The sequence below is a fragment of the Cannabis sativa genome, chromosome 7, assembly GCF_029168945.1.
Source record: "Cannabis sativa cultivar Pink pepper isolate KNU-18-1 chromosome 7, ASM2916894v1, whole genome shotgun sequence".
Taxonomy (NCBI): domain Eukaryota; kingdom Viridiplantae; phylum Streptophyta; class Magnoliopsida; order Rosales; family Cannabaceae; genus Cannabis; species Cannabis sativa.
The window spans coordinates 7,087,893-7,159,981 of record NC_083607.1 but is presented as its reverse complement, the minus strand read 5'-3'; the positions used below and the strand labels follow the sequence as shown (position 1 = coordinate 7,159,981).

At 32.0% G+C, this 72,089-nt stretch overlaps 3 protein-coding genes and 2 long non-coding RNA genes across 7 annotated transcripts; 2 read left to right on the top strand and 3 right to left on the bottom strand.

Moving 5' to 3' along the window:
- Window positions 1-20,569: 20,569 nt before the first annotated feature.
- LOC115698187 (pentatricopeptide repeat-containing protein At2g03880, mitochondrial) lies at window positions 20,570-37,456 on the top strand. 3 transcript variants are annotated; one of them, XM_030625375.2, is made up of 5 exons: window positions 20,576-20,887; window positions 21,123-21,231; window positions 26,847-26,927; window positions 27,019-27,183; window positions 32,288-37,456. In XM_030625375.2, the coding sequence occupies exon 5, from the start codon at window positions 32,331-32,333 to the stop codon at window positions 34,773-34,775; it is 2,445 nt and encodes an 814-aa protein (XP_030481235.1). In that variant the 5' UTR covers window positions 20,576-20,887; window positions 21,123-21,231; window positions 26,847-26,927; window positions 27,019-27,183; window positions 32,288-32,330; the 3' UTR covers window positions 34,776-37,456. The 3 variants fall into 3 exon arrangements, 2 of the variants coding, with proteins under 2 accessions (XP_030481234.1, XP_030481235.1); XM_030625374.2 differs by lacking the exon at window positions 21,123-21,231 and having other exon boundaries at window positions 20,570-20,887; XR_009683444.1 differs by lacking the exons at window positions 21,123-21,231; window positions 32,288-37,456 and having other exon boundaries at window positions 20,570-20,887; window positions 27,019-27,308.
- A 12,640-nt stretch (window positions 37,457-50,096) lies between these two features.
- LOC133029299 (uncharacterized) lies at window positions 50,097-52,936 on the bottom strand. The gene is made up of 2 exons (XR_009683442.1): window positions 51,449-52,936; window positions 50,097-50,552 (listed from the first exon to the last, which is right to left on the bottom strand). It is a non-coding gene; the product is annotated as an uncharacterized LOC133029299 (long non-coding RNA).
- An 842-nt stretch (window positions 52,937-53,778) lies between these two features.
- Window positions 53,779-54,617, bottom strand: LOC115697758 (uncharacterized). The gene has a single exon (XM_030624880.2). The coding sequence runs from the start codon at window positions 54,552-54,554 to the stop codon at window positions 53,931-53,933; it is 624 nt and encodes a 207-aa protein (XP_030480740.1). The 5' UTR covers window positions 54,555-54,617; the 3' UTR covers window positions 53,779-53,930.
- Window positions 54,618-64,226: 9,609 nt separating this feature from the next.
- Window positions 64,227-68,885, top strand: LOC115697385 (laccase-4). The gene is made up of 6 exons (XM_030624367.2): window positions 64,227-64,458; window positions 65,315-65,466; window positions 65,776-66,020; window positions 66,140-66,268; window positions 66,562-67,488; window positions 68,269-68,885. The coding sequence occupies exons 1-6, from the start codon at window positions 64,366-64,368 to the stop codon at window positions 68,397-68,399; spliced, it is 1,677 nt and encodes a 558-aa protein (XP_030480227.1). The 5' UTR covers window positions 64,227-64,365; the 3' UTR covers window positions 68,400-68,885.
- LOC133029300 (uncharacterized) lies at window positions 65,654-66,740 on the bottom strand. Its single transcript, XR_009683443.1, has 2 exons — window positions 66,600-66,740; window positions 65,654-66,244 (listed from the first exon to the last, which is right to left on the bottom strand). It is a non-coding gene; the product is annotated as an uncharacterized LOC133029300 (long non-coding RNA).
- Window positions 68,886-72,089: the final 3,204 nt, after the last annotated feature.

Genomic DNA, 72,089 nt, shown 5'->3' with positions numbered 1-72,089 from the left:
ATCAAGTATGTGAAAAGGGTTTCGGATGAATTTATACATTATGTACATATAATCATGAAATAAATCATGTGAACCATGCAACATTAAATGTTATTTCTGATCTATATTAATAAACAAATCTGATTATATTGAAATGAGTTTTATTTAGGGCATAAAACCCAACAAACTCCCACTTGCACTAATATAAAACAAAAAGTGCGTTTCAAATAATCTCAACACCTTGATATGCAAATCAAGTGTAGTAGTAGTAAACTCCTCGTAATAGGATCTGAAAGGTTGAATTAACCACAACCTTTTCTCCACCATTACTCTTCCTTTAATCACAAAATCATTGATAATGTGAAATTCCTCTCTATATGTCTACTCTCTTGGGATACTGGATTCTATACCTTTGGCAACTACTTTTGGTTAATCAGGGAATTAACACTAGTAGTTTAAGGCAATTTGGAATGGTGCCAAAGATGTATAGAACTTTCCTTAGACTGAATAAGTAACTTTCCTGCCTTTAACATTCGGTCTCTCTCGGTAGACTTAGAGAATTCGGATAGGTTTTTACACTTCTCCAAAATCACTATTCCACCCCGCAGTAATCACCATCTTATCGTAAATATTTACTAGCACATAGGCAAATTTCGAAATGCGATATGGTGTAGTCTAAGAGTTTTAAACACACCCTTATAGACTAACATATAGTTCCTCTTCTTTATCTTAGGATTTACTTGATTGTCTTCCAATGTTCTTCTCTGGATTAATGCGATACCTACTCATTACTCCCACTCAACAGCAGGTGTCTGGTCTAAGGCATACAAAAGCATATCTAAGACCTCTCACTGTTGATATAAGAAATTCTTTCATGGCTTTATCTTTTCTGGAATAGTTGAAACTTTTCCTTAGATAAAATCTATGCCTAAGAAGTTGTGAAGCTTCTATAGATTGCCATTAGAAAGAAAAAGCTTCAGCATCTTACTAAAGTAAGTTGCTTGCATTAGAGTAAGTAATTACCAGGTATACCACAAGCCATAGGTTTAGATAAACTCAAACCTATAATGCTAGGAACAGGAAGTTTTGTTAAGTCTATTGAATGGACTTATAAACAAAAATTTCCTTTTATGTCCTTGTAATAGAAAACTTTAGGTTATTCCATGTGAATGGATTAAACCATAGTTCTATTGGCTTTCTTCTTAGTTTCTTATCTTGACAATCCATTACTTGTTTAAACTCACAATGGATTTTAATCACTTGTGTCTCCCAAGTCATAAGAAGGTGAGTTCCTAGAAACTCTCCCACTACGACAAGGTACTGTGAATTATGTCGAAGAAAACTAAATGGTATTGATCTCTTCGGTTGTGACAAGACAACAGAGGCAGTAGGATCATCATATGTTATATAAGATGATAGAACACTTTTGGAATCAAGAATAAATATCTCCTTTATTTGCTACTTGTTTTTCAGACTTAGTCATTTTCTTAGAAAAGTAGTATTTGTTTGAACAAACACTTTCTTATCTATTGACAATGGGATGGTCCACCCCTAATCATTTAGAATAGCTAACAAACCATGGTTAATTGTTCTAGCTTTTCTTAAGATTTTGATTAGGTCATCCATGAATCTGGTAATGATTTACGTTAAGTATACAACCATTACATCATTCTGAAATTGTATTACCATAGAAGGAATTAGGCAACGACTAGTAACTAATCATCAATATGCAACTCGAAATTTACGGGAGGTAAGTTTGGATATAATTCAAAAATCAATTTAATGATCTTTGAACTGCATATCTACTAACTATTTCTCCACCCCTATCAGTTCGCAAGATCTTTAACCACATACCTTAATGGTGTTTAACCATTGCTAGAAATTAATGAAATTTTTCAAACATTTCAAATTTCTTTGCATAAGGTATAATCTAGAGTTATCGTTTTAAGAATAAAACGAAAAACTCATATCCACCCCTGAATGTACATTCATCTGCGAATGAGATGAACTACTTTCAGTGGATATAGGCATATTAACTCTTTGCAGAGATTGATCTTGTCAAATCCATTATGAACAAGATACAAATGCCATAGATTAAAAAAAATGTGGTAGTGTCTATTGATGACATAGGTTTAGTTACATCAAAGAGTTCTTAGAATACTGCAAGTGGATCCTGGTCACAGAATACCTAACTCATATTCCATACAGTTTTAATCCATTAATAGAAGATGGATATAAACACTTGAGAAAGTGTAACTGTATTGTATTATGGAATTAGAAATATAAGAAAATTTCTATTTGGAATCTAAAATTAAAGTCAAAGACTTAAATTTATACCAAATATAATGAGTAATTCTATCTTGGACCAGCACTACTAATATAACTCTAAGTCTGATTTGCCCATACAAGTAGGAGATTTCTAAGATTGAGGATTTATATCAATTGGGAATAGAATTTCGGGATTATAATCATAAGCGTCATTTAATTTCTTAAGAGAAAATATAGAATGACATGAAATGATTTATAGACCATTCATCCAATGATATGTTTTGAAGCTAATTCAAAATGAATAAGCTAAGAGGAATTAGGATAATTTCGTTTATAAATAAGAATCCAACGATGCTTCGATTAGCGAAAGTCAAAGTAATCTTATTTATACAATCTTCTTGTTTCATATCGTAAAAATACTAGTCTAAGGTGTCATCAATTGATGAACAGCTAGATGTCGCATATACAATATTTATCTTTTGAGATCTTACACTATTATGTATGTCTAATGGTGAAAATCCACTAGGGATTTATCTCATTAGATAAACAAACATGTTGGACCAACAATGAAGATTCGAAATTAAACTACAACTTAATAACAGAAAATAACATGGTTCAATATAAATTCATACACAATTCAGAAATTATAAACATATAGCAAGTAGGAATGACTAGTGAAAATACTAAAACATACAATCCTAAATAATTTCCAAGGTTTTCAACAAACTGATACAGTGTCCCGGTAGGCGAGAGTCAAAGCATCATTTATTGAATAGAGTTGTCAGCTCATCTAAAAATAGAAACCATTCTAGCAACCTTTTATTCGATCAAAATAAGAATCCAACGTTGTCCCGGTAGGCGAGAGTCAAGGTTATTCTCATTTTATGAGCTTCCACCATTGTTTCATGTTTCATAAGTTTATCTCTAAGTAGTCACCGTAGGGGAGAGTCTAATAGAGACGAAAACTTACAAAACACTTATCAAATGAAATCTTACGGTGTTAAATGCGTTCAACGAATAACCATCCATAGGGGGACGAAGTCTAGCGTCTCGAGGTTATATTGAAAACATTTAACTTTTGTAAGACCAACAATGGAGATCGAATATCTTAATAATAATCAAGCTCATTATTTAAAGTGAGTTGTATTTTCTTTGATTCTCTTTATTTAATTTATTTATTTTAAATATATATTTATTTAAAATTTCCAATTTAGAATGAAAAATTCTAAATATAAATTTTAATTTAATATTTATAAATTTTACTTAGATGAATTATTTCCATCTTAGTAATAATTTCCAATAAATATTTAGAAAAATATTCAATTTAAGCTGTTACAAAATTAATATAAATTAATTTACAACTCAAATTTAATTTTCTTTAAATATATATTGCATTTCGAAAAATTAAAGTATTTAAGAATACAATTTTCGAAAAATGCATATTAAAATAAAAAATAAATCCTGGAAAAATTATTCTAATTTAATGTTAGCCCAAAATTAATTAATAAAATTAATTTACAACAAAAAATATAATTTTCCTATTTAATTAAATATATAAGAAAAATTACAAATATTTAAGTATGATGATAAAAATCAACTTAAATATTAATTTTCTATTTAATTAAATACACTAGAAAAATACTTCAAGCAAAAATATCACCTATCTAGATTTTCCTTTGACTAATTAATTCAATTTCTAATAATATACTTTAATTCAATTTATTTTAAATTAATCAATAAATGAAAAAATCATTGATTTAAGTTGATCCAAGAATTAATTAAAATAAATAATTAATTTACAACTTAATCTATTTTTCAAGATAAAATTCGAAATTCTAGCATTTAAGAAATGCAATTTCGAAAATTGATTAATAAAATAAAGAAAAAAATATATTTTGAAAATTATTTAAATTTAGTTGAAAAAATAAATTTCAACTAAAAATAATTTTCTATTTAATTAAATGTCATGAAAAAGAAATATTTAAGTATCATGATGAAAATCAACTTAGATATTTAATTTTTCAAATTAATTAAATGTATTAAATTCAAGAAATAAATAATTAAGTGTAGAGAAGGCTTAATTATTAATCTCTAGTTTAATACTAGGAAAAATATACTTAAAATAAATTGTACCAAAATTAATTATTTAAATAATTAATTTCACAATGTATAATATTTTCCTATTTAATATTAGAAATAATAAGTAGTCTAGAAATAACTATCTAGAAAATATCTTATTTGACTAAGTATCTTTTCCACAAAATTTGAAAAAAATATCTAATTTAAGTTATACTAGAAAAAATCTAGAACTTAAATATTTTCAAATTTAAATTTAATTAAATATCAAAAAATTAAGTTGTAACCACTTAATTCAAAAATATTCCATTTTAAGTTAATATTCGAAAAGATATTAACTTAAAAAATATCTTAAGAATCTTAATAACCAATGCCTAAAATTCCTCAACTTAATTTTGAAATTTGAAATTCAAAAGATATTCAGATTTAAGTTGGTTAGTTGTAGATAACTAAATATCAACTTAAATAAGAATATTTAATGAAAAATTTTAAATTAAGTTCCAGAAAGAATCTAGATGGTTATAATTCTATATTTAATTAAATACAAGAAAATACATATAGTTTAGCTTAGAATATAAAATTCCTTAAACTATATTTTTCTTAAATTAATTTCAAAATAAATGAAATTAATTATGTTGCTAATCAATTTTATTAGGTTAAACTAGTTTAATTAACCTAGTACAGTCATTCAAATCAGGCAAATGGGCCTTCACAATTGGGGTGGTTTGTGTGAGGGGGTGCTGGGTTCAGTATGTCGTACCCACTTCTATGGCTCCCAACTCTCACACAAGGCCCAAAAGAGAGGAAATTAACCTTAATAAGAACAACTGTTATTAATTGAATAAGCCCAAAACTAAATGGGCCTAAATAATTTCCAACAACTGGTATCAGAGCATTATCAATATCTGAACCTGGATCTCTTTCTCTGAATCTTTGATGCTGAAACTCCTTTGCTGATGATCTTTCTTCACGATCTTCCTCACTATGATTGAGGTATCACTTGATGTGTGTGGGCACTACTCATACACTAAGGATTTCGAAATTATCAAGGAAGAAGAGAGAGAGTGGTCAGCTAAAGATAGGGAGAGAGAAGGCTCAGTTTTTCTGAATAGAAAAAGTCAGAAGAAAAGTGTAATTTTTCTGAAGCCTTCACTATCTATTTATAGCATTCCTACTAGGGTTAGATTTGAATTATATGGCATTAAAATAATGAAAAAATCAGTTTAAATTTCCTACAAAAGTGGCTGGCCCTATACTAGTGGATTTGGGCCTCACTTTTTGCAATTTTGCAGTTTTATCTTTTGTATCTGATTTTCTCAAAAATGCCAATTTCCTAATTCAACCATTTAAATGCCAATTCTAACTATTTAATAACTATAAATAATTATTAAATAATATTGTCATTTATCATATTTATTAATTGAACCATACAAAGTATCATAATTAACAAATATGCCCCTATAAACTCTTTATTTACAATTTCGCCCTTACTTAGTGAAAAATTCACAAATAGACATAGTCTAATTTGAGAATTATAATTGATTAATCAAAACCAATTACATGAGTCTTACAAGCAATATTATCTCAACTAGTGGGGGGACCATGGGTCTATATAACCGAGCTTCCAATAAGTAGATCAAGAATTTAGCACTAAAATTCACTAACTTATTAATTCTTCGTTGAATCCACGCATAGAACTTAGAATTGCACTCTCAGTATATAGAATGCTCTATATGTTCCACCATATAGACACATCATTAGTTATCCATTGTTATAATCCTAATGTGATCAATGATCCTCTATATGAATGATCTACACTGTAAAGGGATTAAATTACCGTTACACCCTACAATGTATTTATTCCTTAAAACACTTGACCCCGTATAAATGATATTTCAGCTAATGTGAAATGAGTACTCCACCATTTATGTTCGTTTGGTCAAGCTCGAAGGAGATCATCCTTTGCTTACTATTCGCCAGATAGAAGCTATAGATTCCATGTTTATGATAGCGCTCCCACTCAATTGCACTACCGTGTTCCCAAAATGTACGTATCACCCTGACCTAAAAGTAGGCTTAACTAACAAATCAAAGAACACGAATAGCCTTTCAAGATTGAGCCTAATCATATCAGGATTAAGATCATTTGATCTAGGATCAACTAGGCGATATTGACTTGAATAGATATTACGGTAAGTTTAATAAATCTAAGTCAAAGTTCAATATCGGTCCCTTCCGATGCATACTCCACGCATCCAACCTGAGCTTTACTTTAACCAATGTTCTGGAAAGAACATAGTATTTCTCCAAATACAAGTAAACTCTTGTTGTAGATTATCATATCAGTAAAACCCTGTGTCTGATAAATCTAGGAAACTTTATTCACATAGTCATGTTTACTTTCCAATGTGTTGACGGCACAATAAACAGGATCAAGTATGTGAAAAGGGTTTCAGATGAATTTATACATTATGTACATATAATCATGAAATAAATCATGTGAACCATGCAACATTAAATGTTATTTCTGATCTATATTAATAAACAAATCTGATTATATTGAAATGAGTTTTATTTAGGGCATAAAACCCAACAATAAGGGATTACCAGTGAAAGGTCTTCAAGTGAAGTGTCCTTTAATTATGTACAAAACAAGTCAAAGAAAGGAGGGAGGAGTTTTTATTATTATAGTTTGAGGTTGCTTCGTTTTGTAGGAGAGCTGGAGAAATTTAACCATTTTTTTTGGAAAATACATTGAACTTATTTTACTTTTTACTTTTTAAATATTTAAATAAAAAAATTAAATAATTAAGTGTAATAATTTAAAATTAAAGTTATAGGTATAATAAAATTTTAATAATAAAATTATATGTTTATATATAATTACAAAAAATTATTAGGTGACTATTAGGTTATAAGTTAATTATTATTTATTTTTATTTAATTTCTAACTTAATCACAACCATTTAATAGTAAAAAACTGAGTTTTTGCAAATGCCAATAATTATTACAGAATAATAGTAATAATTCAACTTTAACAGTCGGCAGCAGCAGAATACAATTCTGTCACCGCTAAACATAATTTTGCAGAAACACAATAGAACTAGAAATAAAATACCAGAAATTAAAATCAATTGAGAAAAGGGAATTGTACGTGGTATCAATGTTCTTTCGAACACTCCTAGTCTACGAGGCCACACCAGAGAGAAGACTATCTATCACTAAATGTTACTACATTGATTGGGAGAAGGATGTGTTGAATTTGGAGGTGGTGAACATGGTTTTAGCATTTGCTAATGCTTTTAGCATACATATTGGTAGGTGTTTGAAGTTTGAGAAGTTTAGTATTATGCTAATGCCATTACATAAGAAGCAATGTGTAGATTATTATTGTGGTATATATGTGATACAACTTATGAGAGCTGCTTACACAAATGGTGAAATATGTGAACATGTTCTATTGTTTTTGAATTATTGCTATTTATTTATTTATTATTAAAGCCAACATTGTTATTCAATTTTAATTGATGAAGATTTCTTCTAATTATAGGGGCATCAGACAATGGAAAGAGTTGTTGTTTCGTGCTATTGATGTGGGAATGTCATTGCTAAGAACTCGAGACGCCAAGGATGACTATGACACGATGAATACTATGTCGTTGCTTCAGCAGACAAACATGGCACATATCGAGGAGGAGGCAGCAAAATTGTACACAAGAAATATGTTTTTCTGAGTTCGTGCTCAAATAGAAAAAGAAGCAAGGTACATGGTAGATTCTTCAACAAAAGAAGATGATATGGTGGTCGTTCAATTGACAAAAACACCTCTTTTTGACACGCTGCATAGAACAGTATATCTAGATTTGTCAACTGGTTCTATAAGTTGTGAATGTCAATATTTCCCGACCTATGGCATCCCATGCCGACATATATTCTGTGTCATGAAAAAATTCAAAGTGACTTCAATTCCAAAGTCTTTGGTCATTACACAATGGACAATACATGCACGAGAGGTACAAGAAATACCAGACGAAAGTTCTACCCGATGCAGCTTCACATGTCGTAAAGACAAAATTCGTTTTGGTAATATTTCAACCCAGCTTTACCAAATTTCTTTCCTTGCTTGTACGAGTGACAATCTTTTGAATTTGGCAAAGAAGGAACTTGAGCAATTAATGTATAGGCTACAAAAAATTTCATTAGAAGAAGATGGATACGAAGAGCCAAGTCAATGTGACAAGAACATGGAATACGATTTGAACAACCCCCGAGTTAGCAAAAATAAAGGGACCAGAAAAGTGGCTGGTACCTCGAGGCAAATGAGGAAAAGAAAATGCAGCAAATGTGGAATGTATGGCCACAACAAAACAACCTGCAAGAAAAATAGAGAAGAGAATATAAATGATTCTGATTTGGACATATCCAATGGTGAAGGTGCATATGAAGACTACAATGTTTGGGAAGATAGTGAACATAATGGGGTTTCAGAGGAGGAATTTGTGTTTGATGAAAATATAAAGTGTTGGGAAGATGCTAATCAAAGAAAAAAAGCAACACCTCAAACAACTGATGTAGACCAGCACAAATTTGATGCAGCATATGTAGCGTAAGAAAGAAAGGAAAAAGATGATACAGAGACAATGAGAAATTGGTGGGGAGCACCTTATGGAACTCATGATATTCAATAAAGTGGTACATCAAAGTGGAGAAGAAAATAAGAAGATGGACTAATGCTTATAGATTGTTCCTGTTTTGATTTTTGTTTGGTTCTATTATTATGTTTTTTAATAAGTGGTTTCCTTTTCACATTTTTAATTATCATGAACCAAATAATAGTTGTTTTCGCCAGTGGGTTAGTAACCTTTCTGGTTTTTGCTATTTTTGCTTTGAGGAGTTGGCACCTCTTGTTGTCATTTAAAACTTTCTTTTGTTTTGCTATGTTGTGAGCCTTTTGCTGGTTAATTAAATGAGTTTTTTAATAAAAGAAAGTCTCAAAATAAGATACAAATAGAAGCCTGTGTAAACTTTCATGTTTCTGCAACAACATAACTTCATTTTCTTGATATTAAATGTGGATCTGCAATCTAATCCAACTCTTTTGTTAATTTTAGGATTATTATCATTACACATATTATAAGACTATATCCTCCATACAGTACTATAGTTTTGCTTGCTTAAGACTATTCCCTATTTTTATTATCTTGAGCCTAGAGGAGGTTACTCCGACCAAAACAGAACAAAAGGACTAGGCAATGATGGGTCCAAGGACTTTGGATGAAATAATTGATAAGTTACACCCTCCTTTATAATCATATATCATCATGCCTAGAAATTTAAAATCCCACATAATCAAAAGTTGCAAAATATATAGTTTATATATGTGGTTTTTGTTAATGGAAAACATTTACGGTACAAATTAAGTTGAAATTATAATCACTAATGATGAGTCCTCATAAGAACCTATAAATGGTTTCTTGGTTTCTGACTACGGAGTTGTATAATTCGTTAATTGTTTGATGAATTGAGCTCGAAAGCAATTAATTCAAGATATAGGCAATTATAGAATAGGAAATGTAGTGCAAATTAATCACCAATACTATTATGTACATATAGCGAGTTTGAAACTCATGACCATGTGCTTTTTACTTGTGTTTATGCTAAACAGGTTTTTGAAAACATAAGTAAATAGCTAGGTGGTATTCATTGACCCAATTCTGTTGCTGAGTTGCTTTTAAGGTTCAAGACTATGTGTCATGATTTTCAAAATCGAGTCTAGAATGCAGTTGTTGCTGCTGCCTTGTATATGATTTGGCAGAACATAAACTGATGCATCTTCGAGATGGTGTGTACTGCTGCAAGTAGACTAAGCGAAGATGTCAAGAAAGTTGTGCAAATTAGAGTTAAGAGCAAGGGTCCTTATGAAGCTTGTAAAAAAACATGTATTTATTAATATAGTTAGCAGCTGCTATTTGTTAGAGTTGGGGCTGCTGCTGTTTTTTGCAGCAGCATTTGTGTAACACCCAAACTAGTATAGGCGTACTGTGCAGCTCGTTGCTAATCAACGTGGTATATGGAAATCGTGATTAATTAAAATTTTTGCTTTTTTAATTTTTTTTTATTTAAGCGTTTATATATTACACAATGCATAACCTGGGACTCGAACCCAGGACCTCCAATACACACGCACCCTCCTATGGCCACTTGAGCTAACCTCAAGTGGTTTTTTGCTTTTTAATTAAACTTGTATAATATTTCATACAAAATACTTTGGGATCCCATTTACAAAATACTTTATAAAAAGTTTACTGTCTATTACAAAATACTTGTCGCCCAGCGACTAACTACAAAAGCACTGCTGTCCCGAGGATCGTACGCTCTAGGCCTAACCGCCCCGACATGTACAATCTTCATCGGCTCGTCCTCACGGTTCCTCAGCCTTGGCCTTGCCCTTACCTACACATAAACATAGCACTATGAGTCGACATACTCAGTAAGAAAAGCATAATCATAATCATACATAAATCCCGGGTTATGATCAAATGCCCATACCCCTGACCACAACCCTAACTGTCGTGTCCCACACGATACTGAGTCTCGAACGTTCGTACGACGGTACTTTTGACAAAGTAACAGCCTATACTCGGTACACTGGTCATACTCCAGCTGCTAGTCATACTCTAGCCTTACCGATGTGTTACAGTATCAGCCTATACTCGGTACACTGGTCATACTCCAGCTGCTAGTCATACTCTAGCCTTACCGATGTGATACGATCAAACAGTACAGTACCACCAACCATAGTATCAGCCTATACTCGGTACACTGGTCATACTCCAGCCGCTAGTCATACTCTAACCCTACCGATGTGATACAGTGTCAGCCTATACTCGGTACACTGGTCATACTCCAGCTGCTAGTCATACTCTAGCCTTACCGATGTGACACAGTCAGATGGTACGAAGCCAACGTACATATCTAATGTAATCTAACAGGCTTCCTAACATGCACGCTAAACATGTAATACATATGCATACTGTTATACTAATCTTACCTCAATTTCGAATTCAGGTGTGCCGATCAACCTGAGTGGAACGAACTGCACGGCGATTTACAGGCTCTTAAACCATAACAATCACAACACTAGATAAGTGACACGCTAAATCACTTCCCGGGGACTTAAACTAGAAACTAAAAGTTTCCCTATCGATAAAAAGCATGGCAATACCCTAAACAACATAAAAAAATGGGAAGAACTAGGGTTCCCAATTTTTCCCCAACCGGCAGACCGATTCTACAACCGGAATTCCGGTTCTGGGAATTCCTGAACACCATCTGGAATTCCGGTTGCTGAACCGGAATTCCGGTTCTGGGAATTCCTGAACACCATCTGGAATTCCGGTTGCTGAACCGGAATTCCGGTTCATAGCAGGAAACACACAAAATTCCATAACTTGCTCAAATCAATCCCAAATCACACCAAAACTTCCAGACTTGCTCTACATATCCCAAACAACAAAACCCAAGCAATAGAACCAAGCTTTAAACACAAAAACACATTTCACCATGTGAGCTCCAAGCTTTGAGTTCCAAACTCAAACTTGGCTAAAGCTCACCTACAAGCATCACAACCACCTTAAATCTACTCAATCATGCATATAAAAACTTCTATAAACACTGGAAATCAACCCCAACAAACACAACAACAAAACTCATCAATTTACCTTGAAAATTATAGTTTTTGAGCTAAAATTCACAAACTTGAACAAGGATAACTAGCATGCATCAAAACCTATCTCAACTCACTTAATTAAACATTTTTAAACCACAAAAAACAACAACAACAACAAATAGTAGCTACAACCACAATCCACAAGCATGCATTAACTCATTTTTTTTTTCTAAAACTTCAAGAAACTAAAGAGAAGCTTGAACAAGGATTACCTCCACTAGAATTACTCTAAACTTGATGAAAATCACTTGAATATCGCAAAGAAAACACAGCCCTAGCAGCTCCTAAAAAAGGCCGAAAGAGAGAGAGAGAGAGAGAGAGAGAGAGAGAGAGAGAGAGAGAGAGAGAGAGAGAGAGAGAGAGAGAGAGAGAGAGAGAGAGAGAGAGAGAGAGAGAGAGCTCTTGAATGAAAAATGCTATTTTGCTCTTTCTTTGATTTTTGATAAAATGATAAAATAATTAAGTTACAACTATAATCAGCATATTAATCACATATTTTCACAGCATAAAGTCCATTAAAGGACAAAATATCATTGGGGCAAAATGACCATTTTGCCCCTCCACACTAAAATAACATAAAGGGTACTAAAAGGGTATTTTGGGAAATTCTAAATTCCCGACCAATCCCGACATTCCTAATGTCTAATAAATCGTCCCAATATACTAACATGCTAAGTTGTGATTCTACTGAGCCAAACACCGAGTTCCATGTTACCGGGCACTGGAAATGCAAAATTATGAAATTCACTATATGACATAAAAATGCATTCAGGAATCGAATATAACAACATAAATAATTATTTAAATATCTATAAATAATTTTTCATAATTAAATCATAATTAACTGCTAATTTCCAAATTAAACTAAGCGGTCTTTACAGTTTGTGCTTGCTGGCTCTGCAGAACTGAAGGTCGACCTTATGTGCTGTGTTTGACCCTCGTATTAGAGATCGAGGGGGCTGACTCCCATTGCATCCGTAGATTAATTTCATAAAAAGAGTAGTCCATTCATTGGTATTAATTTAAAAAGTTTAATACACTTATTAGACACATGAAAATCTACAACAAATTTAAAATGGTAAAGATGACAAGAAACATGAATTTTTGAAAGAGGTACATGTGTAATGAGCCTTTAAAATTGTTTATTACTTGTCATTTAAAATTGTGTTTCATTTGAATAATAATTTCAATTAGTAAGGTTAAAAATAATGCCAAGAAATAGGAGTGTATATATTTATATACGACTCTTTTGTTGTCTAAAATTTTCGTAACATGAAAAAGGAGTATATCACAAAACAAAACTTTAGAATTGAAGAAATTTAAAAGCAGCAAACAAAACTTGAAATGGAATAAATTTATAGATAGAAATGTTATAATGACTTGAAAAGTAATACCTCTTTCAAAAAATAAGTGTACTCATTCAAATCAATAATATTTCCTTGTTCATTCAAAAAAGAAAAATTACAACTATTCTTGTTCATAAAAGATAATAAAAAAACACTATTATCCAGGAAAAAGTTTCGACAGACACAGAGATGCAACTTTAAATTCTTCATCTATGTGTACTTGATTTGAGACTCCCTAACTTTGTTGAAGCTTGAAGAAAATATTTTCCAAGCAACACGCATACGCTCATTATCACTGTCATACTAAAAGGTAAAACATTTAGTTAGCCAAATTTATAATAAACTATTAACAAAAAATAATTTCTTCAAATAAGACCACTAAAAGATACATACATTAGGGGGGACAAGAAACTGTGTATCTCGTTCCTCCATGAAGTTGATAACATAGATCCCACAGTCAAAAGTGTTAGGGTGTTGAGGTACATCCATCATAATAACTTCAAATTCTGTAAATGGCCACTTATTTCCCCCATGCAACTTTTTTATTTCTTCAGATAAAAAGCAATCCAAATTTTTTATCTAAGCAAAAGAGACACCACCTAATATCAAATAACCATAAAAGTGCACATAGATATATTATTTTGAATAATGGTATTTTATCTAACCGCTTCCTTCAAAATTTCATTCCCAACAGACTTTCCACCATGAAGTGAGTCCCATATTTCTATTATCCCCTTCATCTTTACTATCAACAAGATCCAATGATCCTCGGACCTTACATGAACAGGAACAAATATCTGAAGAAAAAAAATATGTAAACAACAAGTACATAAATAAAACTACAATCCTTGTATTATGATATAATTATAAATTTCATATTAATATACCTTATCGCACAAAGCCAAATCTCCTAAAAAGAATGATCTCATTGGATTACTTATTCCACCATTTCGTTGGCTTTTCTTAGAATAAGTAAACTTACTCTGTATCTCAAACATAAATTAAAATATAAATATAACAGATGTATCGTATTCAATTAAAAAAAATATGCATGACCGAACTTATTACCGTCATCCAAGTAGTTAGGTACCAGTTTGAACCAATCTTACTCATAGAATCTCTGCTTTTATGTATACACATCTCCGATACAATGTTTATAATCTAAATGTTGTATATCAAAATAAACCAAACGTTGTGTTAACAAAATAAATTAAATATACTTAAAATAATATACATACTCATTCACCAACCTCTCCATTAATGTTCTGAGAAGGAGCAAGTGTTTGAAATATATGACGCTCCAACTGATGAAATTCAGTGTCAACTAGAATGTCACTACATTAAAATAATAAAAAAAAACATCATTATCTAAATAAAATATCAACACTAGAATTAACATATTTGACATCTCACTTCTTCACACACTTTTAAATAGCAAAATAACTACTGTTTTTTTTTTATTATAAAAAGAAAAAACATAGTACAGGCAATATATACCTTGATTTTAAGCTTTTCTTAAACAAATACGAGATTATCTTATCCATCTCGACATCAACTAGTGAAACATTAACTTTAAAAAGTCCAACGTCCTTCTTCTCCTTCAAATTACAAAGTTCCAAAACATCTAACCCACTACTAGTATCCTGACCAACAGGACATATCTCAGACACACTCTGTGCATGAAAAGATATATATTTAACAATTTCAATATTTATTATCTAATTGGGAAAAAGAACAAAAAAATTTCACTCAAAATATATTAAGAAAGAATGATTCAATACCTTAACACATGAACTTTGTTTAACTGATAATTTACAAGCTAATAATGACTTTTGAGATCCTCTTATTTCAACACCATCAATCCCCTAACAAAGAGCAAACACAAAATTATGAAATTCAACAAAAAACTGAAATTCTAAACCATTTGTCTCCAATTTACACAACATAATAATGAACAAAGTAGAGCAATTAGATATTATATGTTCTCAATAGTTAACCTTAATGTGTCCTAAATCCTTCAATGTTCGTCACTCTCACTATTATTTACTAGTTTACCATCTACTCATTCAATTGAAGTCATTACATTAGCTTTCACTTCACCAACATTAGATTGCTTCATCTAAAATTGTTTAGCATCTTTTTCCATGTTACTCTCCGCCAAACCGGTTTGCATATGCCCCTTTGAACATTGACCTTCAAAACTATTTATTTTATCAATTGCTGTTGCTAAACTAGACAAAATTTGATTCGTTGAATTTTTTCTACCCTCCTCTGCCCTCAAAATTACTTCCAGCAATCTATCAACCTCGTGATTCTTTGAATGAATACACTCTTCCATCTGCTGGGTCATACTTTGTAAACGCCTCAATTCTTCATCCAAGTGTTGTAGTAGATATTTCTCCATCTAAAAAAACCAACAACAATGTTTCATAAAAAATAAAATAGGTGATGTAACATGTCTGAACTTGACACTTTATATTGTTAATTAAGTTATTATAATGAAGCTTCAAACTCAATAAGGGTGAAATTCTAACCTCACACAATAAATATCCCAAATGTGTTAAACTTTGAGAGAAAATATTTATCAGCAACGCCTAATGCCACTCCACCAAAAAGAGTTGCATTCAATATCCATTAAAAAGAGAAAATTTTTAATCAATATTGTACTGTCAAGTGATAATGAAAAAAATACTTAAACAATTAAATAAGAAGATTGGGCTTGAATATTATGAACTAACACCCAAAAACTACACAATCTGAACACTAATTGAGCAAGAGATATAATTGTCCATGAAACATGGCTTCTGGAGTTATCATAGAAGACATTCAAGAAGACACCATTATTTTTAGTTTCCAAAGAATCCAAATAGCTCCTCTAAAATGTTAATTATTTTTTTAAAATTCCTTCAAACCATGAATTTGATTTCCCCTACCAAAGACATTCCTTTGAACTTTTTTTGATAGAGCCTATATATATAAGTGCTATGATACATAAAATGAGACTATAAATATAAAATATACTTCTTTTTACAAGTTCAATAATATTGTCACTATTTTATATTTCAGTAGTGTTTCAATATTTAAAAAGTGAAGCACATCTTATGTATTTAGGATTACTTGAATATATTTCATCAAATTTTAAATTTTAATTTTGCTATGAGAAGTAAACACACATTGTCACTTACAGAGAACTATAAAGATGACCATAAGACTTTCATATATTTAAGACAGAGTTCCTAATCTCAATTATTGGTGTTGGGTAATAGTAATGACTCTAATTATTTTCAGCATATATAATTTTTTATTTCAAAAAAGAAAGCACCAAAAAAGAAGCAAATGAATGCATTACAAACCAAAAATCCAAATACAAGAGAGAAAAAAAATGAACAAGCAAAGAAAAAAAAATACAAAGATATAGGGGTTGTAATCATCTGGAAGGAAGGGGTTCCTTTTAACTTTGAAACTAATCCCCATTGTATGAAAATACCTATCTAATATTATCTAAACTAGTCATATTATCCACCATTGTAAAAAATACATCCAGAACTCTATAAATAATTTCACAACTAAATTGCAAAATACACACTTTTCTACTGGTATTTTATAAGAAAAGTAATGAGGCAACAATCAGAAATATAAAAAATATTAATCAAAGGGAAAGAAATCAACAAACATGGAAGGTAATTTTGTTATGCTAAATTTATCCCATAAATTAGTTATTTTTTTGATAATTAACCCAAGTAGATAAGTGTGGGAGAAGAATTCATTTTGATAGGCCTACCTAGCTAGTAGCTAGATTCAGATTTCATATATTTCGTCCTATCGTACTCTCTCATATTCTCCACTTCCCTTATTGCTTACTCTCTTTATATCTCCAATTTATTCACTCTTCCATCCTGTCTTTTTCCATTCCTCTGATATAAAATCTTGGAGATTTTGAAAGAAAACACAATTACTGTAATCTTACTCCTTTTTTTACCTTACATTTTAATTTGTATGAGATTGGTTTGGAAGACTACAAATTATGGAGCAATTACTGTGGTCTTTACACCTATAATTTTGTATGGACTATTGCACACCAAGTGATAATGGACCAGGTTAAATTCCACAGGGGGTTGTTTTGTGGAAATAACAAAACGTATGGGTTGGACCATTTGATGACTTGGCATTATCTGATTGGATTAGGATATGAGTTTTTTTTTTTTTATCTGAAATAAACTTCATTAAAGGACCCAAAAACAGGGCAGCAGCTACAACAACCAAGTCTCTGCCAGTGGAGAAACCAGAAAAAACCAGTAAAAACCAGTAAAAAATAAAGGAATACTAGAAAAAACCAGCACATACACACAAAACCAGTGTAGAAAACTAAAGGATTACAACGAAATCAAAAAGGACTCCACAACATTCTTACAAACCAAACCAAAGGCTAAAAATTGGAAGGCCCAATCGGCAAGACGATGAGCCAGTATTGGATATCCTTTTGAAATGAAAAAAGGACACGTCCTATTTAGATTATCATAATATGGATACTCCAGTATTGGGCTATGGGATATGGTGCAGAGCACCACATGAATCAACATGTGTTCGATAAATTTAAAAAATCAAACTTTACTACATTAGTTGACAAAGACTAGAAGATAGCAAATGTAAAGAGGGAACAAAACTGAATTTTTTAGGTGAGAATTAAATAAAAAAAATGTGCATACAACAATGAAACAAGAAGAGAAAAGGAGTGTGTAATTACCTGCAAATTCCTTGCCTTCAAAATCTCTCTCCCTTGTTTTATATGAGATTCAACTCTTTTTTTTTTATATTTTTTTTTTATTTTGTAAAGAAGATTGTCGACTCTTTTTATAACAGAGGGGTGGGTGAGTGGGGTTTAAAAATAATAACAAAACACATAATTCTAGGGTTTGTACGTCTGTGTTTTAAATACAAAAAATATTTCCTGTAGTGCATCCCACCAAATAATGTGTGGACTTGATATAAGACTCAATAATTATTAAGAGTTTAAGGGGTGCATTGATATATCTGATTTTTGGGGTGTCCATTGTAGAATTACCCAAAGTTATGAGAAATTCTAAAATGCACTCCCTTAAAATGGATACATTGATGCACCCTTATCTGTTTTAGCACCAGAAATAATTTGTTAGTCAAATTTTTTCTCATGGTCATGTACGTTATAGTTATTTAAGATATCCTGCAAAATTTTAAGAAATTTAAAAAAGTTTAACACGCCGAAAAATACGTTCAAACAGTGTGTTGCACCCGTGACTATTTTATTTTATACGCGTGTAAAATAGACTGTTTGAACATTATTTTCTATATTGTAAATTATTCTGAATTTCTTAAAATTTTGTAGGTTATCTTATATAGCTATAACGTACATGAATATGAAAAAAAAATTAAACCATATAATTCTTCTGGATACCGAAACAAGTCAAAGGTGCATCAGTGCATCCCTTTTAAGAGGGTGCATTGTAGAATCACTCCAAAGTTATATATCCAATTGAATATCATAAAACATTGGGTGATTCTACAATGCACCCCCTTAAAAGGGATGTACTGATGCACCCTTAACTTGTTTCGGCATCCAGAAGAATTTTTTAGTCTATTTTTTTTTTCATATTTATGTACGTTATAGCTATTTAAGATATCCTACACAATTTTGAAAAATTCGGAATAATTTACAATATAGAAAATAATGTTCAAATAGCCTATTTTATACGCGTATAAAATAAAATAGTCACGCGTGCAACACACTGTTTGAACATAATTTTCGGCGTGTTAAATTTTTTCAAATTTCTTAAAATTTTGCAAGATGTTTTAAATAACTATAACGTACATGACCATGAGAAAAAATTTGACTAAAACATTATTTCGAATGCTAAAACATATAGGGGTGCATCAATATATCCATTTTAAGGGGGTGCATTGTAGAATTTTCCTAAAACATTTACATTGTCGGAAGAAAAAATAAAACAAAAGAGAAAGGGAAATTCTACAATGCACCCCCTTAAAATGGATACATTGATGTACCCTTGTCTGTTTTAGCACCCGAAATAATTTTTTTGTCAAATTTTTTCTCATGGTTATGTATGTTATAGTTATTTAAGATATCATGCCAAATTTTAAAAATTTTGGAAAAGTTTAACATGCCGAAAACTACGTTCAAACAGTGTGTTGCACGCGTGACTATTTTATTTTATACACGTGTAAAATAGACTGTTTGAACATTGTTTTTTATATTGTAAATTATTCAGAATTCCTCAAAATTTTATAGGTTATCTTAAATAGCTATAACGTACATGAATATAAAAAAAAAATTAGACTAAAAAATTCTTCTGGATGCCGAAACAAATCAAGGGTGTATCAATGCATCCCTTTTAAGGGGGTGCACTGTAGAATCACCCAAAGAGAAATACAGGAAACAATTCAAAAAACAAAAAATTATACGTCAAAAAAATAATTATTCAATGTTCTAATAAATATTCATATACATTTTGTAAATAAATAAACAAATAATTTTTTAAAAACTAAATGAATAAATATTCTATGTACGACAATCTACTAAAATAGCATGTGTCTCAATATTATAACTAACCACTATTCAAGATTTTAAAGGTGCATGAGTGTGACCAATATTAAGGTGTGTATTGTAGAACTATCCAAATTTATTTTATGAAAATAAAAATTACATAAACTTTTTTCGAAAATTATTAAGGGAAATTCTACAATACACCCCCTTAAAATGGATACAATGATGCACCATTGTCTGTTTTAGCACCCGAAATAATTTTTTAGTAAATTTTTTTCTCATGGTCATGTACGTTATAGTTATTTAAGACATCCTGTAAAATTTTAAGAAATTTAGAAAAATTTAACACGCTGACAACTATGTTCAAACAGTGTGTTGCACGCGTGACTATTTTATTTTATACGCGTGCAAAATAGACTGTTTGAGCATTGTTTTTTATATTGTAAATTATTTAGAATTTCTCAAAATTTTGTAGGTTATCTTAAATAGCTATAACGTACATGAATATGAAAAAAAAAATTAGATTAAAAAATTATTCTGGATGCCGAAACAAGTTTGTATAGTAGAATTATATATTTTTGACAAAACTAAAGACTAATTTGCCAAAATAAATAAATAAATAAGCAAATAAGAAAAAACCTCTCTCTTCTCTCCCGTCCCGCTCTCTTGTGCCCAGGCCGGGGCAACAGCCTCCGCCGCCGGTAGTCGAAATGGAGCCTATCAAGGTCCTCGGCCCTCAAAACCCATAACACTTTCTCTCTTCTCTTTCCCGAGCCCCCTATCTCTGGTTTCCCTCTCAGCTGCGTGGCGCCGCTACTCCGCCCATCCGGGCCAGCTCCGGCCCTCCCCTCCAGGTCCTATTGAACAGCACCACGGGATTTCTCAGTCTCAAAATACTCTTCTCTTCTCTTCTTTCTTTGCTAGTTCAATCGCTACACCACATCTTATCAGGTTCTCTCTGTTCATTTGCAAATGTAAATGCTAGTTTCTTGCGTGGGGCTTGTATAAGTTTGCAGATTACTTTTGTTTGATTTGGATTACCATGATTGTGTGATGGGAAATATGATGTAAACGTTGAATTCGTTTTAGTAGAGTGGATATGAGTTTGAATTGTTTAATGTTTAATTGAATGCTGCTTAATTATTTGAACTTGTTCGTTTGCTTGTTTGGTTTGGGGACTCCAAAGATTTGGAATGATCTGTTTAAGTTATAAAACTTGGCCAACTGCAAAAGATTTTATACAAGTGGAAATTGTGGTTGAAAAAAACTCACAGAAGATCATCCTCATTAGAAAGGTAATTCTTGATTGTTGAAAGTTGTGACATTTTTCAACATGAGTTTCTTGTATTCTGCATGATTAATAAACAGAGTAAGGTTTGAGGACTTAAAATATTTTTGTCATGTAAAGCTTCAGTTATAATTAACATTTGAAATGTTTCAGAGAAATTTTACCTTCATTTTCTAGAGCAACAAAATGATGAATGAAGTTCCTGTTTTTTTTTTTTTTTTTTTGCTTTTGTATTTATGAGAAACACAAGACAAGATACAGAGTAATTTGCTCTGTTTTAGAGAGGAAAAATGTATATTGAACTGAATAATTGTTTATTACATTTGAGGCCTTATATATAGGCAATCTATTACAGTAGTCTCAGCTCAAGAGAGCAACCAATATAACAAACTTATAACAGAATTCCTAACAGACTAACCGACTAAACAACTAACTCTCTAAGGTCTAATAGCCCCCCTCAAGATGGAGTGTAAATGTTAAGTACACCCATCTTGGATACCAATGTAGAAAACTGATTTGGGAGTAGAGGTTTGGTGAGAATGTCGGCTAGATTCTGTTGAGAAGGAACATGGAGAAGCTTGAGAGAACCTTGCTGAACCTTTTCTCTAATGAAGTGACAATCTATTTCCACATGTTTTGTCCGTTCATGGTAGACCGGATTTTCACTAATGTGGATTGCAGCGGTGTTGTCGCAGTACATGTTGGCTGGTGTGGTATGAGAGATACCAAACTCTTTGAGTAAAGCAAGGAGCCATGTGAGTTCGGAGGTTGCATTTGCCATAGCGCGATATTCGGCTTCAGCGGAGGAGCGGGAGACTACCTGTTGTTTTTTTGATTTCCATGAAACAAGAGAGTTTCCAAGGAAAATACAGTATCCGGAGATGGATCGTCGGGTATCTTGGCAGCTGCCCCAATCGGCATCAGCAAAGAATGAAACTTGAACATTTGATGGGGACAAGCTTGTTTCAGCATAAGCAGTGAGTTGGGGAGCTGCATTAGAAGGGAAAAATAGGCCCTGCCCAGGGGTCTTTTTGAGATATTGCAAGATTCGATGAGTGGCATGTAGATGAGGAAGCCGAGGACAAGCCAAAAATTGGCTGAGATGATTTACGGCATAAGAGATGTCGGGTCTAGTAATGGTAAGGTAAATGAGCTTACCAATTAGACTACGATAGACAGTGGGATCAGGTAAGGGAGTCCCTTTGTCTTTGCTAAGTTTTAAATTGACCTCCATGGGGGTAGAGGCGGGTTTGATGCCAGTGTACCCTGTGTCTTGTAATAATTGCAAGGTGAAATGTCTTTGAGAAACAAAGATTCCCTCTTTGGTGCGACCAACTTCAAGGCCAAGGAAAAAACGAAGTTTTCCAAGATCTTTTAACTTGAATTGTATGTCAAGGTTGTGTTTGAAGTTAGAGATTGCCGTGGCATTGTTGCTGGCAATTATCATGTCATCAACATAGACAAGAACAGCCATAAAAAAGGAAGAGGTGCGTTTGATAAAGAGGGAATTATCAGATTGAGATTGGTGAAAGCCATCCTTGATTAAAGTAGTACTAAGTTTGGCGTACCACTGTCGGGAGGCTTGTTTGAGGCCATAAATGCTCTTATTGAGCTTGCAGACAGTGTTGGGGGGAGCATTGTATCCAGGAGGTATCTTCATGTAAACTTCTTCATGAAGATCTCCATGGAGAAACGCATTGTTGATATCTAATTGGTGAATGGTCCAATTGTTGATGGCAGCCAAGGCTAAAAAAACTTTTAGAGTGTTGAACTTGGCAACGGGGGCATATGTTTGTGAGAAATCGATACCTTCTCTTTGGTTAAAGCCTTTGGCAACTAACCGGGCTTTAAATCTCACTACTTCACCCGCTTCATTGTATTTCACTTTGTAAACCCATTTGCATCCAATGGCTTTGTGGCCAGGTGGGAGCTTAGTGATGATCCAAGTTTTATTTCTTTCAAGGGCTTGGGTTTCACAATCCATGGCTTGAAGCCAATGTTTGAATTGAGAAGCCTCGGCATAGTTTTTGGGTTCACTGTGTGTGTAGGCTGCTAGGACAGCAGCACGGAAGTGAGGGTTTAATTTTATGTAGGATAGAAAAGGTTCAAGTGGATGTGCCGTAGAAGACACATGACACACATAGTCTTTTAAATGAGATGGCTGAGTGATGGTTCGACCTTTTGAAGAGGTTTTATGATTGGTAATTGGAGTGTTGCTAACAGGATGGTTAGGAACAACTTGATGGGAGATATTGATGTTGGTTATAGCCATATCAGTGGCTGTTGGTGAGGCTGTAGCAGGAACCGTGGGGTTGTCTGCAGTTGGTTCATGGTTCAAACCAGTAGCCGTGGTGTTTGTGATTGTGTCCTCCTTTGGAGTGACACTTTTATTAATGATGTTGTTGAATGCAACATGTTGTGAATGTTGAGTGGTGGAGATATCAACATGTGTGATAGGTGCATCTGGTTTATGAGCCAAACCAGTAGCCGTGGGAGGAATATCAGGGGGTGTATCTGGTTTATGAGCCAAACCAGTAGCCGTGGGAGGAATATCAGTAGGTGCATCTGGTTTATGAGTCAAACCAGTAGCCGTGGGAGGAATATCAGTAGGCTGATTGTTAGTGATGGAAATCTGGTTTGGCAACACAGATTGTGAGAAAAAAGAATCAATTTCCTGAGATGATGTAGAGTTGAAGAAAGGGAAAATTTTTTCATAAAATACAACATCACGAGAAATGTATATTTGCTTGGATTCAATGTCCAAGAGAGTGTACGCTTTCATTCCCATAGGGTAGCCAATAAAGATGGATGCCCGACTCCTAGGTGAGAATTTATGGCGCTTTGAATCTAAAGTGGATCCATAAGCCAAGCAACCAAATGATCGAAGATGATCATGTTGAGGAGGCTTATTATAGAGCCTTTCAAAGGATGTAAGGCCTTTGAAAAGTTTAGATGGAGTACGGTTAAGAAGGTAAGTGGCCGTGGAGACCAAATAAGGCCAATAGGCTAAAGGTAAATGGGATTGAAAACTTAATGCCCGAGCAATGTTTAATATGTGTTGATGTTTTCTTTCAACCACAGAGTTTTGTTGTGGTTTTTCCACACAAGAATGATATTGAATGATGCCTTTAGAGGCATAAAAAGAGGTGAGATTTAACTCCTTGGCATTGTCGGATCTGACAGCCTTTATAGATTTGGAAAATTGAGTGCACACCATGTTAAAAAAATCTGGTATGACAGTTTTAACATCTGATTTTGCCTTTAACATATAAGTCCAAGTGAAACGAGAATGATCATCGACAATGGTTAAAAAATATCGATAACCCTCTATGCTTATTGTTTGAAATGGTCCCCATATATCCATATGGATTAAATCAAAGGTTGCCATTGCAAAGTTGTTGTTGGAAATGAAAGGAAGTCTCTTTTGTTTAGCTAAGTGACATATATGACAATGATTATTAGAATTGGGAATGAAAGAATTGTCAATCTTTTTATTGAACAAATTCGAAATATACATTGAAGGATGACCAAGGCGATTGTGCCATTGGTTTACATTGGATGTATACAAATCGAAATGGGATTGACTAGTAGCTGCAGCAATGGGCTGATCTTGAGGTAAGAGATAAAGTTTGTCATATTTCTTAGCTATCCCAATCACCACCTTCCGAGAAGGATCCTGTATAAGACAAGAATTAGTCTTAAAAAGAACATTGTAGGGTGTGGTGGAGACTAAGTCATTGATGGATAAAAGATTGATTTTAAAATGAGGCACATATAAAACATTATGCAGAAATAAAGAATCATTTATATGAACTGTACCAATGTTTTTAACTTGAACTAAACTACCAGTAGGCAAGATGACATGTTTAGGGAATGATGTATGAGTGAAAGATTTAAAGCATGAAATGTTTGAGCACATATGGTGGGTGGCACCACTATCAAGAATCCAATCAAAGGAGGGTTGAGGAATGATATTACCAGCCATGTTCGAGGCGGCAGGGGTGTTTTCAGCAGTAGGAGTGGCTTGAGATAGCTGCTGACTAAGGAGGGAAATCAAATGTTGACATTGTGATGAGAGATCTGCAGAAATGGGTGCTGTAGTGTGTTCGGCAGAAGTGTTAGAAACAATGTGATTTGCTTGAGCCTTGCCTTTATCCACCTTCTTTTTGTCTCCATAACCAGGAGGGAAACCGTGTAAAAAGAAGCATTTGTCCACGAGATGGCCTGGTTTGCCGCAGTGGGAACAAGAAGGACGAGGTTTCTTTGTTCTTGGAGGATTGGTGGGAGGAGGACGAACGGAGGAGGCAAGAGGTGGGTTGTCCGATGATCCAAGGGTGCGTTGACGTTCTTCTTGAACGATCATAGCAAAAACCCGAGATAGATTCGGTATAGGTTCGTTTAACAAAATTTGAGCTCGAACTGAGGCATATGACTCGTTCAAACCAGTAAGGAATTGCAGAACTTGATTCTGATTGTAGTAATCAAGAAAGATCTTCATTGCACCACAAGAACATGTGGTGTTAGGTTGAAATTCTTTCAACTCATCCCAAAGGGATTTGAGTTTTGTGAAATAAGAGGTGACGGAATTGTCACCTTGTTGGAGGCGATTTAACTGATTTTGAAGCTGGAAAATACGAGTTCCATTACCTTCATTAAACCTTTCAGCCAAATCTTGCCACATATCAGTGGCTTGATCAAAGTACATGATACTATGAGCTATGTCGGGGGAAACCGAATTGACCAACCAGGACATCACCATACTATTGCAACGTAACCAAGATGGGAGAAGAGAATTACCAGAAACGGGCCGTGGAATTGAACCATCAATGAAGGAGACTTTGTTCTTCGCAGCAAGAGCCATAGTAATCCCACGCTTCCAAGATTGATAATTAGGTCCGGTGAGAACGGTGGACACAAGAGCTAATCCAGGGTGATCACCGGAGCTGAGGTAGAATGGGCTTGAAACATCATCGTTGATGGTGCGATCATGAGGCCTGCGATTGAGGACTGGTGTCGACGCGTTTCTGGGAGATTGATCTTCAAGATTGTTGTCGGTGGTGTGATGAGATCTGGATCTAGGATTGGTCCTTCGAGTATCTGCAACAGGATCAGGTGCAGGTGCGGAAGTAATATCAGGAGTTTCTGATATCGGAGGGTCTGTTGTAGGTGGTGGAACACCATTCTGTGATCTTGTTGAAGGTCTGGCCATGGAGAGAGGCAGATTCACGTCTGATACCATATGAGAAACACAAGACAAGATACAGAGTAATTTGCTCTGTTTTAGAGAGGAAAAATGTATATTGAACTGAATAATTGTTTATTACATTTGAGGCCTTATATATAGGCAATCTATTACAGTAGTCTCAGCTCAAGAGAGCAACCAATATAACAAACTTATAACAGAATTCCTAACAGACTAACCGACTAAACAACTAACTCTCTAAGGTCTAATAGTATTTGAGAGATGTTTTAGTTTGATGCAACTATCATGGGAGTACAAAACTGTTCTTTTATGCTAAACTGGTTTATCTTATGGTTATGATTAAATACAAATTTTCACAACCATATATGGCTACTATTGTGTCATGTGATAATTTTTTTTGGTCTTAAATCACTATATAGGATGGTAAGGCGTTACAAATATTAGCAACAGCTGTGCGGCTTGACATGGAGAATTTCTTACAGAAGAAAGTTTATCTTGAGGTACCACTTTGTCCATGTTACATAAGCCTTTATAAGATTTTACTCGGAGATATCACTTCTATATGCCATCAAAACGGTTTTGATTAAACAGGTTGAAGTTAAAGTGAAAGAAAATTGGAGGCAAGATGAAGAGCTATTGAAGTACTATGACTATGGAGGACAAATAAACCATTATGATGATGAGAAGAGTTGATCAACAGAGATAACAACAACAACAACAGCAGCAGCTACCTCATCCTTTTTGAGATTGTAATTTGTAAGTTAAATTGGTCGTGTTACTCATGTATTATTATTATTAATATTAATTTTTGTAGTTACTATTTTTGATACAATTATATAATTATATATTATTTATTGAAGGGTAGCGAAGGCATTTCATATATATATATATACTAGCAAAGAACTACGTGCGAGGCACGTATACTAAATTTATGCTAGTTTTTTTCTATGTTATTTGAAAGTAATACAATTAAAAATTAAAGAAAAAATATTATTAATTATTAAGTGAGATTAGTATTATGTGTATCTAAATATTATATTTTATAATGTTGTCAATTAAAAGTGAATACTGAATGCAATATATTAGTGTTTAAGAAAGCTTGATGATTTAAATATGTTCTTAAGTTAATCCAAAAATAAATTAAAAATTGATGTTCCAATACTTAAAGAAACATTACTTCAATGGGTGTAAGATAAAAAGAAAATTAAAAATCAATCTCTAAATTACTGATAATTGAAGATAGCATTTGTCTAAAAATTGTAGATAAGAAAACTAATGATAGTCATTGGTGGATTTCAATCTTCATTTGCTTCGACAATAGTGTAATTTTTGTATTTTGCACTTTTCATTCTAGCCGGTTCCGCATATATCTGGATTGTCCATTTTTTCGTTGATAAATTGAATATGGTAGTGTCGACAAAAAGTGAAAACCATGTTTAACAAAAAGTGATAGTATTCTATAACAAAATACTATTAAATTATTTTAAAATACTATATTTTATTAAAATAAAACTTTATGCGATTAAAATTTCATATTTATCTTTACTCAAAAAGAAAAAAAAAATGATTAAAAAAATGAAAAGTTTCTATTATTATCTCCACTGCCTTTCTAGATGTGAATAATGGTCTCCTGTTTCTTCCATATTCTTCTTTATTTTTTGTATATTGTGTTTGCAACATATATGTAAATTATTACGTAACTTTAAAAAACTTTGCTCCTGGAAACTAATGCATATGCCGAGCACTTAGAATCATTTATTAGCTGTAAACTTTGTTGGGTTTTTTTCGCCATTGATGTTTAGTTTTGTGAACTTTGATAAAAGTCACGTTTCTTTTTTATTATTATTATTACTTATATATTTTGTTATTAAGTTGTGAAGAAGAAAAAAGAGAAGCGCGGATTGAAATATTATGTGTGAGCCCATGGGAATGTCCAAATTGTAATAGGAAAAGGAATACAATAAATAATTAAAGAAAACCTAATCGTAGATGTACAACAGCAAAAATCCAATCGTATTTTTTTTTTTTTGGATTTAATGGGATTTATTTTATTATATATAAATGAAAAGTGACTTATGGATTTCTCATAAACTATTTTATTTTTAATATAAATAAAAAGTAAATACCGAATGCAGTATATTAGTGTTTAAAAAAGCTTGATAATTTAAATATGTTCTTAAGTTAATCCAAAAATAAACTAAAAATTGATGTTCAAATACTTAAGGAAACACAATGTGTGTAAGATAAAAAGAAAATTAAAAATTAATCTCTAAATTATTGATAATTGAAGATAACATTTGCTTCGACAGAGACAATAGTATAATTTTTTATTTTACACTTTTCATTCTAACCGAGTCTGCATATAACTGGATTGTCCATTTTTTTGTGTATAAATCGAATATGGTAGTGTCAACAAAGCGGCGATGTTCCTACAAATAGTTATTTATTTTCATTTAAATGATTAGACATGGTGTGCATAATTAATTTAATTAAAAAAAATTACTTATGAAAGACAAGTAAAGTTATTTTATTTCTTTAAAACTACACCTCTGCAGTATAATCCATTAATTGGACACCAGTACACGGAAATATTTTTTCCAGTGAAAAAAAAAATAATTAGAAAATTAATTTTCTTTTTTCTTAAGATAAAACGAAATTAGGGTAAGTAATTTTTTTTTGTTTTGATATTATTTTTATAATTATCTTTTAAGATCATCAAAAAAAGTTTTAAAAAATATCAGTGTATATTTTTGTAAAGGATAATTTTATGATTTTTTTTTACTCATGTGGACCCAACGCGCATGGATAATTCAGTTTCTTTTTGTTATTTCATATTAGAGAGAGTGAAAAAAAAAAAAGCTATATATTATTTCAAAAAAAAAAAAAGCTATATATTATATTTATTAACTATCCTTTCGAAGATAGAAAAGAAAAAGGATTGTATATGAATATACTGCATAGTAAAACACATTAAGTTAATTAAACGTATTTTTTATAAGATCAAATTTTTAACATAATCCAAATATAGAATATAACAACATGTTTTTTGATGTGAATGTTAAACATAACAAATGGCATAGTTTAGTCTCCGTATAACACAACAACGATGTGAGCTCATTAATTTTGATAGAAACAATGCAGATTTGAAAAGATTCAATAAGGAGACAAAAATTCCAAAATGTTAGAAAATGAAAAATTAATCTTAAAAATTGGGGGATGATTTACGAATAAAAAGAAGACCCAATTGGATCAGAACCTGAAATTGGGGGACGATTTGGTAAAAAAAAAATCCATTTATAATTCGTTCTTTTCCTGATTCTCTCAACAAACTAATTTTATATGCGGTTTAAGGTTCAATTTATTTTATATATATTTTTTTAATTTCTAGAGTTATAGTTGTGATTATATATAGAGTTGAAATATGCTAAATATCAGTTCAAATATTAATATGATTTGTTTTATTATTATTTTATTATATATAAATAATATTTTATTAAATAAAAATAAAAAGTCACCCATAAATTTCTCATAAACCAAGAATTTTAGTTATATAGGCACACTTTATATAGAATAGAATAGATATATATATATATGGGTGACTATTCAATGGTTACATTTTTATTGTAACCATATGGTTACATTTTTCTTTAACCTGTAATAGCAGGTTACTAATAGGTAGACTTTCCTTTTTTAGATTTAATGAATTATAATTAACTATATTCTTAACATAATTAATTAAATAGACATTCCTTTTTTAGAATTATTTAATTATAATTAACTATTTTCTTAAAATAATTAATTAAATATTTAACAAGACCTCTTTTAGTAATTAATATTTATATTTAAATCCTTACTAGAATTATTTTAATAATTAAGCCATTTAATTATAATATTTACAAAAAAATTTATTTTTTTTACAAAAATTAAACTTCTTTTGATACAAATTAAAATTCTCTTCTTATAATAAATTTTCAAATAATTAATTATTTTTAAATGATATTTAATTATTTTATTACAATTATATGAACTAAGTATGAGGCCTCAAGCTAATCAATCGATAACAAGTGCAACCATTTTTTTTCTAAAAAAATCCTTCAACTCATTTCATTTTTTACTTTTTAAATATTTAAATAAAAAAATGGGTAAATACCATTTTGGACCCTGTGTTTTGCAAAAGTTACAGAGTGGACCCTGTGTTTTGTTAAATGACAAAATGGACCCTGTATTTTCTAAAATAGTAAAAATAGGACCCTGAGCTTAATTTTTGATAACTTTTTTTTTAATACAACCAACTTGAAGACAATGCTTAATACGAACAGATACAAAAAATGTAAACAGTTTTGTCATATAGCACTTTTCGATCGGATTATAATTAAACTTTATTTTGACAAAAAATTAATTCAGGGTCCTATTTGTACTATTTTAAAAAATACAGGGTCTATTTTGTCATTTAACAAAATACAGGGTCCAATTGGTAACTTTTGTAAAACAGAGGGTCCAAAATGGTATTTACCCTAAAAAAATTAAATAATTATGTGTAATAATTTAAAATTAAGATTACAAGTATAATAAAATTTAAATTATGAAATTATATGTGTATAATTTTAAATTATAAAAAACTTTGCTATAAAATTTTAAATAATTTAAGTATAAAAAATAAATTGCTAAAAGATTCTTATATAGTAATAAATTGCAAAAAATTAATTAATAATTATAATTAATTTAATTTTAAAATATAATTAATCTTAATTAAAGTTTTATAAGGAAATAAATGCTTAGGTTACTTTCAGGTTACAAGTTATTTTTTATTTATTTTTATTTAATTTCCAAATCAATCACAACCATTGAATAGTAATCCAATGGCTTAAAAAAAAATGTAACCATCATGGTTACAATAAAAATGTAACCATTGAAACCTCTTCCATATATATATATATATATATATTTCTTGTCTTTTTTTTGGAGGGATTAAAATTTGTTTACCTAGAGAGGGACTTTCTCCCTTTATCTCTCCTCTCTACCTCTTGCCAAACAAAGGAATACATCTCTCCCTCCTTCTCTCCTTTCTACCAAACATGGTATAAAAGAGGAATACCCATTTCTGGAGTGGATCTAGTTTCAATCAAGATAATGGGCTTGATAACATGACATGTGCACATTTTAGTGAGTATACTGCTAACATGCGCAGGACTGGAGACCCTGGTCCTCAACATACTACATAGGATGCTAACTAACTAAATAATTGCTAATATATAAATATATATATAGAAAAATTCTATGGTAGGGGCACCATTTTTGTTCCTATGGTGTCTTTATTTTTATTACTTAGAGAAATTATAATTCAAATTTTTTATATGACTGTTTACATTGTAGTTATAGCTGACATTTTACCTGTTTTTTGAAAAATTTAAAATAATTTACAATACCGAAAACAATATTGAGACATTAGTTGCACACATTAGTTGACTATTTTAACCTTTGTTTTCAGTATCATAAATTATTTAATTTTTTTCGAAAACAGGTGAGATGCCTGCTCAAGCTATAATGTAGACTGTCATATAAAAATAATTAGGTTATAATTTCTTCAAATGCTTGAAAACATATGATAGTAGTACTATTCTATTGGTAGGGACAAAAGTGATACTCTTACTGTAGTTGCATCTCGTATAATTAATAATGCAGTACCTGTCTGAATTCCTCTCGTCTCTTCTATCATATCTACATCTACAATTTTTTAACTGTTAATTATTTTTTTAAGTATACATAACTGCCATTCAAAAAAAAAAAGTATACATAACTCTGTTGTTATAATTATTATAAATAGTAGATTTAACATTAACAATCTCTTGGCTTGTGTTAGACGTATTTATAATACAGGAGTTAGAAGCAAAGGAAAAGTGGCAATGCTTAAATTCAATTCAAGAATTCTGAATTTCCGTTATAGTGTCAATCGTCAACTCAAGCATATAGAAATCAAGTATTTCAGTAGCTATATCATTGATGGTGTAAGTTCTACTCATTCTGCATTTGATTCGAATAGGCTTTTAAATGAGCTGTCCAAATCTGGTCGAGTTGATGAAGCTCACCAACTGTTCAACAAAATGCTCATTCGAGATGAATTTACTTGGAATACAATGATAGCTGCTTATTCCAATTCAGGAAGATTTTCTGATGCAAGACAACTTTTTGAGGACACCCCAACGAAAAGTCCCATCACTTGGTCATCCTTGCTGTCTGGGTATTGTCGCAATGAATGTGAAATTGAAGCTTTTGAACTATTTTGGCACATGCAGCTAGAGGGCCAAATGCCTAGCCAGTTCACGTTGGGCAGTGTCCTAAGGTTGTGTTCAACATTGGGTTTACTTCAAAGAGGTGAACAGATTCATGGATATACAATTAAGACACGATTTGACTTGAATGATTTTGTTCTCACTTGTCTCGTTGACATGTATGCAAAGTGTAAGTGCATATCAGAAGCTGAATATCTTTTCAGGATGTCCCCAAGGAGTAAAAATCATGTAATGTGGACTGCTATGGTTACTGGGTACTCCCAAAATGGTGAAAGTTTAAAAGCAATCAAGTGTTTTCGAGAAATGCGAATTGAAGGGGTAGAGTCGAACCATTTTACATTCCCTGGCATTTTGACTGCATGTGCTGCGGTTAATGCAGGTTTGTTTGGGGCTCAGGTGCATGGATGCATGATCAGGATTGGATATGGGGCAAATGTGTTTGTTCAAAGTGCATTGGTTGATATGTATGCAAAATGTGGAGATTTAAATAGTGCAAAGAGGGCGTTGGAGAACATGGAGTCTGATGATGTAGTTTCTTTGAACTCCATGATAGTTGGATGCGTGAGACAAGGATACTTAAAGGATGCTTTGATCTTGTTTAAAGAAATGCACGCAAGGGATATGAAGACTGATCATTTTACTTACCCTTCCATTCTAAACTCCTTCGCTGTCTTGAAGGAAATCGAACAAGCAAAGTCTGTCCACGGTTTGATCATCAAGACTGGATTTGAGGCTTATGTGCTTGTTGGTAATTCTCTTATTGACATGTATGCCAAACAAGGAAATTTGGTTTCAGCTTATCAAACATTTAATCTTATTTTAGATAAGGATGTGATATCATGGACGTCTCTAGTGTCGGGGTATGCACACAATGGCTATTATGAAAAAGCATTTGAATTGTTTCACGAGATGAGAGTAGCAGGGGTTTATCCAGACCAATTTGTAATTGCCAGTGTTTTAAGTGCCTGTGCAGAATTAACAGTTTTGGAATTTGGGCAACAAATTCATTCTAACTGTACTAAATCCGGTCTTCGGCCATCATTATCAGTAGATAACTCCTTAGTAACAATGTATGCAAAGTGTGGGTGCATAGAAGAAGCTAACAAAGTTTTTGACTCTATGCGAGTAAGAAATGTGATCAGCTGGACAGCTCTAATTGTAGGTTATGCACAAAATGGTAGGGGAAAGGACTCTTTAAAGTTCTACGATCAGATGATTGCAACTGGCACAAATCCGGACTTCATTACTTTTATCGGTTTGTTGTTTGCTTGTAGCCATGCTGGTCTTCTGGAAAATGGTAGAACATATTTTGAATCAATGGATAAGGTTTATGGAATCAAACCAGGCCCTGAACATTATGCATGTATGATTGACCTGTTGGGGCGATCTGGAAAACTTAAAGAGGCTAAGCGATTAGTGAATCAAATGACTGTGGAACCAGATGCAACTGTTTGGAAGGCACTTCTTGCTGCATGTAGAGTACATGGCAATGTCGAACTTGGAGAGAAAGCAGCAGATAACCTTCTTAAATTGGAACCATTTAACTCTGTGGCTTATGTTCTCTTATCTAATTTGTACTCTGCAGCCGGTAGATGGGATGACGCTGCAAAAATCCGGAGATTGATGAAATCAATGGGGATCAGTAAGGAACCTGGTTATAGTTGGATTGAGATGAACAGCCAAGCGCATAGGTTTATGTCTGAAGATAGAAGCCATCCAAGAACAACTGAGATATATTCAAAGCTTGATGAGATAATGATGTTGATCAAAGAAGCTGGGTATGTGCCAGACATGAATTTTGCGCTTCATGACATGGATGAAGAGGGTAAGGAGCTTGGTTTAACTTATCATAGTGAAAAGTTGGCAATTGCTTTTGGACTTCTTACGGTGCCACCAGGGGCACCAGTTCGGATTTATAAGAACCTTCGGGTTTGTGGAGATTGCCATACTGCAATGAAATATATATCAAGCGTAGTTATTCGACATATCATATTGAGAGATCCAAATTGTTTTCATCATTTCAAAGACGGGAAATGTTCTTGTGGAGACTACTGGTAGAGCACTTGAAGGTCATCCTTAGACCTTGTTCGAGGGGCATAAATTAGTTGAATTTGGTGGTCTAGGGATACTTTACTGCCCTTGCAACATTAGCATCATTATTAGGTTTGCTTATTTCTTAAATTGCAACAAGGCCTTTTATGGTTTAACTTTTGCTGATACACTAAAAAGTTAGCGAGTAAATATTGAAGTGCTCTAGCATGGAAAACAAAAAGGCCTTGAGAACAAGCCTAGAGTTATTGAATGAAGACTTTAACCGGTAAGTGATTCCTTCTGAACTACCAACTTAGATCAACAAAATACACACACAATTTTATAGTGGTGTGCCCTGTTATCTAATATGGATTCTATGACAACCTTCTTTCTTCTCCCTTCAATATAGATAGGACATTGTATGTTCAAATCCTCCTGTTATGTATAGTTGAAAGATAGACGTGTCAAATAATTTTTCATGTGGCTTAATTTTGTGGAATTTTGTAATTCACAGCTTGTTGTAACATTGAAAATCTTTACTTATTATATGGTTATTTTTACTTGGATGATAGATTCCGGAATTGGTAGAATAGGTACATGAGTATAGATGGGAACTGGTTTAGTGGATGAACTGGTATAATTTTTTTACTTGGGTGGGAGTTTGCTGAGTAATTTATCTTTTTTTTTTTGGTTCTTTATTCTAAGGAAAATTCCAGATCTTCCTACTTCTTTCCATTGTCTTCTACTTTCACATATTCTATGGCATTGTTTTGAGGACCCTAGTCGTGGTTATAAGATTAGAGCATTATTTCAACTTCAAGAATTGTTTATAAACATATTTTATTGGTTCTATTTGAGACTTTGAGAATCCATTAACATATTAGATACTAGTTTTTTTCTTAGCTTTGTGCAGGTTAAATTGTTAATCTTAAAATTGACTTGGTGCTGTGAATATTAAAAAGTTGAATTTTCTTGGGAGATAGAGACAGATCTTCTCATCAGTAAGGGTTCATTTGGTAAGTCATATTAGATTGTATTGTATTATATTATATTAAATTGGGTATAGTATTATATTAAATTTTAATTTATACTAAAATATTATATATTTATATGTCCATACAAATCAATACCACATATAATCTTATAAAAAAATATTGTATAAAATATAATTTAATATAGGGTAAATACTATTTTGGACCCTGTATTTTGCAAAAGTTACCAATTGGACCCTGTGTTTTGTTAAATGACAAAATGGACCTTGTATTTTTTAAAATAGTACAAATAGGACCCTGAATTAATTTTTAAAGTTTAATTATAATTCGATCTAAAAGTACTATGACAAAACTGTTTGACAAAACTGTTTACATTTTTTGTATATGTTCGTATTAGGAATTATCTTCAAGTTGGTTGTATTAAAAAAAAAGTTGTCTAAAATTAAACTCAGGGTCCTATTTTTACCATTTTAAAAAATATAGGGTCCATTTTGTCATTTAACAAAATACAGGGTCCACTCTGTAACTTTTACAAAACACAGGGTCCAAAATGTTATTTACCCCTTAATATAATATTATACAATATAATACGATGTAGTATGGTGTACCAAACGAACTTTTAAAGTATACAGATAAGATTCTGTGAATTCAACAAGTATCCATCGAGAAGGAGAAGCAACTATTTGTTAATTGGGTTTATGAAGCTTAATTCAAAGGGTTAATTTCACAAATGCACAAAAACGACAAAAATACGGTTTCACAGAATTTTAAACATTTTTACGATTTTTTTAATTTTATTTACATAAAATATGGTCTTTTTATGTTGAAATTTTGTTCATTTGTTGTTAATTTTTTGTTATATGTATGTTATTTTTTGTTGTTTTTTGGTTGTTATTTTCATGTTACTTTTATGTTGTTTTCTTGTTGATTTTATGTTGTTTTCGTGTTATTTTTTGGAAAACCGTAAAAATGTAAAAAAATATTCTTTGAACGTAAAAATGTAAATATTTTACAAAAAATGGTGTCTTATGTAATTATTCCTAATTCAAATGATGCTGCAGTTGTAAGAGAGCTTGGCTTCTTTTGGATTTTAGTTTTCTAAATTTTTTAACATGGTTTTGGATGCAAAAGTTCCAGTTATCAACCTACTTTGCTCTCTTATCAAGGGAAGAAAAAAACTACCCCTACTCTATAGCTTGACGAGCTAGTTGTACATGAGCATAGCTACGAGGTACTAAGGTGTCTAACACTTTTATGACATAGTGTCTTATAATTGGTTAACAATTTTTTATAATCTTTATTAAGTAAGACTAGATATTGAATTGCATCAATAGCGATATTACACCTCATAAAAGTTAGACACCAAAAATGCTTTTTAACATTTCCCTATACTATACTATGATATCATTAATGAATAAGCATAACATCAACTAAGAAATATGATATATTTTACTATTATAAAAGTATCATAATGAAGTGATAGCTACAGGATAACCAGGAACGGAGAGCTTTCCCCCTTTTTTCCACCCGATTCTTTGGTCTTAAGAATGCTGGTTTTAAGAATGAGTGATTGCCCTTCTTCGACCCTTACAGCCCAACCTGAAAGAGGACAGCTAAAGCGTTCCACTTATTGAACAGGGTTCTATGGTTGGTCCGTGACCCCTGGATGCCGAAGGCGTCCTTGGGGTGATCTCGTAGTTCCTATGGGGTGGAGACGATGGGGTCGGTCCATGGATTTTCCTTCCTTCTGTCGCATTTCGCTCAAAGGTTTGATAATTATCGAGTAACATTGCTTCTTCGGCCCGAACCAAGGAATCCCTTAGATATGATGCAAAATGGATCTTGTTCTATCGTTGATCAGATATTTCTCTATGAACAATACAAATCAGAGTTTGAAGAAGGAGAAGGAGAAGGAGAAGGAGTCCTCGACCCACAACGGATAGAGGAGGATTTATTCAATCACATAGTTTGGGCTCCTAGAATATGGCGCCCATCATATCATATTATCATACCGTTGTCGCGTTTGAGTTCTTTACAAGTACGTACAATTACAGCTCTGATTACATCGGATCTTTCCAGCGGTGCATTTGGTATTCCTTCTTTGATTACAGCAACAATAACGTCACCAATATGAGCATATCGTCGATTACTAGCTCCTATGATTTGAATACACTTCAATTTTTTGGCTCTGCTGTCATTTAAAGCCAAAATTTGAAATCTTTACCAATAATTGAAATAAAACAAGAGAATCAGTTACTGTAAATATGTTTTACAATTCAAAAAATTGACCTTTAAAGGTATGAGAGAATTTTGTAACCCAAATCCACCAAAACAGAGTTAGAACATGCCTGCAAAAGAGAAAAAGAAAACAGAGATAGAGAGATGTTCAGACTCACATGCAACTACAAGAGTATATAAATAAGAAAAGATTCACAAAGATTCAATCACAAACCGAAAACATACACATATAATACCCATCAAAGCATTAAATTTAAATAGATAATAATAAATTTTACCAAATAAAATCATATATACATGAAAGCATGACTTAGGTATACATCAAAACAAGTTTATATAATGACTAAGTAAACCAAACCTGAGAGTTTGAAGAAGCAAAGTTCCATTTCTTAAAACAGTTTATTTGATAAGTTTGATCATGTTAGAATAGCATATTTATACTAACTTTTAAAGAGTGGTTTATTTGATAAGTTTGATCATGTTAGAATAGCATACTTATACTAACTTTTAAAGAGAGGATAACTTTCAATCATATAACACGTATATATAAGGACTCAGCAGTAATATACCAATTAGCTCAACACGTAGCAAAATATAAGATAAAATCAAAGATTTATCTTCAAATATTTTAAAAACTCTACTAACTGATTTTCAGAAATTATAAAAACTTGATATTATGAAAAATCAAAAATTTAGTATTCTAACACGTATTTGATGAGTAAGTTAATAGTTGTATATTTTTTGTTTTTTTTTTCTTAAAAAAAAAAAAAAAGAATCCAAAAATTTTCTATATTTTTTTTAGCTTTTTCTTTTAAGGGGAAAATTATCAAACATGCATCAGTCCAAGAAATTCGAAAATAAAAAACTTAAATTAAAATATGTGTAAAAGCAGATAAATTTCATCATCTGTGACATTTATATTTACAGATAGAGAGAAAAAGAGATAAAGAAATTAGGGATTTGAAAAAAAAATTGAGAAATACAAATAAAAAAATTAGGGATTTTTTCATTTTTATGTACAGATGGAGAGAAAGAACGGTAAAAAAATTTGAGATTTTAAAATCAATAAACATACCTAGTGGAGGTCTGCATGTCGAGAATATTGAGCGCCGTTATGAACTCAGTGGTGCTGGTGGTGCTGGTGGCCGCCGTCGTAAGCCTTCTCTTGTCATTGATCTAATGGGTGTTCCTATTTGTTGTGTTCGTCATTTCCCAAATGTACATAATAGTTGAAGAGAAACAGAGAGAGAAGAAGAGGAAGAGATAAACTTTTCAAAGGAAAGTTGCAGAAATATCAAGAGAGAATTGAATTAATGAAAAAGTGGCAATGGAAAAGTTGCAGAGATATGAAGAGAGAGAATTAAATAGAGGTTTAAAAGGTAATAAATACACTTTAATATAATATTGGAAAATACAAACACGTGAGCTGTGAATTTTGACTATTAGACTTTGTCATCTTGAAAATCTTACTATTTAATATATTAAAAACATACATTAACAATATAAGAAAAAGTGGAAATGGAAAAGTTGCAGAGATATCAAGAGAAAGAATTAAATGGGGTTGCAGCCAGTTTGATAATGATCGAGTGACATTGCTTCTTCGGCCCGAAGCAAGGAATCCCTTAGATATAACGCAAAATGGATCTTGTTCTATCGTTGATTAGAGATTTCTCTATGAACAATACAAATCAGAGTTTGAAGAAGGGGAAGGAGAAGGAGAAGGAGTCCTCGACCCACAATGGATAGAGGAGGATTTATTCAATCACATAGTTTGGGCTCCTAGAATATGGCGCCCATCGTATCGTATTATCATACCGTTGTCGCGTTTGAGTTCTTTACAAGTACGTACAATTACAGCTCTGATTACTTCGGATCTTTCCAGCGGTGTATTTGGTATTCCTTCTTTGATTACAGCAACAATAACGTCACCAATATGAGCATATCGTCGATTACTAGCTCCTATGATTCGAATACACATCAATTTTCTGGCTCCGCTGTCATTTAAAGCTAAAATTTGAAATCTTTACCAATAATTGAAATAAAATAAGAGAATCAGTTACTGTAAATATGTTTTACAATTCAAAAAATTGACCTTTAAAGGTATGAGAGAATTTTGTAACCCAAATCCACCAACACAGAGTTAGAACATGCCTGCAAAAGAGAAAAAGAAAACAGAGAGAGAGAGAGAGAGAGAGAGAGAGAGAGAGAGAGAGAGAGAGAGAGAGAGAGAGAGAGAGAGAGAGAGAGAGAGAGAGAGAGAGAGAGAGAGAGAGAGAGAGAGAGAGAGAGAGAGAGAGAGAGAGATGTTCAGATCACATGCAACTACAAGAGTATATAAACAAGTAAAGATTCACAAAGATTCAATCACAAACCAAAAGCATACACATATAATACCCATCAAAGCATAAAACTTAAATATTTACCAAATAAAATAATATATACATGAAAGCATGACTTAAGTATACATCAAAACAAGTTTATAAAATGACTCAGTAAACCAAACCTGAGAGTTTGAAGAAGCGAAGTTCCATTTCTTAAAACAGTTTATTTGATAAGTTTGATCATGTTAGAATAGCATACTTATACTAACTTTTAAAGAGAGGATAACGTTCAATCATATAACACGTATATATAATGACTTAGCAGTAATATACCAATTAGTTCAACACGTAGCAAAATATAAGATAAAATCAAAGATTTATCTTCAAATATTTTAAAAACTCTACTAACAGATATTCAGAAATTATAAAAACTTGATATTATGAAAAATTAAAAATTTAGTATTCTAAGACGTATTTGATGAGTAATCTAATAGTTGTATATTTTTTGTTTTTTTTTTTAAAAAAAAAAAAAGAATCCAAAAATTATATATATTTTTTTTAGCTTTTTCATTTAAGGACAAAATTATCAAACATGCATCAGTCCAAGAAATTCGAAAAGAAAAAACTTAAATTAAAATATGTGTAAAAGCAGATAAATTTCATCATATGTGACATTTATATATACAGATAGAGAGAAAAAGAGGTAAAAAAATTAGGGATTTGAAAAAAAAATTGAGAAATACAAATAAAAAAATTAGGGATTTTTTCATTTTTATGTACAGATGGAGAGAAAGAACGGTAAAAAAATTTGAGATTTTAAAATCAATAAACATACCTAGTGGAGGTCTGCATGTCGAGAATATTGAGCGCCGTTATGAACTCAGTGGTGCTGGTGGTGGTGGTGGCCGCCGTCGTAAGCCTTCTCTTGTCATTGATCTAATGGGTGTTCCTATTTGTTGTGTTCGTCATTTCCCAAATGTACATAATAGTTGAAGAGAAACAGCAAAAGAAGAATAGGAAGAGATAAATTTTTCAAAGGAAAGTTGCAGAAATATCAAGAGAGAATTAAATTAATGAAAAAGTGGCAATGGAAAAGTTGCAGAGATATGAAGAGAGAGAATTAAATAGAGGTTTAAAAGGTAATAAATACACTTTAATATAATATTGGAAAATACAAACACGTGAGCTGTGAATTTTGACTATTAGACTTTGTCATCTTGAAAATCTTACTATTTAATATATTAAAAACATACATTAACAATATAAGAAAAAGTGGAAATGGAAAAGTTGCAGAGATATCAAGAGAAAGAATTAAATGGGGTTGCAGCCAGTTTGATAATGATCGAGTGACATTGCTTCTTCGGCCCGAAGCAAGGAATCCCTTAGATATAACGCAAAATGGATCTTGTTCTATCGTTGATTAGAGATTTCTCTATGAACAATACAAATCGGAGTTTGAAGAAGGGGAAGGAGAAGGAGAAGGAGTCCTCGACCCACAACGGATAGAGGATGTAAAGCCCGCTTAGTTAATTTGGAAATTAGCAGTTGTTTATGTTTAATCATGAAATTATTTATAGCTATTTAAATAATTTATTACTGTTATTTATGGAATTCAGAAATGCATGATTATGTCATCAGTAGCTTTTATATTCTGCATTTTCGGTGTCCGGTATTTTGGAACTCGGCGTTTGGCTCAGTAGAAATCACAACTTAGTATGTTAGTAATTTGGGGACGGGTTTTAGACATTGGGAATGTCGGGAATGGCCGGGAATTTAGAATGTCCCAAAAATACCCTTTAGTGATTTTTATGTGATTTTAGAATGGAGGGGCAAAATGGTCTTTTTGCCCCAATGACTTTTTGTCTTTTAGTGACTTGTTTATTTGAAAAATAAATGTTAATTGTTTATATTTTTGGCTGAAGTAAATGAGTTATGTGGCTTTAGTTTATTTTCCAATTTTTACTAAATTTGGCTAAGTGTTGAAAAGAAAGAAAAATTCAAGAAACACTCTCCTTTCCTCTCTATTTTCGGCTGAAGCAATTGGGGTGCATGAATTGATTTTCTCTTTGATTTCCAAGCAACTTTCATCCATTCTTAAGATCCTTTGCAAGCTAGGTTGGTTCTTGTCTTTCCCTCTTTAATTTCTTGAAAAAAATGTGTAAAAGTGATGATGCATGCATGTTTTTGTGGCTGTTATTATGGCTGTGTTTAGTTGTTATTTTCTGAGGTTCAAAGCATGTTTAATTGATGTTAATTGAGTTGTTTGAAGCATGATTAGTTAGGTTGTTCAAGCTTTTAGTTTCTATGTTAAATTAGGTGATTTTTGAATGAAATGGTTCTATATGTTGCTGTGAAGTTGCTGGGTGTTTCTATTAGTTTTCAGAGGTGTTATTATGCTTATTTGAGTAGAATTAAATAGGTTTGGATGCATGTTAGGTGGATTTGCTCAAGCTTGAGTTTGGAACTCAAAGCTTGAGCTCCTATGGTGATTTTTGTGTATGTGGTTTCTGGGTGGTTTTGGTGCTTTGGATTTGTTCTAGGGATAGTTTAGAACAGGTCTGGAAAGTTTGGGACCAATTGGGGTTGAATTGGTCGAGTTATGAATTTTTGAAGTTGCTGCCTGCGAGGAACCGGAATTCCGGTTGTGCATCCGGAATTCCGGATGGGGGGTCCTGAATTTCCCAGAACCGGAATTCCGGTTGGACAACCGGTCTACCGGTTGGGGGATTTTTCAGAACCCTAGTTTTCCTCGTTTTTATGTTTTTAGGGGTATTGCCATGCTTTTTATCGATAGGGAAACTTTTAGTTCCAAGTTTTAGTCCCCGGGAAGTGATTTAGCGTGTCACTTATAGCGTTGTGATTTTTATGGTTTAGGAGCCAGTAATCCGCCGCTCAATTTCGATTCCCAAAGTTGACCGGCACACCTGAAATCGGAATCCAGGTAAGATTAGTATAACAGTATGCATATGTAGATTACATGTTTAGCGTGCATGTAGGAAGCCTGCTAGATTACATTAGGTATGTATTTAGGCTTCGAACCATCCAACCCTGTCACGTCGGTACAGGCTGGAGTATGACCAAGAATGCGGAGTATGACCGGTTCGACCGATCAGCCGACACTTGGTTGGTGGTTCGATCTTATTGACCTATCCCGTCGGCACGACAGGGAGTATGACCAGCAGCCGGAGTATGACCGGTTCGACCGATCAGGAGGATACTTGTCAATAGTACCGTCCCCTGAACGTTCAAAACTCAGTACCATGTTGGACATGGCAGTAGTAGCTCAGTACCATGTTGGACATGGCAGTAGCGGGACTCAGTATCGCGTTGGACACGGCAGTTAGTTATGTATGATATTATTATGCTTTTCTTACTGAGTCTGTCGACTCACAGTTTATGTTCATGTGTAGGTAAAGGCAAGGCTGTAGCTGATGGACCGTGAGCGAGCTTATGAGATTGTACATGTCGGGGCGGTTAGGCCTGGAGCGTACGATCCTCGGGACAGCAAGGCTGAGATTTTTGTAACTGTCGTTAGACGACTTTCATTTTGATGTAATAGTTAAACAGTTAAAACTTTTGTAAATGATTTTATAAATCGGGATCCCGAGACTTTTATAATATGGTTTATAAGTTTAATTAAAAAGCAAAATTTTAATTAATCACGTTTTTCCATAAACCTCGTTGATTAGCAACGAGCTGCACAGTACGTTTAAAAATCACGTAATACGCCTAAGATAGTTAGGGTGTTACAGAGGAGGATTTATTCAATCACATAGTTTGGGCTCCTAGAATATGGCGCCCATCGTATCGTATTATCATACCGTTGTCGCGTTTGAGTTCTTTACAAGTACGTACAATTACAGCTCTGATTACTTCGGATCTTTCCAGCGGTGTATTTGGTATTCCTTCTTTGATTACAGCAACAATAACGTCACCAATATGAGCATATCGTCGATTACTAGCTCCTATGATTCGAATACACATCAATTTTCTCGCTCCGCTGTCATTTAAAGCTAAAATTTGAAATCTTTACCAATAATTGAAATAAAATAAGAGAATCAGTTACTGTAAATATGTTTTACAAATCAAAAAATTGACCTTTAAAGGTATGAGAGAATTTTGTAACCCAAATCCACCAACACAGAGTTAGAACATGCCTGCAAAAGAGAAAAAGAAAACAGAGAGAGAGAGAGAGAGAGAGAGAGAGAGAGAGAGAGAGAGAGAGAGAGAGAGAGAGAGAGAGAGAGAGAGAGAGAGAGAGATGTTCAGATCACATGCAACTACAAGAGTATATAAACAAGTAAAGATTCACAAAGATTCAATCACAAACCAAAAGCATACACATATAATACCCATCAAAGCATAAAACTTAAATATTTACCAAATAAAATCATATATACATGAAAGCATGACTTAAGTATACATCAAAACAAGTTTATAAAATGACTCAGTAAACCAAACCTGAGAGTTTGAAGAAACGAAGTTCCATTTCTTAAAACAGTTTATTTGATAAGTTTGATCATGTTAGAATAGCATACTTATACTAACTTTTAAAGAGAGGATAACGTTCAATCATATAACACGTATATATAATGACTTAGCAGTAATATACCAATTAGTTCAACACGTAGCAAAATATAAGATAAAATCAAAGATTTATCTTCAAATATTTTAAAAACTCTACTAACAGATATTCAGAAATTATAAAAACTTGATATTATGAAAAATTAAAAATTTAGTATTCTAAGACGTATTTGATGAGTAATCTAATAGTTGTATATTTTTTGTTTTTTTTTTTTTTAAAAAAAAAAGAATCCAAAAATTATCTATATTTTTTTTAGCTTTTTCATTTAAGGACAAAATTATCAAACATGCATCAGTCCAAGAAATTCGAAAAGAAAAAACTTAAATTAAAATATGTGTAAAAGCAGATAAATTTCATCATATGTGACATTTATATATACAGATAGAGAGAAAAAGAGGTAAAAAAATTAGGGATTTGAAAAAAAAATTGAGAAATACAAATAAAAAAATTAGGGATTTTGACATTTTTATGTACAGATGGAGAGAAAGAAGGATAAAAAAATTTGAGATTGTGAAATCAATAAACATACCTAGTGGAGGTTAGCATCTCGAGAATATTGAGCGCCGTCATGAACTCGGTGGTGGTGGTGGTGGTGGCCGTCGTCGTAAGCCTTCTCTTGTCATTGATCTAATGGATGTTTCCATTTGTCGTGTTCGTCATTTCCCAACTGTACATAATAGTTGCAGAGAAACAGCAAAAGAAGAATAGGAAGAGATAAACTTTTCAAAGGAAAGTTGCAGAAATATCAAGAGAGAATTAAATTAATGAAAAAGTGGGAATGGAAAAGTTGCAGATATATGAAGAGAGAGAATTAAATAGAGGTTTAAAAGGTAAGAAATACACTTTAATATAATATTGGAAAATACAAACACGTGAGCTGTGAATTTTGACTATTAGACTTCTTCACCTTGAAAATCTTACTATTTAATATATTAAAAACATACATTAACAATACAAGAAAAAGTGAAAATGGAAAAGTTGCAGAGATATCAAGAGAGAGAATTAAATAGGGTTACAGCCTGTTTGATAATGATCGAGTGACATTGCTTCTTCGGCCCGAGGCAAGGAATCCCTTAGATATGATGCAAAATTGATCTTAATCTATCGTTGATCCGAGATTTCTCTATGAACAATAAAAATCGGAGTTTGAAGAAGGGGAAGGAGAAGGAGAAGGAGTCCTCGACCCGCAACGGATAGAGGAGGATTTATTCAATCACATAGTTTGGGCTCCTAGAATATGGCGCCCATCATATCGTATTATCATACCGTTATCGCGTTTGAGTTCTTTACAAGTACGTACAATAACAGCTCTGATTACTTCAGATCTTTCCAGCAGTGTATTTGGTATTGCTTCTTTGATTACAGCAACAATAACGTCACCAATATGAGCATATCGTCGATTACTAGCTCCTATGATTCGAATACACATCAATTTTCTGGCTCCGCTGTCATTTAAAGCCAAAATTTGAAATCTTTATCAATAATTGAAATAAAACAAGAGAATCTGTTACTGTAAATATGTTTTACAATTCAAAAAATTGACCTTTAAAGGTATGAGAGAATTTTGTAAACCAAATCCACCAAAACAGAGTTAGAACATGCCTGCAAAAGAGAAAAAGAAAACAGAGAGAGAGAGAGAGAGATGTTCAGACTCACATGCAACTACAAGAGTATATACATAAGAAAAGATTTACAAAGATTCAATCACAAACAGAAAACATACACATATAATACCCATCAAAGCATAAAACTTAAATACATATTAATAAATTTCACCAAATAAAATCATATATACATGAAAGCATGACTTAAGTATACATCAAAACAAGTTTATATAATGACTCAGTAAACCAAACCTGAGAGTTTGAAGAAGCAAAGTTCCATTTCTTAAAACAATTTATTTGATAAGTTTGATCATGTTAGAATAGCATACTTATACTAACTTTTAAAGAGAGGATAACTTTCAATCATATAACACGTATATATAATGACTCAGCAGTAATATACCAATTAGCTCAACACGTGGAAAAATATAAGATAAAATCAAAGATTTATCTTCAAATATTTTAAAAATTCTAGTAACAGATATTTAGAAATTATAAAAACTTGATATTATGAAAAATCAAAAATTTAGTATTCTAACACGTATTTGATAAGTAAGCTAATAGTTGTATATTTTTTGTTTTTTTTTAAAAAAAAAATCCAAAAATTATCTATATTTTTTTTTATCTTTTTCTTTTAAGGGCAAAATTATCAAACATGCATCAATCCAAGAAATTCGAAAATAAAAATCTGAAATTAAAATATGTGTAAAAGCAGATAAATTTCATCATATGTGACATTTATATATACAGATAGAGAGAAAAAGAGGTAAAGAAATTAGGGATTTGAAAAAAAAAATTGAGAAATACAAATAAAAAAATTAGGGATTTTTTCATTTTTATGTACAGATGGAGAGAAAGAACGGTAAAAAAATTTGAGATTTTGAAATCAATAAACATACCTAGTGGAGGTCTGCATGTCGAGAATATTGAGCGCCGTTATGAACTCAGTGGTGGTGGTGGGGGTGGTGGTGGTGGTGGCCGCCGTCGTAAGCCTTCTCTTGTCATTGATCTAATGGGTGTTTTGATTTGTTGTGTTCGTCATTTCCCAACTGTACATAATAGTTGCAGAGAAACAGAGAGAGAAGAAGAGGATGTGATAAACTTTTCAAATGAAAGTTGCAGAAATATCAAGAGAGAATTGAATTAATGAAAAAGTGGCAATGGAAAAGTTGCAGAGATATGAAGAGAGAGAATTAAATAGAGGTTTAAAAGGTAATAAATACACTTTAATATAATATTGGAAAATACAAACACGTGAGCTGTGAATTTTGACTATTAGACTTTTTCACCTTGAAAATCTTACTATTTAATATATTAAAAACATACATTATCAATATAAGAAAAAGTGGAAATGGAAAAGTTGCAGAGATATCAAGAGAGAGAATTAAATGGGGTTGCAGCCAATTTGATAATAATCGAGTGACATTGCTTCTTCGGCCCAAAGCAAGGAATCCCTTAGATATGACGCAAAATGGATCTTGTTCTATCGTTGATTAGAGATTTCTCTTTGAACAATACAAATCGGAGTTTGAAGAAGGGGAAGGAGAAGGAGAAGGAGTCCTCGAACCGCAACGGATAGAGGAGGATTTATTCAATCACATAGTTTGGGCTCCTAGAATATGGCCCCCATCGTATCGTATTATCATGCCGTTGTCGCATTTGAGTTCTTTACAAGTACGTACAATTACAGCTCTGATTACATCGAATATTTCCAGCGGTGTATTTGGTATTGCTTCTTTGATTAGAGCAACAATAACGTCACCAATATGAGCATATCGTCGATTACTAGCTCCTATGATTCGAATACACATCAATTTTCTCGCTCCGCTGTCATTTAAAGCTAAAATTTGAAATCTTTACCAATAATTGAAATAAAATAAGAGAATCAGTTACTGTAAATATGTTTTACAAATCAAAAAATTGACCTTTAAAGGTATGAGAGAATTTTGTAACCCAAATCCACCAACACAGAGTTAGAACATGCCTGCAAAAGAGAAAAAGAAAACAGAGAGAGAGAGAGAGAGAGAGAGAGAGAGAGAGAGAGAGAGAGAGAGAGAGAGAGAGAGAGAGAGAGAGAGAGAGAGAGAGAGAGAGAGAGAGAGAGAGAGAGATGTTTAGACTGACATGCAACTACAAGAGTATATAAATAAGAAAAGATTCACAAAGATTCAATCACAAACCGAAAACATACACATATAATACCCATCAAAGCAAAAAACTTAAATACATAATAATAAATTTTACCAAATAAAATCATATATACATGAAAGAATGACTTAAGTATACATCAAAACAAGTTTATATAATGACTCAGTAAACCAAACCTGAGAGTTTGAAGAAGCAAAGTTCTATTTCTTAAAACAGTTTATTTGATAAGTTTGATCATGTTAGAATAGCATACTTATACTAACTTTTAAAGAGAGGATAACTTTCAATCATATAACACGTATATATAATGACTCAGCAGTAATTTACTAATTAGCTCAACACGTAGCAAAATATAAGATAAAATCAAAGATTTATCTTCAAATATTTTAAAAACTCTACTAACAGATATTCAGAAATTATAAAAACTTGATATTATGAAAAATCAAAAATTTAGTATTCAAACACGTATTTGATGAGTAAGCTAATAGTTGTATATTTTTTGTTTTTTTTTTGTTTTTTGTTTTTTTTTAAAAAAAAAATCCAAAAATTATCTATATTTTTTTTAGCTTTTTCTTTTAAGGGCAAAATTATCAAACATGCATCATTCCAAGAAATTCAAAAATAAAAATCTTAAATTAAAATATGTATAAAAGCAGATAAATTTCATCATATGTGACATTTATATATACAGATAGAGAGAAAAAGAGGTAAAGAAATTAGGGATTTGAAAAAAAAAATTGAAAAATACAAATAAAAAAAATTAGGGATTTTACATTTTTATATACGGATGGAGAGAAAGAAGGGTAAAAAAATTTGAGATAGTGAAATCAATAAACATACCTAGTGGAGGTCAGCATGTCGAGAATATTGAGTGCCGTTATGAACTCGGTGGTGGTGGTGGTGGTGGTGGCCGCCGTCGTAAGTCTCCTCTTTTCATTGATCTAATGGATGTTCCCATTTTATTTGTTCGTTATTTCCCAATTGTACATAATAGTTGCAGAGAAACAGAGAGAGAAGAAGAGGAAGAGATAAACTTTTCAAAGGAAAGTTGCAGAAATATCAAGAGAGAATTAAATTAATGAAAAAGTGGAAATGGAAAAGATGCAGAGATATGAAGAGAGAGAATTAAATAAAGGTTTAAAAGGTAATAAATACACTATAATATAATATTGGAAAATACAAACACGTGAGCTGTGAATTTTGACTATTAGACTTTTTCACCTTTAAAATCTTACTATTTAATATATTACAAACATACATCAACAATATAAGAAAAAGTGAAAATTGAAAAGTTGCAGAGATATCAAGAGAGAGAATTAAATAGGGTTGCAGGCAGTTTGATAATGATCGAGTGACATTGCTTCTTCGGCCCGAAGCAAGGAATCCTTTAGATATGATGCAAAATGGATCTTGTTCTATCATTGATCGGAGATTTCTTTATGAACAATACAAATCGGAGTTTGAAGAAGGGGAAGGAGAAGGAGATGGAGTCCTCGACCCGCAACGGATAGAGGAGGATTTATTCAATCACATAGTTTGGGCTCCTAGAATATGGCGCCCATCATATCGTATTATCATACCGTTGTCGCGTTTGAGTTCTTTACAAGTACGCACAATTACAGCTCTGATTACTTCGGATCTTTCCAGCGGTGTATTTGGTATTGCTTCTTTGATTACAGCAACAATAACGTCACCAATATGAGCATATCGTCGATTACTAGCTCCTATGATTCGAATACACATCAATTTTCTTGCTCCGTTGTCATTTAAAGCCAAAATTTGAAATCTTTACCAATAATTGAAATAAAATAAGAGAATCAGTTACTGTAAATATGTGTTACAATTCAAAAAGTTGACCTTTAAAGGTATGAGAGAATTTTGTAACCCAAATCCACCAAAACAGAGTTAGAACATGCCTGTAAAAGAGAAAAAGAAAACAGAGAGAGAGAGATGTTTAGATTGACATGCAACTACAAGAGTATATAAATAAGAAAAGATTCACAAAGATTCAATCACAAACCGAAAACATACACATATAATACCCATCAAAGCAAAAAACTTAAATACATAATAATAAATTTTACCAAATAAAATCATATATACATGAAAGAATGACTTAAGTATACATCAAAACAAGTTTATATAATGACTCAGTAAACCAAACCTGAGAGTTTGAAGAAGCAAAGTTCTATTTCTTAAAACAGTTTATTTGATAAGTTTGATCATGTTAGAATAGCATACTTATACTAACTTTTAAAGAGAGGATAACTTTCAATCATATAACACGTATATATAATGACTCAGCAGTAATTTACTAATTAGCTCAACACGTAGCAAAATATAAGATAAAATCAAAGATTTATCTTCAAATATTTTAAAAACTCTACTAACAGATATTCAGAAATTATAAAAACTTGATATTATGAAAAATCAAAAATTTAGTATTCTAACACGTATTTGATGAGTAAGCTAATAGTTGTATATTTTTTGTTTTTTTTTAAAAAAAAAAAGAATCCAAAAGTTATCTATATTTCTTTTAGCTTTTTCTTTTAAGTGCAAAATTATCAAACATGCATCAGTCCAAGAAATTCGAAAATAAAAAACTTAAATTAAAATATGTGTAAAAGCAGATAAATTTCATCATATGTGACATTTATATATACTGATAGAGAGAAAAAGAGGTAAAGATATTAGGGATTTGAAAAAAAAATTGAGAAATACAAATAAAAAAATTAGGGATTTTACATTTTTATGTACAGTTGGAGAGAAAGAAGGGTAAAAAAATTTGAGATTTTGAAATCAATAAACATACCTAGTGGAGGTCTGCATGTCGAGAATATTGAGCGCCGTTATGAACTCAGTGGTGGTGGTGGTGGTGGTGGTGGTGGTGGCCGCCGTCGTAAGCCTTCTCTTGTCATTGATCTAATGGGTGTTTTGATTTGTTGTGTTCGTCATTTCCCAACTGTACATAATAGTTGCAGAGAAACAGAGAGAGAAGAAGAGGATGCGATAAACTTTTCAAATGAAAGTTGCAGAAATATCAAGAGAGAATTAAATTAATGAAAATGTGGAAATGAAAAAGTTGCAGAGATATGAAGAGAGAGAATTAAATAGAGGTTTAAAAGGTAATAAATACACTTTAATATAATATTAGAAAATACAAACACGTGAGCTGTGAATTTTGACTATTAGACTTTTTCACCTTGAAAATCTTACTATTTAATATATTAAAAACATACATTAACAATATAAGAAAAAGTAGAAATGGTAAAGTTACAGAGATATCCAGAGAGAGAATTAAATAGGATTGTAGCCAGTTTGATAATGATCGAGTGACATTGTTTCTTCGGCCCGAAGCAAGGAATCCCTTAGATATGATGCAAAATGGATCTTGTTCTATCGTTAATCAGAAATTTCTCTATGAACAATACAAATCGGAGTTTGAAGAAGGGGAAGGGGAAGGAGAAGGAGAAGGAGTCCTCGACCCGCAACGGATAGAGGAGGATTTATTCAATTACATAATTTTGGCTCCTAGAATTATAAAAGTATCATAATGAAGTGATAATTTTTGAGACATTGTTGCCTTTGAAAAATTAAGTATTGATAATTTTACCCTTTTGACTGGTCAATATCAATAACTCTCCCTTGTTCTCTTTCTCTCTCTGCCCAAAGTATCAAAAAAATATCATCAAATCGATCTTTCATTTCTTCTTAGTTATTATTATTTTACCAATTATTTTTGTTTTATTTATTTGAAAAATAAAGATTTGGTTGGGACGAATCCAGAATAAGCTTAAGCTTTTAGGATTTGTTGAAGTTGTTTGAATGGAACCCCAAAAGGTGGAGTGGTGAGTGGTACAAAATAAACATATGGACAATTTTTAGTGAATTGAAGAGTAATGAAATTCATCAAAGAAAATAGTGGTTAAGATACTCCATGAGTGGTATAGCAAAGCAAGTATGTTATTTTCAAATGCTATGTATAACTCAAATCGATTTATTTTCAGGTTGACTTTACTTTTTGGTCCTCTTGGATCTGGAAAAACAATAATGCTAAAAGCATTTGCTGCAAAACTTGATTATGATTTAAGGGTTTGTGCTATTCTCTTCTCATATTAGTCAACATAATTAACCTTCATTATGATGAGATGACAGTCTGTGAAACATTGGCTTTTTGGGGCAGTGCTTTGGAATTGGAACAAGTTACAACTTGCTGGTAGAGTTGTCTAGAGTACCAGATGCTGAGATTGATGCCTTCATGATCAACCTGGTTATTATTTTGGCTTGTGTATTTTATACAAGTAATAATATTGTAGATTATTCCTTCAATAATTATGTGTATAAATTCTAATATCTATTGCTATTTGAGTTAACAAAAACAATTGAACTCCTTGATAATAACATTATTAATACATATGTTGTAATGTATCCGACTTTCATAAAATTGCATATTTTTATATAAGGCATATATATTCTTTTTATTTTAATCTATTAAAAAATTATTAGAGATTGCCTTTATGATTTATTACTTTTTTTTTTTTTAATAAAAATGGTTCATTTTACTTATTATTTTGTTGTTCCGGTCCAAGATAATACAATACTTATGCTTGTTAATTTAATTTAATTCAATACTGTGATTTGTAGTGGTTATATAATTATGAGTTTTTTTTAAAAAAAAATTTGTTGACTGGTGACTGGTGAGCATGCCTCTTCTTTTTTCTTTTGCTGAATGCCTCTTTACTTCTCATGTTGAAGCCACAAATTATGCTTAAAATAGTCACACTTTATATGTATATAAAAATATATATAGAAATGCATGTTGTTTATAGATTATTTATTAGATGGCCAATACAGATCAGGCAGGCTGCAAGAGTAAGGAGCTTGTAGTTCTTCATGTACTTGAAAAGTAAGAAAGGATGAAATGTTATTTCATTGCTTGATCGTAATAATGACACAAGCACCTCAAGTGCCATTGATGTCACAAGTTTGTCTTACTCTTGTATTAATAAAATAATAATAAAGTTTCTAATATGTAATTTGTACTCTAGAATTGCTAAAGTATTATTAGTGTCTAGCATCTTTTTTAATAAAATTATTGGTGTAACTAAATATTCTCATCTAATTTAAGAAAATAACTTTGAAAGAATATTGCTAACTGATGTAAAAATTAAATTATATAAATTTTTCTTACAATTAAGCACACACAAAAGTGTAGATATGTAGATCTACTATCAATGAAATTATTAGACAAAATATGTAGCTATGTTCAAATCAAATAATAGCATCCATGGATATCATAATTCTAGGGGCGATTTGTTGGAGGATGCATGCATACGGGTCACCGGTCGCGATGGACGGTGTCGATACCCCGGCCTCTTGTTCAAGTCCACCACTTGATCTTCTCCAGTGCTACACACCGCCACAGCATGCCTTACCCAAAATCCTCTAATCACTTTCTTCAAATTCATCTTCTTTTTATTCCTACTACTGCTGCTAATAACACTATCATTATCCGAGAATGATTCCTCATCATTAGAGCAATCCATAAGAGAATCCAACTGCATTGAAATTCTTCTGAGCTCGTACGAGTCAAAGAGTGATAAGCACTCTACCGTTGGTTTTGATGAAACATCATGATCAACATTTCCCCTTAACTTTGTGGCTTCTTGTTTGTATCGAGAGGGCCGGGGAACGTGTCGTGCCATCATCGCGACGTCGTATTCCCGGGCCGAGTTTCCGCCTTCTGATCCCGAGCCGTGGTGGTACCATGCCCAGGCGGCAGCCTTCACCACGGCGGATTCATCAGGAGGAGTATTGGTTCCTTTTCCTTTATTTTTATCCATGGATGATGGATATGGGGAGTTTAATATGTTGATAGTAAAAGGAGGGAAGATGGAAATCCATATGCACATGCTCATTTAATATGTTATGTTAGTTTGGCAGATCATGTGGGAAAGTTTAGTTCCACGTAACAAGAAAAAGCCATGGCAGTGATTACATGGTATTTATATTTTATACGACTTAAATATTTGAGATGCTAACAAGTCCTTCACATATAGTCAAGAATCAATTTATATATATAATTAAATATATAAAATGATGATATGACACTTTATAATGACTCTAAACATATATATAAATTGCCAACCGTATTTCACAAATTTATAATCTACTTTTATTATATTTTAAACACATCACATTATAAAAATAAAATTTTCATAAACTATTAAAAACTAAACCACATGTCTAGACTTCAAACTTCCTTTAATGGTCAATACAAATTTTTCTAGGTTTCATTTAGTCTAATAATTAATTCTCTAAAAGAATAAACTTTCCTTCCAAAATTTTAAATGGACCACTTTCCAAAGGTATAATATCAGACAGATCTTGACAAAATAAAAATATACTTCAGAAAGTGAAAGTAAAAATAGAGAAATTAAAATGACACACAACATTTTATACGTGGTATCAGCAATTCAAAATTCGAATTGCTACTAGTTCACGAGGCCACGCTTAGAGAATAAAATTTATTAGAAGAATCTCAAAGTAATTATAAAACTGAATTGGCTTATACAAATAAAGACTCCCTCTTTCAATTTGACGCAACTGTTGTAATCTACTATTCCAATCAAATTTTTGAAGTACTACCATCTTAAACTCCCTTCAATTCAAAGCACATGCACTCTTCCTTTGGAAGAGTAACTCACTTGCAATCTTCATCTTGAAGAGTGTCTAACTTGTACTTTTCTTCTCGAAAAGTGTCTCACGAACAAGACTTCTCCCGAAGCTTGATGAACAATATCCAAAGTGTTCAACCTGAACAATTTTACAAGAAACAATACAGAATAACACAACAATAAAATGCTAAAAACTTGTTGGACTCAAGCTCTTCACTCAACAAAGAAATTCTCTCTAGTTTTTAAAGTAATTTGGAAAATGATACACCAAGAGAGATGAATAATACAAGCAACCTAAGAGTGTCTTTATACACTTTAGACAAGGACTTAATCCACCAAGTAGATACGATTAGGTCTCTTGAGGGTAACAGGATTCCAAACCCCGAAGCTTACACATCGAGTGATTTATGAAAACTCTCTATTACTCTACTTAATACATAAGAATGAGTAACTCCCGAATCAAATAATACTGAATAAGAACAACTGTTAATAGACAACTGACATGCCACCACTGATGGACTAGCCTCAGCGTCAGCCTGAGTCATGGTGTACAAGCGCCTTGGATTCGGGTTTTTGTTCTTCTTTGGTTCTTCTTTCTTGGATTGTGGACAATCTCTAATAAAATAGCCCACCATACCACACTAGAAACATAATTTGGGTCGGCACTCACCCTAATAGTGCTTTTGACATTTGGGACACTCTGGGTAAGTTTTAAAGGAACACCCGCAACCTTGACGGCTGCCTCTGTTTCCACAAAAATTCCTGTTATTTCCCGGTATTCCGGAAGCTTTAGCCTTCCACTTGTGATCTGAGTTACCACCATCGGTCCCCTTACTTACATACCATCAATACTAGGGCTTAATGTCGTGACGACATCCTTAGTAGCTTGTTCTTTGATAACAAGTTGTTTTGCCTCTTAAACAATCAATGCTCTCTTAACCACTTTCTTGTATAAGGTATCGTGATCAGTGGTAATTTTCAAGTCCCAATTGATAGTGGCCTTCAGTCCCCTTACATACTTCTGTTTCTAAGTAAAGTCCGTTGGTACTAAGTCGCCAGCGAACTTAGATAAGCGATCAAATTTTAGTGTATACTCGGCCACTTTCCTCTTCCCTTGAGTTTATTTTACAAAATCTTCCATGTGAGTAGTTCGGATGGCAATATTATAAAGTTTTTCCTCAAATAGACTCTTGAATTCATCTCAAGACATAGTACTAACATCTCGAGTCTGTTCCACAATATCCCACAGATGTGGGCATGCTCTTGGAACATAAATATGCAGCACAATTAACCCATTCAGTTCATGTAACTCCCATATTATCCAGAATATGGGTAACAATGCTAATCCATTGTTCTGCCTTGATGATTTCGATACCTCCCAAGAACGTCAGAGGTTGTAGCTTAACAAAGCACTCAAAGATCGAGTCTCGATATGGTAGTATAAATCTAGGGTTACCCACCACTAGAATAGGAGCTAGTGGTAACACTTGCTCAGCTAGAGCTGCTTGGGCCGGTTGCCTAAACCGATGAAACTCATCTTCCTGATAGAGTATAATGGTTTGCATTTTGAGAAACATCTGCTGCCAGTCAGTAGGTGGATTAGCATTGTTAACCCCCACATTATCCTCTGGATTCTATAGAGGCACAGGCAGTGCCGGTGAATTAGTTTGGTTATAACCAAGCTCTACAGGCTCGCCATGTGGTCATGTTGATTGATCAAGATCCATTTTCTCTCAAATAGTCCTAAAATCAACAACCGGTGAGTCAAGCACCAAATCCATACTTACACACTTATTGCTTTAACCCTAACTCATACATACTATTTTTTTTCAAATAAATATTTATTCACATAATTACTAATCATGCTTTTCTTATAACATTATATCTTCTAGATGCTCATATACTGCCTATAACGAATAGCAGTAAACATTTAATCACAGAAGCAGTTAAGCATTTACTCTCAATACATACTGCACCACGAGTCGAACTTGTCTTTGATGATGATTGTACATGTTCAGCCAGACTACAGAAAGTTTAAAAACCTTATCACTCTGATACCAAATAGTAACATCCTAACATAAGAAACACCATATACTAAACATAAACTAATCTTGTTAATCTGGGATGTACTAGAGCTAAAAGCGAAAATTAAACTTTAAAATATAGAATACAATAATAACATGTAATTATAAAACTTTATGATAAATCCAAAAAGAGTACATTATATTTTGGGATCCCGTAAAATATTTTCAAAATTTTACAAGTCATTAGTACACGTTGACCTAAGCAGCAAAAGTGGAGATTTACAACGATTCTCCTATCAAACCCAACCCTCGTGGTCTAGCTTGGGCTGAACATGTACAATGCACTACAAAAGCCCTCGATCTCATGGCTGCTCAACTACCGACTTACCCTTATCTAGACAATAGAGCACCCGCGAGCCAAGACCCAGGTTGATAGTGTAAACAACAATATGAATAATAATTACAATCACTTAAGTGTTGATGGCACTGCATCTATTGTCTATTTGAGATAGATCTACCGGTTACGCTTAAACGTGTATTTATAATAAGGCCTTAGGATGATTTATCTTGATTTTGAATACTGAGTCTAACCTAATTATGCCTCAACTACATAATTCTTTATATCAACATAAATAATACATTATTGCATTCACATTCACATAAATTCTAGATTAATAACCCTAGATCACATAATTGCTAAACTTAGGGTAATAACCTCAATCTCAGTTTCTCGCATAATATATGAAAAATAACATACATAAGCGCCACTCTGCTAATCTCTATATGCTAACTCATTGTCTTACCTGGTAACGAAGTATGTGGAGATTCTAAATCCCTAAGTGTTCCTAAGTTAGTACCGGTAATTCTTGGGATTTTACAAATAGGGTTAATCCCAAATTTATTTTCATACACGTAATATGAACTCCAATTATAGACTAACACATAGAGCTCAAAACGAGATTTCTAGTGATATAAAAAATGTCCAAAACGGAGTTCGAAGTCAAAAGTTATGGAAAAAACAAGAAAATAAAAAACTGAGAAAAACAGGGCCCTCGCCGCAGCAGCTCCAACCTGCCAGAGCTCGCCGCGGCGAGCCTTTTTATGGCCGCAGCGAAGGTCCCTGAACCCACACAAAATCCAACTTTTTTATGCTTTCGAATCCAACCAAAAGTCTTACCAAAATTCATCAAATTATCATGCATAAACCAAATTTAACTCATCACCTATCCAATCTAACATTTGTAAGAAATTGAGCTCAACAAGTAGCTCAAAAAAAAAAAAAATCTGAAAACACAACTTAGCATACAACAAGAAATTAACATGGCACAAAACTATCAAGCCTTGAAACCCATAAATTCAAGGCACAAAACCAAAAATTCAAGATAATTTCTCCAGAAATTCAATATCAAAATCCAATCCAAAGACTTCCGAACAACATGGATGATTCTAGCATAAACACTGTAGCACAACCATATAAAAATCATCACAATTCATTAGAACGATCAATGCTTTAAATTTCAAGAAAGGAACGAGGGATGGATAGATTTATGGCAGAGTAAGATCCATGCTCGCCATAAGTTGTTCCTATGGTGAATGCCTTCTAATTTCCTACCTACTTGTGAAAAACTCTTTTTCCTTCACCAAAATAGCCATGAATGGGGAACTGTGTGTTTTGTGGTTACTTTGAATCAGGCATACATCTCTTTAAGGAATGTCCTTTCGATAGAGCTATCTTTTTTAGTTATCAATGGGGGATTCAACTGGAAGACATTCCTACTACTAACACTAGGGAGATGGTTTTTTTGGTTCTTTCAGAAGAGTAAATCCATCAGAAGCCATGAAATGTTATCTTTTGTGGCTTGTGCTCAGTCAAAAATCTAGAACTCTAGGAATCTTGTCCTCTTCCAAGATTATTTGGCAGATATTCACACATCTATGCACAAAATTCTGAAGGGGTGAGAGAATTCCTTCAGCAACATGTTGAATATTCTGCTCCTAATATTTCTACATCTCGAGGCTTTCCCTAGCCTCATTGGAAGCCTAGATGGTGATATTTATGGGATTTGTGTGGACGGGTCATTTTCTAATTCGAGGTCTAGTATTGGCGTTGCCTTTTTTCTCAATGAAACATGTATTAAGGTGACTTCTAATGTATCTCTTGCTATCTCTTCCCCATTTTCTGAAGCCAATGCCATCCTCTTGGCTCTCTCTTTCACTCTGGACAAGGAGTGGTGTAAAGTTTCTCTATTTTTGGACTACAAACCTCTTGTGGATGTTTTGAATAGCAGCTCTTACAGGTTGGATGCGAGATGTATTCCAGTTTTTCGTCAAATTTTTAAGTTGAAACAATTGTTTATTCAGTGTAATTTTACTTTTATTTTAAGATCTGTTAATGTTCTTGCTGACTTTATCGTCAAATGGTCTCATTGCTCGAATACCTTTGCTTGTTTTGATTTCAGGGAGTTGCCCCCTTTATGGTAGCCTTTGTCTTTGCAAAGAAAAAAAAAAGTATTATATTGTGCAACACTTAATGTGAGTATTCATATCTTTTAATATTGTTAGGAAAGATTTAAAGATAATAATAATAATAATAATAATAATAATAATAATAATAATAATAATAATAATAATAATAAGGAATATCCTTTCAATAGAGCTATCTTTTTTAGTTAGCAATGGGGGATTCAACTGGAAGACATTCCTACTACTAACATTGGGGAGATGGTTTTTTTGGTTCTTTCAGCAAAGTAAACCCATCAGAAGCCATAAAATATTGTCTTTTGTGGCTTGTGCTCTGTCAAAAATCTAGAACTCTAGGAATCTTGTCCTCTTCCAAGATTATTTGGTAGATATTCACACATCTCTGCACAAAATTCTGAAGGGGGTGAGAGAATTCCTTCGACAACATGTTGAATATTCTGCTCCTAATCTTTCTACATCTCGAGACTTTCCCTAGCCTCATTGGAAGCCTAGATGGTGATATTTATCGAATTTGTGTGGACGAGTCATTCTCTAATTCGAGGTCTAGTATTGGCGTTGCCTTTTTTCTCAATGGAACATGTATTAAGGTGACTTCTAATGTATCTCTTGCTCTCTCTCCCCTATTTTCTGAAGCCAATGCCATCCTCTTGGCTTTCTCTTTCACTCTGGACAAGGAGTGGTGTAAAGTTTCTCTATTTTTGGACTGCAAATTTCTTGTGGATGTTTTGAATAGCAGCTCTTACAGGTTGGATGCGAGATGTATTCCAGTTTTTCATCAAATTTTAAAGTTGAAACAATTGTCTATTCAGTGTAATTTTACTTTTATTTTAAGACCTGTTTATGGTCTTCCTGACTCTATCGCCAAATGATCTCATTGCTCGAATACCTTTGCCTTTTATGGTACCCTTTTTTTAGTATTTTTTTCAATAAAGTTTTACTTTGCAAAGAAAAAAAAAGTATTATCATGTGCAACACTTAATGTGATTTGTTCATATCTTTTAATATTGTTAGGAAAGATTTAATAATAATAATAATAATAATAATAATAATAATAATAATAATAATAATAATAATAATAATTTTGAAAAATGGAAAATTTAATTGCTCCCATCATATTAAGATGAAAATTGGGTTTTCAATTAAGGAGAGACAATTATTCAGTACCTTTTTTAATATGTGATTTCTAATAATATATAGTTAATCCAAAAGATTACATGTCAACTCACATGTTTTCTTTTTTATTAACGGATTTGAGAAGAAGGTTACTACTCAACAAGAATAATGCAAAAGCGACTCTAGATCTTTATTTTTGCACTTATTAACTTAATTTATGACTTTTTAGCACAAAAAAAAAACCCTTAAATTATGAACTTTTTCTAAAGTAATTAAAAAGGCCAAAAATAATTTTTAGGTTTGCTTGTTTATCATTTTCCAGATCGAATTTCATCACGTAATTTTATATGTATCCATGCTTATTAATAAGTTAAATAGTACGTAATTATTTATGCGCATGTATCTATCTTCAGCTTGATTATATATATATATATATATATATATATATATATATATAGATATTAGGGTTAATTGCATGTTTTAAATATTTGTAAAAGCTATACCCATAAATATATATAGAACAATATAGTAGAAGCAAATTAATAAGTTTGGTCTAGTAGCTAGTGAAACGGGGTAAAATTGAGATGAATCCAAAGTTCCAACTTTGTATGTTTTGGTTTTAAAATCTCAAGTATACTCTAAGTGTGCTATAATGAGATATTTTTTAATATTTTTTTTTAATTAAGTAGTTAAATTAGATTAAAATTTGATGGTTTGATATTTTTAAAATTAATATTTATAGTCAAATTTATTTAGTAAACATTCATGGTAATACCCAGAAGTGTTCCATAGATATATATAAAATAATTTTTGTATTTATTTGTAGTTTTTTTTTTTTTTTGCAAAGATATTTAATTTTTAGTTTGAGGTTATCAAGTAGTAGGTGCTATATGGTCAACAAAGAATTTTGTTCTCTTCTATTTTATTTATTTATTTTATTGATTATTATTTGGTAAACTTCTTTGTGAACACGCATTTGTAGGTGGAGCTCATTTCACTTGAAAGTGAAACAAAATCTACCAATATGCCACTTAGCACATACAACCAGTCTCCAATAAAATTAAAATCAATAAATAAATAAATAAAACGTTTATTATTTTGCTATGTAGATAAAAACACATTTCTCTTCTTTTCTTTCTTAGGATGCAACACCTACAATTAACAATATAAAAATTACCATTTACTATTATTAATTTATATCTAATTTACTTACACATTTGATCAATAACAAGTAAATATTACCATATATATTATAGTCTCTTCCTCACAGAGAAATTAAATTCCATTTTTTTTTTTCAACGTTCTTATTTAATCATATTATATTTATTGTCCTTCATTTGTCCTCGTAATATAATATTCATTTCCTTTTCTATTTTTAAACAATCAAAAAAAATCAATAACCCAAAATATATATCTTTTAGTACGAATTTTGAACTACATAGAAAAAATTATATTTCTTTCCAAAACTTTCACTTTTGTGTGCCAATTTTTAGTGATTGTTTATATATTAAATTATGTACTCTCTAGACTTTGATAATTACCAAATTATGTCCTTTAAATTTTAATATGTACCGAATAATGCTCTCTAAAATTTTATCCATATTACACTTTTACTAAACTTGAATAAAAATTCTCAAATCCAATAATATTAATAATTTATAGAAATTTGTTAAGAAGTGTAATTTAGTATATATCAAAGTTCAAAAAATAAAAATTCTAATTAATTTTTGCAAAATTCAAAAAATCCAGCTAAGTTGTAAGGGGATTTTTTTTTTAATTATACGTACTTACTGTATCATATAATGGCACGTACTGATATAAAAACACTTAAAACAAAATATAAAACCTTATTCTTCCAACAAAAAAAAATGTGGCAATATGTTTAAACTTTATATTCCTGCTCACAAATATTAAATTTACTGTGGTGGGACTAATAATGTACTTTTAGAAAGTTCATGAGTTTGAGTGATAAAAATAATTGAAAAATAAATAATAAAAATTATATAAAAATGAGATGAGATGAAAAGTTGATGTGTTAGACTAAACTAGGTTTGAGACAAACAGTAGTGATGTTTTATGATCTGTTTGGTTACTATCAGAAGATGACATGAAAGGCCTCTCTCAACCATTAACTATTTTGTTTGCTAAGCATTCATCCAAATGTGGGTTTTCATTATTTTCTTCAATTTCATCAATTATTATTTTTAATGTTATTATTCAATTCATCTAATTAATTGTACATTACCAACCTTATACTCTATTATTATAATTAATATACACACATCTAACTACACCCATGAACCAACTCAATATAGTGGGAAAAATTAAAAAACAACCAAACAAATATAAGATGATCACCAATGGGATGACCGTTAGTTGCTTTAATTCTTTGATGTTTGACTTCATCAACTATATATTAAAAAAATATAATGTATACATATAATCCTTTCTAGAATGTTGTAACTAGTTTATTTATATAAATATAAATAATAACCATGCATTATATATTTACATGCACCAAAAACAAGCAAAATTAAAAAGATGTTTATTATTAATAATAATGGTAAAAAGGTACTTCTAATTTGAATGTATTCTATCTTCATGTACTACGTATATATATTCTATATAATCAATAACAACATATGATTTTGATAGAAATTATGTTAAAAATTGTAAGGATTATTTAAAATTGAAGACATAGACTTTGTGTTTTCACTTTAATTACATTTCAATATGTGCAAAACTCCTTGTTTAAATAATGATTACATATATAATAAAGGGAAATTATATATAAACAAAATAATAAAAACAAATTAATACCCTTTTTAAGGCTACTATTGTCTAATAATTGAGTTGACACCACAAAAACATAATATTACAAACTAAAACTTAATTTGTAATTAATTGAAAAATAATAATCGTCATTTGATTGTAAGTTTAAACAGAAAACCAACCAATAAGCTAACCTTTATTTCAAGATAATTATTAGTTACTAATTAGAAAGAAAAAAAATGAGAATAATAATAAGGTTGGAACCCTTTTAAGGGTCTTAATTAACACTAATTAATACCTTACTTTATTTGGTTGATCAAAATGATGAAAAAATAAAACAACAGCAACAACTTTATGTAACATGTAAGAAATTAACAAAATCAGAGAATTAAGGAATAAAATTAAAATCTTAGTTATAAGAGAATTTGTAATTAATTAATAGAATAAATCTTGTAACTAATAAAAAATAATATGTGTGTATATATATTTATATATAAATATATATATATATATCCACCTAACCGGGCAAAAACGACGTGGTATCAATGGAGGTTGTCAGTCTTTATAAGGGTGAGATTGTCAGTCATACATGAATGCAACAAGGCCAGAAGACAAAGATTTTAACTAAGAAAAAGAGAGAAAAAGAGTGAAAATAATTAATAATGGACTCTTCCATAATTCGACTTATTCTTGTGTTTCTGGCTTGCCTTTCTTCAGCTTTGGTTGAATGTAGAGTCCGAAACTACAAATTCGATGTAAGTTCTAACATATATATAAATTAGTTTTTTTTTTAAAAAAAAAAATAATAATTTATTATTAGCTATTTTATGACTTGTTATAATTTGATTAATTAATCACAACTCTATGTTTTTGGTTATTTCCTCGAAAATAAAAGGATTAATGAAAGTAGTGCTTTTAAATAATATTCATGTTATAAAGTTGAACTTTTACTCTTTTTTTTTTAATTTCTTTTTGTTAATTAATTTCTCCAAATTACAAATACTTCAACATCGATTGTAGCCAATAATGAGTGGTATTTGATCAGCTTATAGAATTTTTAGTAGAGTTGAAATGATTTTTTGAACGTTGTAGTACGTACTATATTATAATTATCCAATAACTTTGCATTCAAAAATCAATAATTGAATGATTTTTTTCCACTACCCAATATATATATTATGTACACTAATGTGATTTACAATCACACACAAATATATAAATACAAGAAAATATTGTATAATAAAAAGCTATACATATATTAAAACCAATAAGTAATACCATCTTATATAGAAAACTTCAAAAGATTCCAAGACATCATATAAGAGTTTTTTTTTTTTTTTGAGGAAATAAATTTGAGCGTTCTTTCTTGTTGAGATATGAATATGATTACAGATATCATGATTATTGTTAAAATTTGAAACTAGGTATAGTAACAGGCAGGTACACCATATATAAAAACCAAAAAAGCACGTCTCAACGTGTATTCGTAATGATATGCAATGAAATTTTATGCCAATCACCAACTTCTCTTTTCTTTTGTCAAACTTCATATTATTATTATTATTATTATTATTAAGTATATTTATGTTATGTGATCATGATATATTTCAGGTGGTAATGAGGAACACCAGTAGACTATGTTCCTCAAAACAAATCGTGACCGTTAATGGGAAATTCCCTGGCCCCACACTCTACGCTAGAGAAGATGACAATGTTCTTGTCAGGGTCGTTAATCACGTCAAATACAACGTTAGCATCCACTGGTACGTACGTAACACCTAACACCTCATATATGTAAATGTAATACGTATACATGCATATATATTGTAGTCACAGTTAACTGTGTTGCACTTTTTCGAGAAATTTCATACACTTATTTGTATTGTATTAATACAATTTTTAACCCATGCCAAAAACTTATACCAAAAAAAAATTGTTGTAACATACTTATAACAATGACTATACCATATACTAGTAGAATAATAGAAAAGACTACCTTACATTAATCCGACTATATATATATTTAGTTATTACATTTATTAATTTAATTTTGATATGTATAATGTGTAAAGGCATGGAGTTAGACAACTCCGAACAGGGTGGTCAGATGGGCCAGCGTTCATAACACAATGTCCAATCCAACCAGGACAAAGCTATTTGTACAATTTCACACTCACAGGGCAACGTGGAACCCTACTTTGGCACGCTCATATTCTCTGGCTCAGGGCAACTGTCCATGGCGCTATAGTCATTCTCCCCAAGCGAGGTGTCCCTTATCCATTTCCCAAACCACACAAAGAAATTCCAATTGTATTAGGTAATCATCATCATCATCATCATCAACTTAATTAATTGATATCAAATATGGTCTGATTAAATCAAGAATTAATAATATATATATATATATATATATATGTGTTTTATTGTTGCTTTCAGCTGAATGGTGGAAATCGGATACTGAAGCTGTGATCAACGAAGCTCTGAAGTCAGGATTGGCACCAAATGTGTCCGATGCTCACACTATAAACGGTCATCCAGGGCCTGCCTCCAATTGTTCTTTACAAGGTTAGTGTAAAAACTATTACATATATATGTAATATTGTCACATAACATTAATATTTGGACCATAGTAGTAGATATATATATATATATAGTCTTGCTTACTGTTTAAGTTTTCTACGTGTGAATTTTCCATATTGTTTTCACTTGCCTATACCATTTTTCACTCAACTTAAAACTATTCTTAGTTTGTGGCATAGATATTACAATTGGTAGCTTTTTCAAGTCTAATTCTATTTTGGTAATTGGATTTAAATGATATGTTTGGTGTGATTTTAATTAACATGGGTGGCATGCAGGTGGCTTCACCTTGCCGGTGGATGCCGGTAAAACATACCTACTGCGCATTATCAACGCTGCGCTCAATGAAGAGTTGTTCTTCAAAATCGCCGGCCACAAACTAACCGTTGTAGAAGTCGACGCACTCTACGTAAAGCCCTTCTCCATCGAAACCATTGTCATTGCCCCGGGACAAACCACAAACGTTTTAGTAACCGCGGACAAAAACTCCGGCAAATACTTAGTCACCGCTTCTCCCTTCATGGACGCTCCAATTGCCGTCGACAACGCCACAGCCACCGCAACTCTCCACTACACCGGAACCTTATCAAACTCCCCAACTACCATAACAATCCCACCTCCTAAAAACGCAACCCAAATAGCCAACAAATTCACAGACTCTCTCAGAAGCATTAACTCAAACACCTTCCCTGCAAAAGTTCCATTAACGATTGATCACAAACTTCTGTTCACAGTAGGCCTTGGGGTAAACCCGTGTCCAAGTTGCAAAGCCGGAAACGGAAGCAGAGTCGTCGCCAGCATCAACAACGTTACTTTCGTTATGCCAACGACGGCGTTGCTCCAAGCCCATTACTTTAATATCAAAGGAGTTTTCACTACTGATTTTCCTCCAAACCCACCGACCATTTTCAACTTCACTGGCTCCCCGCCTTCGAATATGGCGACGATGACTGGAACCAAGGTTTACAAGTTGTCGTACAACGATACGGTGGAGCTGGTTATGCAAGATACGGGGATTATAGCACCGGAGAATCACCCGGTTCATCTTCATGGGTTTAATTTTTTCGTGGTGGGTCGGGGACTTGGGAATTATAATGCCAAGAATGACTCGAAAAGTTTCAACCTTGTGGATCCGGTTGAGAGAAATACGGTTGGGGTTCCCGCCGGTGGCTGGGTCGCCATTAGGTTCCGAGCAGATAATCCAGGTATATACACAAAACCACTTTAACATTTTGGGTTTTTTCTTTTTTTTTTTTTTTTTTTTTTTTTGGCATTTTTACTAAATTTTATAAAGAAACGTAGCTAACTTAAATAGCAACAAAAAAAATTCATATAACAACACTATTGCAACTAGCGCTACAATCCCTTAAAAATTCAAACATTAAATTTAAAAAAAAAAAATATGAGATAATTCCCGTTTAATTTTTAATTTAAGTTTATTTATCATCACATTTATTTATTTGTAACAAAATCACAAAAATAGAATATGAAATTTTTTTAGGTAGCAAAAATAAAAAAATAATGTGATTATTATTATTATTATTTCTTTTGGGTGAAGAATAAATTTTAGCTTTACTTGATTTTTTTTATTCTTTTAAGGAATTTAATTAGGTTTATTATAATTTTTTTTTTTTCATTTTTACTTAGTATACTTTTATTTACTGAAAATTGTATTTTATAAAGAAATACTTTTGTAAGAAAAATTATGAAAATACTAAATTAATTAATTATACTCATTTTCTTTTAGTATGAGAACTAATTTTATATTTTGATTGGAAAAAAATCTTATTAATTAAGAGTCTTTTGCTTTTGAGCTAGTAATATAAACAAATTAACTTGTAAAGAATGATTATTAATACTTGTTATAGTACTTTTTTCAAAAAAAAAACTTGTTATAGTATTGTTTTATATATGTATGTATATAAATGCAATGTTGTTATTATTATTATTATTATTATGACATAATTTGTGACAATGTTGAGCAGGAGTGTGGTTCATGCATTGCCATTTAGAAGTACATACAACATGGGGGCTTAAGATGGCATTTTTGGTAGACAATGGAAAAGGGCCTAATCAATCACTTTTACCACCTCCAACTGATCTTCCAAAGTGTTAATTTTATTATACATAAATATTATTTTTTTCAAAAAAAGAAAAATATGATGACAAGAGAACAAAAAAATGTTTATTATACATATTATGTAGATCTAAAGATAAAGAAGAGAGATCTCTATTCTCCACCACCACAAGGACAAGAAGAAGAAGAAGAAGAAGAAGAATGGCAGAGAAATATCCATAAGAGGGAAAGTTATTAGATATAAAATAAATGGGCAAAATGAGAAAGGGTGAAACAAACTTAATTCCATTTAATTTCTTGAGTGAATTGGAAAAGAATTCGCTTGAGCTTTTAGATTGTTTGAATAAAAATTGCTTGAGCATTTTGGTTTCTTCAATTGAATTATGTATGTATGAAGGGAAAAAAGAAAAAGAAAAAAATCTCAAAGGACTTTGTGTATTTGAGATCTTGAGTATGAGCAGTGTTTTTTTTTTTTTTAATTATGAAAAATTATTGGAACAGAATAAAAGTTTACTTTTTGTGCAATTCATGTTCTTTCTAATTATCATATTTGCCCATATATTCCAATAGAGTAATGATATGTCCACACATAAATTTGACACACTTATACCAAGAGAAATGTTAAAAGACACTACTAGTAGTGCCTAACACTTTTCTTGGTACATATCGATATTGGTGTAATTAAATATCGATCGAGTCACAATAACTTAAGAACTATAAAAAGTGTATACTCAAAAAGCTCTTATATGACAAATAATGTAAACCCAATCATTTTTTTTAGGGTTATTTGCGGCAAAACCTCCTAAAGTGGGCAAGTTTTTGCAACTAACCTCCTAATCTAAAATTTTGGTGGTAAAACTACCTAAACCACTAGTCCGTTAGCAGTTAGCCCTTTCCATCCATTTTTGGCTGTTAACTGCCATGGTGGAATGTCCACGTGTAACACAGTGTACATGTGGCACAATTTTATTAGTCCACGTAATAAATATTTAAAATTGAAATAAAAAATTATTTATTTTAAAAATAAAAAATTAAAAAAATTAATTTTTCTTTAAAAATTAAAAAAACAATTTTACAAAAATAAAAATTAAAAAAACAAAAACCCCTAATTCTTTCTCCTTTTCTTTTCTTTCTTCTTCTTTCTTCTTCTTCTTCTTCTCCTTCTTCAAATCTGTCGAAGAAGTCTCCCTCGCCACAGACCCATCCAAAACCTCCGACCCCTTCTTCGCCTTTTCTGAAACCTCTTGCACCGAAAACCTCCGACCCATCCAATGCGAATCATCAAGCTTCACGCCTGCTTCCTTTTCCCTTCCACAAGTCCCCATCATCTACTTCTTACCCTAGCCGAACCCCCCTCCAAAAATCATCCCCTTCTAACAGGTTTTTTTCTCTTTTTTTTCTTTTTCTTTTCAGATCTCTCGCCCGTCTTTCTTTTTCTTTCTCTAAGCCTGCGGTTTCTCCGATGGATTTGTTCGCCTCTTCCACCTCCCCACGCATCGATGATGGCGTTTTGGTTGACTTCACGGGCTACGGTCGCTGGTGGGTGGGTCGCTGGTGGCTTGCACGGATACAATGACGATGGTTTTAGATCTGAGGAATCATATGGGTTGGTCCTTGGTGAGGAAGAGTACGAGGGTGGGCTGGTTAGAAGCAGTGGGAGGATAAAAGAAGAAGAAGAAAGAAAAGAGAAAGAAAAGAAAAAAGAAAAAGAAAAAGAAAAAGAAAAAGAAAAAGAAATAAATTGTTTTTTTATTTTTTTATTTTTTTAAAATTGTTTTTTTAATTTTAAATTTTTTAAGTTTAAAAAAAAAATAATTTTTTTTATTTTTATTTTTAAAATAATTAATTTTTTTTATTTTTTTAAATATTTATTTACGTGGACCAATAACATTGTGCCACGTGTATACTGTGTACACGTGGACATTCCACCATGGCAGTTAACAGCCAAAAATAGACGGAAAGGGCTAACTGCTAATAGAACTTGAGTTTTAGGGATTTTTACCGCAAAAATTTCAGAATTAGGGGTTAGTTGCAAAAACCTCCTTACTTTAGGGAGTTTTGCCGCAAATAACCCTTTTTTTTAACATGGATCTCACCTATCAAAAATAACTTATCATATTGGTGTGAGTCATGTTTGTATGTGATTTATATGTCCACATATCATTACTCATTCAATTAACATACATTTGCCTTTTATTTTAAAACTATATGTTATATTTTTAAGGATTATTTGCGGCAAAAGTCCCCAAATAGTTCACGTTGATGCAGATTAATCCCCAAGCTCCAAAAATAGCGGCAATAGTCCTCAAGGTCACACTTTTTATTTGTCCGTTAGTCCTAATTTTAACTGAGCCGTTTTCTTTTTTTAAATTGCCACGTGTCAAAATATTATTGGTCCAAATTATTATTTTAATTTTAAAAAATAAAAATAAAAATAAATAAATAATTTCTTTTTCTTTTTCTATTTTTTTCTTTTTCTTTTTCTTTTTCTTTTTCTTTTTCTTTTTCTTTCTTTTCTTCTTCTTCTTCTTCGTCTTTTCTCACTGCCAGAAGCCCTCTCATTAACCAATCCTCAACAACCTCTACAACAGAGAAGCCCTTCCTTCCAACCTTATCTTTATTCTTCCCTCCACCACCACGCGTGAAACCCTAAACTTATTCTAATCTATTCCTTCTCAGCCGCAGTAAGAGACCTCACTCTCCCTCTCTATTTTTGCAGACCGGAGCCACCATCTCTGGCGACAGTCACCTTAAACGAATTACGAATTCGTTTCCTTCTTGTCTGAGAACACAAACCCTCAACACTCCGATCTCTTTCTCACTCGTCTCTCTCTCATTTTTGCTAGGTTCGAAGGGCTCTACTTCTGCAGTCGTGAACCTAGACGGAGACAACATCGATGGTCCTCTCTCTCGCCTTTCCATTTCTTTCTCTCGTCAGAGCCCAGATCTCCCCCGACGATTGGTGGTGGCGGTAAAAACGCCCATTAAATTTGAGTTCTCCAAGCTCAAATTTGTTCTCTGTTCATTGTGTGTGTGTGCAGGTGGACGGGAAAAGCTTGTGATTGTTCTAGATCTTTGACCGTTCTTGGTTTTTCTTTGAGGGTATTTGGGTTGTGATTCCAACCCAAGTTTGGGTCGTGGTTATTCAGGCATGGTGGTGGTGCTGGTTTGGTTGGGGGTTGGTGGGTTTCTGGTAGTGAGAAAAGACGAAGAAGAAGAAGAAGAAAAGAAAGAAAAAGAAAAAGAAAAAGAAAAAAAAAAGAAAAAGAAAAAGAAATTATTTATTTATTTTTATTTTTATTTTTTAAAATTAAAATAATAATTTGGACCAATAATATTTTGACACGTGGCAATTTAAAAAAAGAAAACGGCTCAGTTAAAATTAGGACGAACGGACAAATAAAAAGTGTGACCTTGAGGACTATTGCCGCTATTTTTGGAGCTTGGAGATTAATCTGCATCAACGTGAACTATTTGGGGACTTTTGCCGCAAATTTCCCTATTTTTAAATTATGATATAAGTTGGGGAATTCTCATTTTTATAGTTTTTGAAATATAAGTTTGTAAAAGTATGAATTTCCTTAAAAAAATTAGGGGTGAAAATCGGTCGGTTATGGTCGGTTTTTACAATTTTATAACCGACCGATCGGTTACGATTTTTATTTTACGAAAACCGTAACTGACCGTTTAGAAATTATAACCGTATAAAACTGACCGTACGGTTTTTGG

What these genes read in the sequence shown, in the direction of transcription:
- LOC115698187 (XM_030625374.2), top strand. Translation starts at nt 32,331, where the DNA reads ATGCTTAAATTCAATTCAAGAATTCTGAATTTCCGTTATAGTGTCAAT.
- LOC115697758 (XM_030624880.2), bottom strand. Translation starts at nt 54,554, where the DNA reads ATGAGCATGTGCATATGGATTTCCATCTTCCCTCCTTTTACTATCAAC.
- LOC115697385 (XM_030624367.2), top strand. Translation starts at nt 64,366, where the DNA reads ATGGACTCTTCCATAATTCGACTTATTCTTGTGTTTCTGGCTTGCCTT. An exon ending in TCCGAAACTACAAATTCGAT is followed by an intron (nt 64,459 to 65,314) that starts GTAAGTTCTAAC and finishes GATATATTTCAG; the next exon opens with GTGGTAATGAGGAACACCAG. An exon ending in GTTCCGAGCAGATAATCCAG is followed by an intron (nt 67,489 to 68,268) that starts GTATATACACAA and finishes AATGTTGAGCAG; the next exon opens with GAGTGTGGTTCATGCATTGC.